This window comes from Parasteatoda tepidariorum, chromosome 6 (assembly GCF_982258835.1).
Source record: "Parasteatoda tepidariorum strain Cologne lab strain chromosome 6, Ptep-v5.0, whole genome shotgun sequence".
Lineage (NCBI taxonomy): Eukaryota > Metazoa > Arthropoda > Arachnida > Araneae > Theridiidae > Parasteatoda > Parasteatoda tepidariorum.
Genome location: NC_141760.1, coordinates 39953468 through 40025556, shown reverse-complemented (window position 1 = coordinate 40025556; position 72089 = coordinate 39953468). Strand labels below are relative to the sequence as shown.

The window sequence follows — 72089 nt, the reverse complement described above, 5'->3', positions numbered from 1 at the left end:
AGGTAGTGATTTCCTTATTTGAGCCATTCCAAAGGATCTATGCCCTCAAAAATGATGTTAAAAACGATTGCGTAAATCTTACGTTTCCAGTGACTGTTACAATGTTTCGAAATTTCTAAATGGCAACATCCATTTTTTTATCGAAACGTCATCCTTTTAGTAAAAATGTTTGAAATAGAGTTGGAATGACATTCTTAGCAAAAAAAATTCCGACGCCAGGCCTCTGCCAAACGTCGCCATTTTTCTTAAGCCTTTAGGGAGAAGAAAGCGTAATAAAAATGTTTAAAAACAGAAAAGATAAACCATGTTATATTTTAAAGATTATTGACTCTTACCTGTCCGTAATTTCTTCTCTCATTTTAAAACTTTTGACTACAACTTCTTCTTAGTGGTGATGAAAGATGGCGACAATCGGCAAAAGGTCTAGCGTCACAAATTTTTATGCTAAAAATTTCTTATCCTAATGCATTTAAAGATTTTTGCTGTAAGGATTACGCTTTGATAAGAAAGCGGGATTTACAATTTTTCACAGTAACTGTAACCGTCATTCTTAAGCCCCTAGTTTATAATACCCATGTACAAAATTTTATTCCATTCACTCAAATGGTATACTCTTTAAAAGGTCATATGACGGTGAAGTTATTTTATAATCACCCTGTATTCGAAGTGCAATGTAGAATGCGTAGTAATAAGTATAGAAATTACAATAATCTATCTATTATTAAAATTTTTATTCAGATACAAAATATTATTTATTTTTAAATTCCTATTTATATACAATTTTCGCTTTATGTTTTTATGATGCCATTTCATATCATTAAAAAATACTAATACCATAAAAGTACTATAATCTGTTAGTTAATATAGGAAAAAGGGAAATTCTCTATAAATATTCCTCAGGACCATACAATTATAGAGCACTTTTTTGTTAAATATTCGAAATTTTTGAAAAATGATTTGCTTCGTGTAATTATGAAAGTTTGTGGCATACTTTAACTTTAAAACGCAATAAACCTTTTATCTTGAACGAAATTCTTCAATCTTATAGACAAATACAAACTTCTAAAATATTTTAAAACGTAAAATCTTCGTTTGAAAAGATAATATTTGAAAACTAATTTAAATTTAGTTAAATATTAGTTGTGCTTTTTACCCATGCTAATGAATTATTATTACTGAAAGATATAATAATTAAATGTTATTATAAATTAATTATAAAAGAAAAAAAATAATTATCACAAAATTAAGTAGAAAGTAAATTATAAAAGTAGCTCAGAAATAACGGTTAAAGTTGGGTTGGGATAATTTAACATGATTTAAGTAATAATTAATGAATTTATTTGTGGAAAGAAAGAACATAACCATGTAGGTTTTATTTAAAATGTTGTTACTGATCTCCCTGTTGTAGGAAAGCCTGCACGAGGTCCAAAGGACCTCGTCGATTGAGAACATCGAAAATTTTCTTCTGCTCAACCAACAGCTGCCTCCAGGAGGCGCCTAAGGAAAAGGGTAAAAAAGGTAATGAAATTGTCAAAAAAAGATAATCAGATTGTTATTCACCACCGGAAAAATAATCAAATTATAATTCTCCACCAAAAAGAGTAGCCAAATTGTTATTCAATAACAACAAAAGTAATCAAACTTTTATTCACCACCCATCTTGAATATTTGTTCCTAAATAAATTTCTAGTATATGAAGTTTGCATTTGTATTTTATCACACTGAATTAGATTGATTGTAAATAATTTTGACAAAAAACTCTTATTTTTGTTTAAAAGAATGATGAAAAATAGTCTTAGGCCGCATGAAATAAACTTCTTTTATTTTTAATGATTCTAAAAATGATTATTACATTTATCTATTATTACAAGTTGCTATTTACTTAATTAATTACCTAACTTACTTAATTAACTGAGTAATATACTCAATTTCAATCGTTATAAATTTATTTTTTGAAAAACAAATCGTATTATACTAATACAAAATAGCGAAAGATATTAACTGATTTCACAATTTAAAATATCTTCTGAATTAACTAATTAGTCTTTTTAAATATATGCTTTCGAATCATCATGATTGAATTACTAGTGTGAGTGTAAATCCGATTTTTTGATTATTGGCAAGCTGCACTACGCTGCTGTTAAAGTGGTGCGAATTAATTGTTTTTAATTTATTCTGAAAATATTTCAAATATTTTAAGCAAGTTTTTCTCCTCAATATTTTTCTTAATTAACAATATTTTCGAAACAAAAATGTAAAAGTATAACTAAAGTTAAACAGTGTTTTAGATGAGTGTTGTTTTCTATGTATTTGTTTGCGTAGAATTGAATGAAACCGGATCTACGATCAACAGGATCGTTAATTTTTATAAAAAAATTTTATGCATGAAAATGTTTCGATCGAAATGGTGTTGTCTCAGCTTATTGTATATTTACATTTTACTGAATTTTTCAATTTTACTCGAAATATTTTATAAATATGACCATCTAAGTGTAATATTTATATTATAATCTTAAAAGTGTTCCATTTCACTCGGTTTTTATAGTAGATATAATTTCTTTAAAGTTAAGAAAAAAGGAACGTCTTAGAAAATCAAACTTGATATTATATTTTGGTGAAGATATTATATTTTGGTGATTGGGTAATCTTGCTTTAAAATTAAACAAGTGCGAAAACTGTTTTAATTATGTATGATTAAACAAGCATGCTGTTTATGTTATTAGATTGAGATAATAAACTGAGATATTGAGTTTCGGAAAGATTTCTTATGAAGGGAAGATACAAAACTTTTAAGAAACAATTAGCGGATTTTCATATATTTTACTGAAATAGATTTCACAGCTCTATGAAGTAAATCTTGAAAATTTGTTTTATTTAAGTGAATGTGTTCTGTTCACAGGGAGAAAAAAAATGTGGTAAAATCTTCGCATTGGATTATAATAACATTTATGGTTTAAAAAAAATCATAATTTTGGTATTAAAAACCAAAATATATGGTGTTTAAATCAATCATTTGGAAATTTTTCTGTTCATATGGTAATGGTTTACCAGAAATTCTGGTTTTCAAATTTGTAGTTCTTATTATTAGTTCTTATTATTATATATAGTTCTTATTATCTCATTTAGTAAACAGTACTAAACTAAAATGTAAACTTAACGAAATTAATAGTTTTAATGCCATGCCCTAAGGCAAAGGTTCCCAGTTTTTTTGGTTGCGTAACTCTAAATAACAACTTTCTTTTGGCGGAACCATAACTTTATATCTTAGTTTAAGGTAATTGTAAGAGTTATAACCTATAAAAAACTATATTTGAAATATTTAATTTGATTAATGAAGATTTTTCATCATTTTATCATTAATTTGGTTTATTTCATAATTTTATCATTAATTAGGTTAAATTAGGTTTTATGTCTGACAGTTAAACTTGCAATCCTTGTGCTATATCTAGTCTAGTCAAGAATTTGTTTCAGGTGTATATACATAAGATGACAAGGATAAGCCAAATTATGGTTTACTTCAAAAACGAAACTTAAAAGAACTGAGGTTAAAAATGGTTATTTTGGAAACCAAATTTGTTATTAAAGAATTCAGTTACTTTGATTTGAAAAACGGATAAGAAATGCTAATGGAATGTTTTATAAATGCTTTTTTTCATAACTAGTTCAATATATTGTTATTAAAAATATCACATTTTCCTTTAAAAATTTCAATACTTGTTCATAAGCATTTTACTTGAGATAATTTTAGAAACACAACCGTAAGATTAAATAAATTGTAGGTTAGATCTAAATATAATGAGAGGTTCCACTGGTTATAAAGAATAATCAAGTGGAACCCCCTTGACTATTCCATGAAAACCCTAGGATTCCACAGAATACCATTCGGAAACCACTGCTTCAAGCTATCATGACAAAAATTACCAAATTTTACCATATTTGCCAAATTTTATCATATATTATATGACCATATTTCATGGTTGATTTTGCCAAAATTGATACCAAGTAACTTCGGTAAAAATTAACGATCTTTTTGATGTTCCCATGGATTCAACTTAAAATTAGTCTAAGACTCTATTGGGATACAAATTAATCCAATAATTTTACTTAGTTATCTTTGCAGGGTCATCCAAAAATTTTTTTTCGAAATTCTTAGATAAGATTTGGTTATTATAAAAAATTATGTTTAATACAGGCTAAATATTCGAAGTAAAGTCGCCTAAATAATTTTGAATCGATGCAAAAATAGCTCTTAATTAGTTTAATATTGAATATTACAGCCTTGAAATATTAAATATTTCTTTTGGATTGATGCCTTAATTGTATGTGTTTAACTATCAAATATTTACCCTAAAAACTAATCTTATTTTTCAAAAAGTAATCGAATTCAAATTTAATAATTATAATAATTATTTATCTATTATTTAATAATAATTGTTAAACGATAATTAATTATCTTTAACCTAAAAGTTCATGCAATAAGATAAGACAATTTCATAATAATGAAGGAATATCACTTTCAGCTCTTAGCTTTTAGTTTTAAGTAACAATAAATAAAAAAAATGTCATAATAGCTGAAATTTTAAGAATTGATGATAAATAATTATTATTATAAGGGTCATTCTCACAAAAAAGGGATTTTTTAAGTCCCTTAGTAATAAATATTAGGAAATACAGCAGATTTCTTAAAATTTTATAACTAACAAATCATATGCATTTCTGCTAAATTTATTTAATACTTCATTCTTATTTTTTAATAAACATAAAAAAAACTATTTTCTTTTAGTTGATATTTTTTAAAATAGAACAAATGTGTTGATTTGTTTGTATTTTTAAGGAAAATCAATTAAGTTTAACTTTTTCTTATCGGAGAAGTAACTATTGGCAATTTTTCTAAATAGTTTCTCTGATGTTTAAAATTTTTTTTCTCTTCAAATTTTAGGAGAAAAATGGCAAAACCAAAGTGTAAAAAAAGAAAGAAATCAAATGTTCAAAGGCAAAAGAGAAGGGAACAGAAAAAACTTAGTATGAGACAAGCTAGACAGAAATTAAAAGAAAACCCTATATTGTTTGAAGAAAGTGAAAAAAAAGAAGAAAAAAAAAAGAGCAAGAAACTTTAAAATCTGTATCAGAAAAAGATTTAACATAAAAATCGTGATTAAATGTACTTAAATTTCTAGAAATTGATAGAGCAAGCCGTTTGTGCCCAGGGAAAAAAGAAACAATAAGAAGAAGAAAAGAGAAAAAACAAAAACGTTATTTGGATGACAGTATGTTTAACTTGCATAAAATGTTCCTAAAAGAGTACCCTCAACACTCAACTTTCATGTGGAGTCTGAATTTTTGTTTCAATAGTCTTTACATTTTAATTTATTAATATTCAGTAAGAGTTACTTAAGAAATTGTACACCTAGGTCAAAAAGGGATGTTGTCTTTCATAGCAGCAAGATTAATTGGAAAGTAGCTCCATCTCTAATAATGAAATATTTTATTATTTACTAATTAATGTTAAACTCATATAAGTTGTACCCAATAATTAATGAATTAGTCTTCATTGATATTTTATATTTTATAGCATAAAATGCATCCTCTGTTGACTATTACATCTCCTCCGTGGACAAGACAGAATTTAAAATATTTTAAATCTTGTAAAAAATAATATAGAAAACTTGACCATTATTATAAGGGCATATAACAAAAATAAATAGAGGCATTTATGTAATTTTTTTTTTTAATTACTTTAATTCAGGAAAATTTTTTAGTCTATTTATACATTTTCAGTGAGAATGACCCATAAAATGTTTTACAATAAAAGGTTAATAAGTTATTGAGAAATAAAATTAAACAATGCCCTACAACAGCCATTTGGTTAATGAGATTAAGCCTCCACAGTATCGAGACCTAAGTTCTTGATTGAATGACCAATATTTCAAGTTTGATAATGCTTGCTCTGTGGTAAGCATTACGCATAAGTTGTTATTACTTTATTTTATAGGCTAACTGGTTTCAAGCAATTTAAAGCTATCCGTGCTTCAAGAAGTTTCCAGCGATATAATCTGGTATTTTTTAATTGCAGGTACTTCTTTTTACATTGAATATGATATCATGCAACTTTTCTGCCCAATGAGAGTGCACCAAACGGAGAGACGACAATTATCTTTTTTTGATACATAGATGTATGAAATATAAATTTCTCAAGCAATTAATATCCTTAAAAATGAAAAAACGAAAAAGGTTATGTTCTTGTATGATTGACAATGATTGAATTAATAAGTTAACTACATGAATGGACTTTTAACGACTGCAATAAAAGCATGCAAAGGCAATTAATTACTTTGAAAGCTTTTCTTTTTTTCTAAGTAAGTAGATTCTGAAATGTTTAAATTGCATGTGAAAATAAATCTAATTAAGGTACATCAAAGTGTTTTATGAAATAAAGATCAAATGCTTTGAAATAAATTAATTAAATGAAAAACAATTAAAAATGATTTTGTTAAGGGATTTTGTGGCAGAAGTTTTTATAAAGGGTATTCTTCAAAGATCTTTTGTAAAGGGTGGAAAAGTTTTAATAAAGCTTTTATTTTAAATTCTGTGAATTATTTACTCGCAAGAAAAGAAAATATTGTTTGATGTTGAGACAGACAAATGAATTAAATATTTATGAAAATTATAATATTTTTTTGAAGCCAGTTTTGTGAAGTAATTCTACGTAGATGAAAATCATTAAAAATCAACGATTATTTTTAAATGTTGCATATTTTCACAAGGAATGATTGGAGGAAATCCAAATATTATAAAATTAAAAACACATATTTTTAATTTCAATAAAATTGTGGATTTTCCAAATATTGATATTTCGTGCTATTTACATATTTAGCGTTGACGCTGACGGCTAAAGATGGACAAAGCTAAACCCAAAAATCAATTATAACTGTAAAACAACTTTATAATTTGCATATTATTTGCGTTTTCCGCTTTTGAAGAATAACTTCAAGAAGAGAAAGAAATAGTAATATTTCTTTAAAAACTGTCTAACTTCGGTAGCGCTTTGCCTTTCTCTTTAGAAATAAATCTTTTGCTTTCTTAGTTTATATTATAAAGTATTGAAAACAAACTTACAGATAGCGGAAATTCCTCAGCTTTGATCTTGTTTTAAAGGGTATTGCCAGTTCCTCAATGCTTAAGGTAAACTAAGAAAGATTTAAAAAATTTAAATTAAAAGATTTAAAAAATTAAAAAATTTAGACAAAAGATTTTAAAATAAATATTACATTTTTGATTAGTAATCTATGTGTAATATTCACTACAAATGTGTTAGATGCATTTTTATTTTTACTTTATTGTAAATTTTTTAATCAAACTAATTCAATTAAACTAGTTTTAAATATTTAGTAGCGTTCTTTAGTTTTGCAGTATTGGGAGAGAATATTTCAGCCTAATGATTAAAAAATAAAAATAAATAAATAAATAAGTAAATAAATAAAAAAAAAACTCATAGCAAAGTATTTAAAAAAAGAGTGTATTTAAAATTTGATTCCTCAAGATTTCTTTCATCTAATTTGTGCAAATTTCAAATTTTTTTTTAGAGAATAATGTATTATAAAATGATGTAAAAATTTGTATTCTTTCAATTCAAAATTCCGTTAATTATTATTAAGTAAAATGATAAAAATGATAATTAAAATTAAATGAAATTATAATTAAAATTATTAAATAAAAGGATAATAATGATTATTAAAATTATTTTTAATATGAGATTATCCGTAGATAAAGAAAAATTTTATAATGGAGCGTAATTTTTTTTTCAATTCGTAGAAAAAGTTCTTGGGATACAACGAAATACTAAAAAAATGAAATGAATATTAAAGGGTCCAAACTTTTGACTGCATTTTTTCCTAAACTGTTGGGACCATATTTTCCAAATTGAGGTTACCCTTATGCTTTGAGACTCAACGAATAAAAAGGTATGTTTATTTATCAAAAAACGTACCTAATTTTGTAATTTAAAATATTGTTTGCGCTGGGTAATTAAAATATATCAGATTCGGTCCTCGAACTATTACGAATAAGTGAAAATCCGATCATTAAATAAAAAGTTGTTTAGGGTGCTTACTTTTTTTTTAGCGCACTGTTTAATTACCTGGACATAGTTTCTCTAAGTATGCAATCTTGCCTAGCTTAGTCTTAAATTTACTACGAGGAGATAATTTTATGTAGTTGATTTTTTGTTTGTTTTGAAAACAAAACGTTTTGAAACAAAATGTTATGTGTGCGAGAGTATCGTGTTTTAATAGTTCAGGGTCACAAATAGGGAAGTTCAGTACACTTGGAACACTTCAAGTGTTGAAGGGAATGAAAAAAATATTGTGGTGTCAACGCTGGGATTCGAAGCCCTATTCTCACAGTCATGATATTGACAGATTTGGCCTCTCGGTTCCAACATGCACTCATCGGCAAGGAAATAAGTCGCTTCATTAGGTGGGCCTAGTTTGTGCGATAAAATTCTAGTTGCTTAACCGTATTAGGTAAAAACAGTTAATAAACGATTTTTTTTTCTCTCAGCCTGATTACCATTATATTTATGCTTTGTTTGCTTGTTACCTTTGACTGTTTTGTTTGAATATAGTAAAATATCAATTAACGCGTTCACTTACAGCTAAGAACTGGTGATTATGATGTATCTATCATTGAAATAATTCTTGAAAAAGAAAAGAAATTTTAATTTCTTTTTAGCAACCATTTAATTTTTAAAATTCCCAGTAAATTAATTTCAATAAAAAATATGTTTTTGTCGGAGAAAATATCATATTTTCTGCAAAAATAGTTGGATGGTAATATTTTGCTACAACTTGATCTATTTTATCAACACAAACTGCTTGAAAGAACACGATAGGTAGGCAGGGAAAGTGTTAAACAAATTATTTAACCACTTTTTCTTAGAAATTTGTACCAGTGTATTTGTACCAGATTTATATAAACTGAAATCAAAAATAGCTTTTAATTAATATTTTCTCCAGTGTTTTCTTATATATTTGTTAATTTACTCTAACATAAAATGAACGTAAAAATATGTAAACAGGAAAAATGTAAATTTATCAGAAATTTTTGTTAAGTACATTTGTTTTAGATTTTTCAATCAAAAAATTGTATCTGCATAAATTCAATGACGCACTACTGGATTAAAATTTAGAATGCGAGGCAAATTGATTAACTTAAAATTTGTATTTATTTGGCGTATTTTAGTAACTAATAATAATTCTATGTGTCTATTTTAGAAATATTTTGGATACTATATTTTAGAGCCATCAAGCAAAATGGCCTTCTAAAAGCTTCTAAAAGAATTTTGTGTATGATTGATTGCCTATTCATCTATAAAGATGGAAAATTTTAGCATATAAAAGCTCTTAGAATTTTGAAAGCATCCACTTTTCGGAAAACTGTCTTTAATAAGGCAGGTGGTTAATATATTTTGAAGTTTTGTTGAAAACATGATACTTAATGTTTTGAATTCCCGCATTTTGACTTAAGAACAGTATATAAAATTTTAAAAATTGGGGGACGTAAGTGTATGTTTTAAAATAAAATAGATAACAAGATTGGAGTTTCTTTACGAAATACATGTTTTATGCAATATATTGTTAGTTAGATGAGCTCCAACTCATGCTATGTTTTTCGAAAATAAAATTAATTATTAAGTAATTAAATAAGGTTCTTAAAATAGCTATAATTTCATTTTCGGTTTGGATCTTATACTAGACTTTACACTAGAATTTGTTTTAACAGATATCAGTAAATGAGAAAAAAACAGTTTATAGAAAGTTCTGCTATAATACTGTAACATGCAAAATATATACCGAAAACATTCCCTGTAAAAAATGAATATTCAAATTTATCGAAAATTTCTTCATTTTTGACAAAACCGTTTCCTGATATATTCTCCCAACGAACATTTCATCAAAGTGATGAAATAACTATAGTTACTTTTCGAAGAAAATAAATTTTGTCAATAGTAAAACAATATTTCAGCATTCTATTTTTTTTTCGAAAAAGGAAAAGAAAACTTCGAAACCCAATGTACCTAACTTTTTGGAGAATCACTTTATCGTAAGCACCATATTGCTGGGTCAATGTCACCTTAATAACACAAGAGAGACAAATGGAACACCCAAGCGGGATTCGAACCCGAGATCTGTCTGGTGCTAGGCCAACTCCCTGCCAAACAGATAGACCAGTTGGTTTATTTCGTCACTTATAGATCGTCTAGTTTTCCTTCTAGTAAACAATCTCCAACAATGCACTAAGGTGAGGTTTCGATTTGAGGAAACATTTTCGTCATGCATTTGAGATTTCCCGTTTCATCACAAATCATGTGATTTCATGTCGAAATAATTCTCCAAATTAACGAAGGAATTGTGGTGTAGTCAAAAGTGAGAGCTTTGGAGAAACAATACAATTGAAAGAAAATTGTATTCACTACTAAAATGGCCTAAGTTTTGAATAATTATAAGTTTTACGTTTAACAGTAAGTTTACGAAACAATTAAAACGTGTGTTATTATTTAGAACAGAGCTACAGTTAAAACTTGCAAGTCTAAACAGCGTAGATAGTAGGAAATTGGGTCGAAATCGCATTAAAGCAAATTTCCATTCTTTTATTGATATAATAAATCCCTTCGTGTAATACTACTTTTCGATAATTTTAGTTGAAATGAGATCCAATAAAATATAGATTTAAGCTGTGAAATGATTTCTTCATAAAATTAGTTCTAAAATATACTCTTTTATAACAACAAAATACTTATTTCTGTCAAAAACATCAATTATAAAGTTATTTCGAAACTTCAGTTCCTGCAAATTTTTTTTTATTCCTTATATACTGAGTAGGGCAGATGACTTTGTTTTTTACAAAATTAATTTAATATTTCTTTCCCTTGAGTAGATATTTTTTTAGATTCATTCTTCACTAAAACAGTTATATTTCTTTTGAAATTTATAATTGCTTTCCAATAATTACTTTTTCAGGCAGTGAAATCTAGTAGGTTATACTGTATCGAAAAGCTGGAAAAACGAAAAAAAAATTATGTTTTTATTAGATAAAGTTTAAATTGAGCTGTAAAGTAAAATATTGAAAATATCGATTATTTCTTATCTCCATCAAAAAAGAAATATTTTTTGTTACATGTTATGTTTAGTAGAGAATATTTTGATTACTTACGTTACTTTCTAGTAAAGCTTTAGGATTAAAAAAATGAGTGTGGAAATAGTTTTTCGGAAATATTTCTAAGAAACAAAATAATTAAAAAAATACCAATTTTTTTGCATTTTGTTTTTATGATGGTTTAAATAGAAGAAGTATATATATATATATATATATATATATATATATATATATATATATATATATATATATATATATATATATATATATATATATATATATATACATACATACATACATACATACATACATACATACATACATACATACATACATACATACATATATATATATATATATATATATATATATATATATATATATATATATATATATATATATATATATATATATATATATATATATATATATATATATATATATATATATATATGTATGTATGTATGTATATATATATATACAAAAAGTTTTGAACAGTGATACGAGTGGCCGATACGAAATTTGCACTCGGCTCGCACAGACTAGAATGCTGAAATAAAATATATTCAGTGGTAGACGGATTATGGGTTAGAGTCTCCTTGGTGTAAGACTTACAATCGAAGGTATGCTTGGTTTTCCTCTCCATGTAACGCAAATTCGAGTTAGTTTCTTTAAAATGTCCTCAACGAATTCAAATTTTTCCCAGCACTTGATCCAGGAGTTCCCTAGTCTTCAAAATTGCAAGGCTACTGAGTTGAACGTTTTCAGTCGCAAATAAAATAAAATGAGGAGGTCGAAAGCCTCTTGGATCAGTTTTTGGCAAGTAAATTAATTATGCGTTGGGAAACATGCTATCGCCAGAAATATGGGAAAAGCTATTGGACTAGAATTTGGTCCAATGTAGAATATGGAAAAGAAACTTAATTATGTGCTAGGAGTCATTCTACTGCCAGAAATATGGAAAAAGCTATTGGACTAGAGTGTGGTCCAATATTAAGTATGAACCAGAAAATAATTATGAGCTGGGAATAATGCTACTGTCAGAAATATGGGAAACGCTATTGAACTAGAATTTGAAATATAAAAATAAATAGTTATTCACTGTATGAAAATCGTCTTTCATTTTCATAAGGAAAAATGAACAAGCTAATAATATATATTCATTATATTTATCTTTAATTTATAATATATAACATTTCAAAAATTTTACAATTTTTTGGAGTATAAAAGATTTTTTATTATAATTTTTCTCGAATAGTTTAAAAGGAAAGACTCAAAATATATATGACCAACACATTTTCTAATAATTTGGGAAAAACTTTAGTTGCTCGTAAACTCTTAAAGAAAAGGATTTTATTTTAGTGCAATATTATTCATTTATGAAAAATTCTCTTCAATATTGTGCAAGGAATTAGGATTTTCATATTATTTATTTATAAATTATCTTATATTTACAGCTATTTGGCCTTTTTCTCTTTTTTTTCTCAATTTGTAGACACTTTTTTGATGTTTGAGAGAGCAATAAAACTGATAGGTGAGCAGTATAGCCTTCATACAAGTGTCGCAGCAACGCTCTATAGTCTTTTTATTAGAGAGCTTATATTGTTGTTTCAATAGCTCGAGGATATCTTTATCAAACAGAAGAGGTAATAAAAGGAGTAAACGACAAAACTTACCTTTGAGCTATCATATAATAGCAAAAAAGAGAATAAGTTGAGCGAACAAATTTATATGGGTTCTAATAAAATAGTTTTTTTTCCTCCTTATTTCTTTTATCCTAAAATAAGTTTCACAAAGACGAAAGTTTGGTTTAAGTTAGAAAACTGATTATTAAAAATGTTCAATTCTAATTCCACTTATTAGAAAAGCAGCAGTCTCTACTTGAACATATACACTATACAGCTATAACTGGATAGATCATTGCTTTTATTTTGAGGAGGTTAGGAAGTTTTTATGAAGATGCAAAGATAAATTATTTATATCATATTTCGTAATTATTAACCAACGCACAGTGCTCCAAAAAATGGACCACCCTAAATAACTTTTGATTTAATGATCAGATCTTCATGTTTTAAGACATAATGGTTCGAGGAAGTGATCTCAAATACGTTAATTAATCAGTGCAGACGATATTTTAAGTTACTTAATCAGACTTGAAAACCTTCTTTTTCTGAATAAACATATATTTTGAAGATGGATTCGAACTTCTGATTCCCGAAATATAAGGGGTAGCCGCATTCTGGGATATATGGTCCCCGTGGATTGGTCAGGAGAGCGGTTCAAAGTTTGGACCCCTCAATGTTCATTTTAATTTTCACGTTTTTTGCCATATCTTGAGAACTTTTTAAGCGAATTAAAAAAAAATTGCCCACACTTATGAAATTTGTTTATCCAAAGATAATTCCATGATTAAATAAATTTTAATACATATTTATTAATAGACGAAAATATTATGAAATGTAAGGTATACGACTTTTACATTATTTTAAAGTTTGTAATTTTACATGGAAAATTATATAATTGAGCGAAATCGGTTGAATAGGGCCTGAGAAATCGAATTTTAAATGCACGACTTCCTTAAAATTCTATTCCTCAGGAACTATTCAACCAATTTTGATGAAAATTTGTATTTTGCCATGTAAAATTACATCGCTTATAATTATGTAAAAAAATTATATACGTTACAGTTCAAATTCTTTTCTACTATTATTAAGAAAAGTAATGAAAAATAATAAATTTATACTAAAATTAATTTTTATGCATAAAAATTATCTTTAGGTAAACGAATTTTACAGGTGGGTGTAAAAATTTTTCAATTCGCTTTGAAACTACTTGAGATATGGTGAAGTACGCAAAAAATGAAATTACATTAAGGGGTCCAAGCTCAAATATGCTAATTAATAAGTTCAGACGATATTTTAAGCTGTAAAATTAGACACAAAAACGCATTTTCTCTGAATAAGCATTCATGTTTTCTACGGAATCGGATTTTTAACCCTAAAATACAATCAGCAATCTTGAAGATGTGGTCTCAATAGTTTGGTCGGGAAAGTGGTCAAAAACTCCTTTATGTAAATTTTACTTTTTGCATATTTTGCTAGATCTCGTGAACTTTTGTATCTATTTGGAAAAGTTTTGCACACAATTATAAAATTCGTTTCTCAAAAGATAATTCCAAACAAAAATAACTTTTAGCAAATATATATTAGTTTTTATTATCACATTTAATAACGGTAAAAAATATTTCGTATTGTAACATGTAAATCTTTTTGCATCATTTTGAAAAATGTAATTTTACTAGGTTAAAAAAAATGTTGAGCAAAATCGTTTAAATAGTTCCTGAGAAATTTTATAATAATTTTAAGTATGCTAATACTTTTCTTAAATGTAATTTCTCTGAAACTATTTGACCAGTTTTGCCCAAATTTAGTATTTCGCTACGCAAAATTATATTCTTTTAAAAAAAAACCTTATAATTTAAAATTCTTGGGACGATTTTTGAATTAAGAAACAAAAAATAATAAATATTTAGTAAAAGTTATTTTCTGCCAGGAATTATCTTTGGATAAAGGAATTTTATAATTGTGTGTATAAATGTTTCAATTTGCTTAAGCAGTTTTCGAGATATAGTAACATACCCCAAAAAGAAAATTAACAATGAGGGGTGGAAAATTCGGAGCGCCCTTCTGACCAAACTATTGGTACCATATTTTCCAGATTGGGGCTACCTCCTACGTATCGGGGGTCAGAAATCCAAATCTGTCAAAAACAAATGGTATGTTTATTCAGAAAAAGTATGTTTTTATGTCTGATTTCTTAACTTAAAATATTGTCTGCACTTATTAATTAGAATATTTGAGGTCATTCCCTCGAGCCACTAATCTTGAGTTCTTGAACGTGAAAATCCGATTATTAGATAAAAAGTTATACAGGGTTGTTCGTTTTTCTTGACGCACTGAACTTATTTGGTTGTTTGATTGCTTTTTCTCTTTGGTTGTTTAGTTGCTTCATCCATTTTATGCCGTTTTTTTTCAAATGGTAAAAAATAGATGAAAGAATGAAGTAGAATATTTTCTCTATGCAGTCTAGAAGTATTTAAGGGTTGAATTTAATCAAATGCGCACATTAAATGTTAAACACATAGAGATATTTTAAAATTAGCCATAAAAGTTACTACACAGTTATAGTTTTTCTTCTAAAGTTATGGTAAAACAACCGGCAGCAGATTGTCCATTAAATTAATCATAAAGTTTACTGAAAAGAACGTTTTTTAACTTGGCGGTTTTGAAAAAGCTTACAAACAGTATGGTTAAAAAACTGTGCATACGAAACTATACGATTTTATAACCATGATTTCAAAACTGTAAGAAAGAAATTTAACTGGACATTGGAGCTAGACATTGGAGTTAGGTTGTGATTTAATTAGTTTATCTGGTTATTTCTTCTATCGTAGAAAATGGGAAATACAAGATTTTTTTGCGTTAAGCAGCTTTTTGGTTATGTCATCTATGCCTGAGTGAAAGTATTGTGTTCTAATAGTCCAGGGTGACAAATTGGAGTTTGCAGGATATTGGAAAGTTTTCATGTGTTGAAGGAAGTGGAGTAAATATCATAGTGTCAAGTTTGAGACCCGAAACCCCGCTCTGTATGCCATGAGAATGACAGATAAACCCTCTCGGCTGCAAGGATGGCTTCTTTAGGCTTCTAGGCTTCTTTGGGTACGCTTAGTGGGTGCGTTAAAATTCTGGTTTTTGAACCGTATTAAGTGAAAGCAGTTAATAAACAATTTTTCTCACAGTTGACAGTTTTATTACCATTTTATTTATGGCTACTTGACTTTTATGTTTGAATTTGGCAAAATAACTACGAAAAAAAATTGAAGAACTAAAATTGAAGAAGAATAAAAAGCATTTTGAATTAAATTTATCTTAAAAACAAAGAATAGAAAATACCTATAATGCATTGCACAAAACTATATTTTCATATAATCTTTCACATTCTTAATAAGCCTTGTTAACTTACAGAGAGCGCTTTTTCGTAATTATCTTTCGAGGAATCAAACAACGCCATTCTAATTGCTAAAAGCATTACGAGAACTGTTATTCTGTTTTCTGTAATAAATAATACTATTGATTAGTACGATAATAAGATCTGCAGTAATAAATAATCTTGTTGATTAGTTCTTAGAAGGAGTAATTATTTAAGAAAGAGACGGGCAACATATCATGTTGTTAATGGGCTTACCTATCATTGGAGAGAAAAATCCATTTTATGGTGTGATAATTTTTTTCGTGATTTTTTTGAAAGCGTTATTCGTGTTGCTTTTTGCATAGTTTTTAATGATTTACATTTGCTTTAATTTCGGTTAAGAAAATAACTCATATTGTGTTCCGAAATTCGAAGCATATTGTCTTGTAAGGCTTAATTGCTTTTGTTGGCATCATATTTAAATATACATCAAACTAATATCATTTTCAAAACAAAAATTATAAAATTAATTTCATTTGTTTTAAAAAAATAATCCGTAAACATACCATGGCATACCGTAATTTTCACAGTAATAGTTAATGTAAATTCATTGAATCACTCTAATTAAATAAGTAATACTGTAAAACTCTTGGTATGATATTTTTTTGTAAAAATAGATTTTACAGTAAAATGGATTTTGCGGATGATGCAGCAATTTCGTCTGGAAATTTTTGCAGTTCCATGCGTCTCCTTAAAGCCCCAAAACAAAAAAACTATACTTATCTTATAGTATTGAACAATACTATTAATTTATGTCGAAGTGTTTTGTAAATACATGGAATTTAAAATAATATTTTAACAGATTGATAACATTGTAATATTTAACAATTTAAGTTTAATTGTTTTTTACCCACTCAAAAACGAATAATTCTTTTCTTGATTTATGTTTGTCCAGCACATATAAATTTCGATCAGAATGACAACAATGAACTAATTTAAGATAACAACAAAGTGTTAAAATCAAAATTTGTGTTAAGAAAAGGAATGGAATAAACTTAAACTAAATTAAAAGATCAAAATATATTTAGTAGATTACAAATAGATATTGTTTTAAGAGAATAAATGAAGGGATATCTAGTTAAATATAACGCAAATATGATTGCAACACATTTCCTTTAGGACTTCATTCGAATAGAGCTGCTTAATATTTTTTTTAATGTTTAAACGGTATTTCTTTCTCTGAGATAAAGATAAACCCGTAAGGTCTCCTGCCGCTAGGGGAAACAATCCGCCCCTTATAGACTTCTGGAGTTACACTCCCGGAGTCAGGATCATTTGGCTTTCCTCTGTTAACGTCGGTGAAACGCACAAGAAAAAGGAAATAGATAACCATGTGCACGTGAGTGGAGAGAATGATCGAACTCATGGACGACCTCAATGGGACAGAAACATGGCTAATAGGAGAATTTCGTCCCACAACAACGGAGGAAGTAAAACTTATGTATTTTCCAGGTAATTTTTGGAATCATGTTCATGTATTATATGCTACTTTTAATATGCGTCCATAAATTTGATTTTAATCAATTAATTTTGGTTCCAATTTACCATATTTTAAATTTGATAATTTGACGTAATACAGGCAAAACAGAATTTCAGAAAAATTGTTTTAAGAACACAAAAATCATGAAATGTGGACATTTTTTCATGTTGTTAGTTCTTAAATTTAAAAAAAAAGTAGGTTTTCATCACAATTAGAACTTTAGTTTTATTTTCTGATTTGATTTTTAAGTGATGTTAAAATTTGTATTGATTTTTTCTCTTTAATTTTTTTCATGTATTTTCAAATATTAAAAGATAAATTTTGAAACTGCATGCATGCAAAATATTAGATGCATCAATTTAATTTGGTTATTGGTAAAGAAACTTGAGTAGTGTATTTTAGGTTTTAATATAATTTTCTTAGAAAAAAGTAATAAAGGTAGAACATTAATATTTTGAAAAAAAAAGGTTACTAGCAAATAATCTGAAAAACATAATAATGCTGGAGAATTTTAAAAGAAAGTTTATATTATAAGCATTTCACGAACTTGGGAATTGTTATAGTATTTATTTTTAAGTAAGAAAAAGCTTATTTTTTAGTTCCTAAATATAAGTTCCTTTTTAAATAAAAAAAAGTGATTAGAATTTACCATATTTAATTTTTTTTTCTTTTATTTCAGATGTAAATTTGCACTGGTTAAAAAAATTTGACATTGAAATTCTATTAAAAATATATCTCCGTAAAAAACAAAAAGCGTATGTACATGAATTTTAAAAATTGTATTCGTTTATAAAATATTAAACATATTTCATATAATATTATATGTTTTCATGAGATGTTTGTAGCTTTGATGCAATTTAATTTTAAATAAGTATTTTTATAAAATGATTAAAAATTCTTTTTTTCTAATTGTAAATACTTTTTGCAAAGAGTGATTGTAATAAAAAGGAGTTCATTTTTTCTGAGATTGAAGATATGTCTCCTAAAAATACTGCTTAAAAACCTTCACAAATATTTTTAACGTGTAATATTATTGCATCGTGAATTATTGTAAAAAATATATGAATTTGGAAATGTAACGATAAAACTGATGCATTGCAGCACTTTGTGCAAACATGCAATGTTCCAGATTAAGTTTTCCAAAGAATTATTTTTTCTTCTTGAGCAGCAAATTTCCTTTCACGGAAAACAGGTTACTCTGCATTCTTAAAATTTAATAGTTTTAGTTAACCATTTGACGCAGAATTTTTACTTAATATATTTCTCATATTTTTTTTCAATACTTTGCAGTAATTTAGGACAAAATGTAATTCATGGTTGCAAAATACAGTACGAAACACCAGTGTCTTTTTCTGCCTTAAAAGTGAAATCTTCCAAACACAACTTATTTCCGAACAATAATTTTTCAAATTTGCACTTATTTGCAGTTATTTAGATCTAATAGAAACAGTAATTCCTTATGGAATATTTCTTTAATTCACAAAATCAATTATTAATAAATTTTTGAATATGAATGAAATTAAAAAAGTACCTAACTACCGTTTTTGGAGTTTATATTCTATTGCAAATATAATACTAAGATTCTAACAGATAATTCTCGTCAAGTATGTTCTTTAAGTGTTTTTAAGTAAGCTTTTTAATTATAATCGGAATTGTACGTGGTGCAATCGTATAAATTTTGTATTTGCTAAATACATTACATTTATAACTACTATTTTCCTTCCTGTTTTGAACTCTTCGTTTTAACCAAATTTTTCGGTTATCCGAGTTAGTCGTGGTTCACATTAATTCGGATAATCGGTACTCTACCGTAAATACATTAATTATGTCGAACTTAATTTTTGGTAGCGTATGCAAACATATTTTCAAACTAATGCTAATTTTTTTTAAAAAAAATAACTGGTTTTACCTTTCACAACAAAATTTTTCTTTTTTTTGCTCTGAAGTATTATCTAATATAACCTTAAAATATTACTAGTTGTACTCCGATTTCAAAAATAGTGCAAAGTTTGATTTTTTTTGAAAGGTATCAAAACAAACTATTCAAAATAGGGCCAATTATTTATTAGGAATATATATATATAATTTATGCGAGTGCACCACATACAATTCCGATTATAATTAAAAAGCTTACTTAAAAACACTGAAAGAGCATACTTTACGAGAATTAAAGAGTTTTTACTTAAAAAAGTCCTTAATCGTTTTTGTGTGTTACATTACTTTGGTGCTATTCTGCAAGAATGCTTCGCCCTTTTTTTAGGAAAGGTTGGTGTCGCCTTTTAGTTGATCTGTATATCTAATAGCACTTTCGATAGCTTTAGTCTATCTGTGTGAGAGATTTTATATGTTCATCTTCATTGTCACTACCTTCATCATCTTCGCTAGATTCATTTTCTGTAATGATGATATTTACGATCATTTCAACGGTAGTCTCGTGTTCTTTGTCAGCTTGTTTTCCGGAGTGTTTGGTACGTAAAATTCAAAATTTTCTTCTGCGGTAGTTTTAAAAATAAAACTAAACTAGAACAAAAAAAATCCTTGTAATGGTTGATAGTTCTGCTGAAGCGGAAATTTGGATAATCGGGGCTCGGATAATTGGGACTATACTATAATTCCATTTCTTAAATTTAATTACTTAATATTCTCCCTCATAGGCGACTAAACCGAAACAGAATTATGTAATTGTAGGTCAAAAATTTTATAAAATAAAATATTGTAAAATAAAATGTTCAAAAAAAGATGTATCCTCTTATTTTTTAAAGAATATCTTCCTTTCAATTGGAAAAGAATTGCGGTTCTTTTATGCTACTTCAAGCGAAAACTATTTATTGCGCTCTGCATTCTTGAAATTCTTCAGAAATTTATTTTCACCGGCGACATCAAACATTGAACAGTTTTATTTTAAAACCGACTTTTATATTGTTAGCTCAGATATTGACACTAAGTTAAAAGCTGTTTTCCGAAGGTAATATTTATTTCGTAAGATGTTTTATTTCCACATCTATTGGAAATACTGTCAGTTATGATCTCTAAATTTTTAAGTAATGTTTAAGACAAGAATGATTTAAATAAGTTTTAATATTGTCCAAAGTGAAATATCAGAATTGTTATTACACTTCTGTTATCAACTTCCGAATAGAAATTATATATTCAAGTTATGTTTAAGAATTTTTTGAAATTTCCTTTTTTGAAATAAATTGTGTCTATTACAGTTGTCTGTTATTTAAGTAATGTTTAAAACAAGAATGATTTAAATAAGTTTTAATATTATCCAAAGTGAAATATTAGGATTGTTATTACACTTCTATTTTCAACTTCCGAATAGAAATTATATATTCAAGTTATGTTTGAGAATTTTTTGAAATTTCTTTTTTTGAAATGAATTGTGTCCATTACAGTTGTCTGTTATTTAAGTAATGTTTAAAACAAGAATGATTTAAATAAGTTTTAATATTGACCAAAGTGAAATATTAGGATTGTTATTACACTTCTATTTTCAACTTCCGAATAGAAATTATAATTTCAAGTTATGTTTTAGAATTTTTTGAAATTTCTTTTTTTGAAATAAATTGTGTCCATTACAGTTGTCTGTTATTTACAGACGGGCAAATCAAGAATGTTTTCAATGCTTTCAAAATGGACATTAATTATTACTTGAAACGCAGAGTTTTAGTTAAAGAAGAATTTGAAATGAATACTTAAATGCAAATTTTATGTTAAAAGTATTTTCGTTTAGAGTAAAACAGCAAAACTCACGTCAATTTTTGCATATAAAAGTTAAATTTTCATGTACTTCTGTTATTGTTTATACTCTAAGGTTGAATTTAAAAAGTTTTTCACCAGTCAGGAAATAAAATATTAATGAGACGACTGAGAGTAAATTCTATATATTCTATATATTCATAAAATCAACAAAAAGGTACATTGCAAGAAGAGGTCAAATAAAAAGAAATATCTAAATAGGGGAGAGCCGGGTAGCCCACTTAAGGAGTTTTGCTTATATTTCTGTATAATATTGAGTAATAATCAATATTTTTGTATGTTTCTATTGTTTTATCATTTAATTAAATAATGCAAAAAGGATAAACCGAAAAATAACTTAAAAAAATAGAAATTTAAAAAAATTGACTACTGTATTCAACATATTTTCAAAACTATTGTTTACCATGTTACCTGCTGCATAAATACTTGAAACTTTAAAAATAATCTTTTTTTAATATAACAATTAATGTCCGATGGCCCATTGACTTGAAAAAATATTCTATACATATGAAATTGACGGTGGGCGGGGGTACCCGACACTCCCTTTAGTTGCGATAGTACGACGTAATTTAAATAAAATGCTTTAAACATAACAATTCATCAAGAAATTTTGAAGCATTGCAAAAAAAAACTATTTATAATACTCTAAATTTTTTGTTTGCTATAAATAATTACAAAATATTAACAACACAAATGCTTATTTACCAGAATTATATGCTGACATTTTCATATTTTATTGCTCGTATCGTTAACTTAATAGGTGCTTTTTACCAGGAAAAAAAAGTGCTTACTTTTTTAATGACTCAATAGTCTGTTTTTTATAAATTGTTGAAATTATCATGTCCATTACGTTGGTATTTATAAAAAAATTAATGATGTTTTAATTGTTAGACCTTATTCTTTTACTTAAAAATGTATTACGATATTACAATACTTAAAATATTTTTTTAATAATAAATTTTGGGTAATATGGTTTATTTATTCAAGATTTTGGCATTTTAATTATCTATTGTTTAATTACATTATTAAAGCCTTAAAATGTTTTAAATTGTCGTATTTAGTCTTTGCAAAATGATGTAAAATATTTAATTATGTTTAATATTTAATAATTTTGATTAAATTTTTTTGAAACTGCATGTAATTTTCATTCTTAAAATTATTTGGTAAATTGTTTGTTTATTATAGCGTTCAATAAGTGAAACATTAATTTTTAAATTAGAGTTCTGAAAGTATCAAATATTTTTATAGATGCTAGTATTCACGTATTTATAAAATAATGCAAAATATTTAATATTATTTTATTTTTTAAAATTTTAATTTTAAGTTGAAAACTTTTTGGCACAGATTAAATTATGCATAGTTTATCTTTTTATTAACATATAAATTCAAATGTAGACGAATTTTCAGAGGAAAAGTTTTTCATAAAAGTAATATTTAGCTATATGAGTAATTTTAAATTTTTTAAATTAATTTGTGAAAATAAATAGTAACAAACCATGCTTGATTATTACTTTGGTACAATAATTTATTCCCAACTCCCTTTCACTAGTTGTAACTAAATGAACAAATGAACAGTGCGCAAGAAAAAAAACAGACCACTCTTGATCTAATGATCGAATTTTTAAGTTCTGGGACTCAATCTTAATGGTTCGTGTGTTTTTAAGTATGGTAATTAATTAGTGCAGTCAATATTTTAAGCTACGAAATCAGGCACAAAAACGTACTTTCTCTGAATAAACATAATTTCTCTTGATTGATTTGGAATTCGGTCTTCCAATATATAGCGATAGCAGCAACCTGGACAAAATATTCCCAATAGTTTAGACAGGATAGCGGTTTAAAGTTAGGACTACTTCATGTTAATTTTACTTTTGCACATTTACTTTAACTTACCTTTGCATCTCTAGAACATTTTAAGCAAATTGAAAAACTATTAAACATGGTTATAAAATTTGTTTTTCCAAACTTAGTTTTAGACAAAATATAACTATTTATTATTCTTTATTATCTTATTTAATAATAGTCGAAAAAGTTTTGAATTGTAAGGTATGCAATTATTTTCATTATTTAAAGGAATATAATTTTATATGGCAAAAACAAAATTTCAAAGAACTCGGTCTAATAGTTGCCGGGAAATCAAATTTTGAAAACTTTTTACTCTTTTTTGTACATTGACCATATCTTATACTATCTTCCCTGTTTTTCGGATGTTTTATTTTAAAAATTTAATCTAAAAATACCTATTATTTCCAATATTTCCACAATTATTAAAATAAAATTTCAAAACTATATGTGCTAAAAAATTAACTACCACACAAATATTTTTTAAATAATATTATTCCCTCTAGTCTAATATTATTCTCTCACTTATAACACGTTCATTAATAAAAATAAGCACGATTATATAAATTCATTAACTCATTTTCTTGATTTAAAAAAGTTTACTCTTTAGAAAACTCAGTTTTAATCAAAAACTGGAAATCAAACGCGAAACACTGTAAATTTTGAGGAAGATTTTTATGCATCCACTCCTTAGCAACGGGTGACGTCATTACTAATCATATGCATTCATTGGATGAAAATCAGATGATATTAATAATCAATTAAATGTAATCATATTAATATTTCAACTAATTAATTGACTTCAGAAGTCTTTTAATATCTAAATTTAAAAATTAGTCTTTATATATGACTTCTTTTGATAAGAAGATTGAAAATTTAATTATTTTTTAAAGTTATTAAAGAACATCTGGTATTGAAATTACTAATTATATTTTTGAAATGAAGGAATATTATTCATTTATAAATTCACATACGTTTGAAAACGTCAATAAATTTAATTTTAAAATATATTACTTCTCCAGAATAATATAAGTAAACAAACTGAAATATAACTGATAATTTAGTTAAATCAAATCATATAATTAAATATTACTTTCAAATTGAAACAAGAAAATTGAATTAGGTTAAAAGAAACTTTTAATTAATTGAAAATTGTAGTCTTTTGAAACAATTTAATTTCAGAAAAGAGGATCAAAAATTGAAGGATATCAGCTTAATAGTTTTACAGAAAATACTTATTGATAAACAATTTATATAAATTTTTATTACTCAGCACCCAATTTATTAAAATTGTTCGGTTTTGCTTTTTTGTATTACTTAGATTAAGTGTATGAAAAAACTTTTTTTCACCACACGAAATATCTTCGATCAGTACTAAAGCAAAGGGTAAATAATTATTGTAATTTTATCAATGACATTGAGTTTAATCACATGAGTAAAAAAGTATGGTAAAAGCTACCACAATAAGGTAAAATTTACCATGCTGCTGGTTCTGTGAGAACACCAAAAATTGGTAATTTTTACAGAAGCGCTTTGATAATTGGACCACAAGAATGATGTATGGTAAAATTACATTATACCTTAGATTATGACATCTAAACCATTTATTCGGTTAAATTTAGTTTTCGATTTTGTATTCTATATGTGTGGTGAAAATAAATATTTCGAAAACCTGATTTTACGATTATGTTTTTTTTCTTCTTTTTCATTTATTATTTCGTTTTACCGGTAATGTTTTCTCATTATGATGCAGTACGGCTATTTTACCAGAATTCTTTTCTCCATCTGTAACAGGGTGTACCTGTTTCTTTTTTTGTGTGATTAGTTTTAGAAACAGAAATAAATGTGTAAAAATTTAAGATACTGAGCTTCTGCCACTCATACGTCTCATTTTGAATCACGTGCGCTAATTATTTAAGACCATTATGTGAACTGTGTTCAATTATTCAAACTACGTGTAAGTATTTAAAAATATAATCATTGTAAATCAGAAGTCATTTTGTATTTTTAACGATTTCAAAATAATTTTTTCAGAAACCAATGATATTTGAAGTATACATTGAAATTTTACCAAAATGTTTTAATTGATGTAAAAATCAAATTGAAATGTCAGCTTTATGAAGTAAAAATGTGCATTAAAGTAATACAAGTCAAACGTCTTGAACATTTTCATGTATATTAAATAGCTTTATACAGGGCTCGAAAAACCACCAGTCCGCCCGTCCTCGGCTGTCAAAAATTCCCCGCGGACAACGAATTTCTCGAATCCGACGTCCGCGCGGACGGCCATTTTCCCGTTAATGTTTGTGATACATTTTCATTTTTTGTTATCTTACAAGAGTCTAGCACCTCACTTCTAAAATGACCCTCTAATCTAGAATTACAGCAACATACTGCGCATGGTGAAATTGATGTTTTCTCTGTCTCCCGTACTGCAGCGGTTGAAAGGGACTTCTCAGAAATAAACTTACAAAAAAAGAAAAAAAAATCCCGTACTGGTCTTAAGCAAGAAGGGTTAAACGCAATTATGAACATCTACCTAAATGGAAAACCCCTTTCAGATTTTTGTGCAGAAACCTCTGTAAATCATTAGCTTGATTGTGGAACTGGGAAACGTCATATTTGATTCATTTAAAAAACACAGTACCCTCGGATAAATTGACATTCCAGATAACTTAACATTTGTCATTTAAATTATTTTATTAAAGAAATACTAGGTTCCTATTAGTAACCTAGTATTCCTTTTATTACTGTATAATGCAATCCTAGTAACTACTAATTCATTGTGCAATTTATATAAATGTTTGTAATAAATAAGAGAAAATTATATTTTCATTTATATAGAAGCGACAGGCTAGTTTCAAAGGAGGACGGGTACATTGTTGGACAAGCCGTCCTCTAGGACGGGTAAAATTTTTCAGTTTTTTCGAGCCTTGCTTTATAACTTATATTAGGTTTTGGTATCACATTGTTTTTATTTATTTGCTGTTGAAAATTTCTATGTAATTTGTTAAAAATGTTTTAATTGATTCACAAATTAAAATTGCAGCTGTGTAAAAAAATATGCATTAAAGTAATAAAAAGTAAACGACTTGAACATTTTTATGAATATTAAATGGTAAAGTATATTTCAGTTTTATATTAATTTGATATCACATTGCTTCTATTTAATTATCCTTATTTCATTCGCCTTATCCTTATTTCATTCATTGTGATACATAAATTACTTTTTACCTATTTTTTTTAATAAAAAAACGCATAAATTATTTGACGCTCTTTAAATGAAAGAGAGACAAAAATTAGCTTAGAACTATTTAAGGAATGAAATGAATGAAAGAAATCAGTTTGAAACTAACTAGTTAATATTGGTAATTATAAATTTTTATTATATTTTCATCCTATTAAATATTCATTAACTTCATTAAAGTTTGAGAAAAATAATTTTTTATTTTATTTCATTAAAAGGTTTAATATTCATTATACTCATGGCATTTCCAAAACTATTGCAGAGATCACTTTTCCACCATTAATTTTAGAACTATTTATACTATGAATGCATCTCAGAACAATATTTTAAAAAAACCAAAAACATTTTCTTTACTTAAATTTAGCAATAATTTTATAAAAAGATTTTATTAAGCAATAATTTTGTGAAACTAAATCTTTTACATCTATCACTAAACTGATAATTTTTAAACAAAAGTGTTTGATAAAAATATATACTATTTTTTAAATCTATTTAAGAGAAAATACACTGGGATGGGCCTTTTAAAGCCCAAGCTTAATTTTGAAAGTAGAAAATGGAAATGACTACTATTATTAGAAAGAAACGATTTTTTCCTTCAACGTTCTAAATCATCATTAAGTTTCGCAACTGACTATTAGGGCATTGAGTTTATTTGAATTTATTGGAACTGTTTTCAGTAACGATGATTATATTTTTAGCCTCATAAGTACATACTTGTAAGCTCTTTCAATTACTTTAAAGTACTACAGTAATGTTTTAGAGCCATTGGATAAGGAGAGCCAAAACTGAGCAACTGTGGGAAAAATACAGATTTTATCGACATTGTCTGAAAATGTTTGAACGTTTATGCAATAGTATTTCTTATTTAGTAGTTAAGTAATAGACCAGGTAATAGCGTAAGAGAAAGCATTTATTATTTATAAAAAATATTTTCCAAAGTAAATTACAATTTGATGAAATTAAACTAAATATTGCTTGCATTTAACGTTAAGTTTGTAATTAAAAAGGAATTTCGTGTCACATAGCAACTCTTATAAATATTTGTAGACGTAGACAAAAAAATTTACAATTTTACACTGAAAAAAAAAACATTGTCAAAGTTGAGACAATATGGATAAAATTATCTTGTTTCTGGTGCTATGAAAAAACACCAAGAAGCTCTGTTATTTTTACTGAAGAACTTTGGTAATGATGTTGGTAAAAAATGTTTCATAATGCGTGATAAAATTTGGTAAATTTGGTAAAATTTGGCAATTTTGTTATGAAACGTTAGAACATGGCATCAAAATCATTTCTTAGGTTAAATATATTTTTCATTTCCTTTTTTACTAAATGTGTGGTAAAAAAAAAACATAATTTTGAAAACCATGTGAACAAAAAAGTATTACCAAATTAAGAAACAAATATTTTAGTTTTTATTACCTGAGTTATGTTTTTGTTGCCATAAATAATACTGTAATTTTATCAGAATGTTTTTTCCTTGTAGCTATTTATTAATGCACTGTGAATTTCCCGAATCAAAGAAATTTATATATATTAGTACTGTAGCATCATACAATGTTTTAGTGTATTCAATGTCTTATAACGTATACGTATGTTTTAATAGATTTAGCACAAAATTTAATTTTTTACTGTTATATTTTTTATTTACTGCACCCTAAATCAGCTTCAATTAATAAAATCAGCTTAATAATTCAGTTCAACAACATCAGACTAAATCAGTTTAATAATTCATTCATCTTGGGTTTTTAACGTATTTTGTTTTGTTTTTATTTGGGAACCGAGTATAGGGAACTAAGGTGGAAAATTACCTGCTTTGTGCTTTAGTTTTTTATAAATTATTTACGGCTTCTAGTGCATTAGATAGGCTTCCTTGCTGAAGTAATGATTTTCACTCCCTCGATAACTGAACGATATTGCTTTGTCAATATTAACTAATCTCATTCTATTGGGTTTTATATTTAACTATTCAATTTAGTTACTTTTTTAATTGTATTTCATTACAGTAGAAGTTCGAATGCTACCTTTTTCTCTTTGCTTCCTTAAATATTTGTGTATATAAAAACAGACCAGTGTTTATTTAGTTTATAATTATTTTGCCAGTAAAATAATGATATAGACGTTTCTTTTTTCATTTTTGCTAAATGTACATCATTGAAATATAATAAATATTTAGCAAAGATAAAAATATATTTGGAATAAAAAGGGATTTATAATATTTTCTTGTTTTCTAGCTTAAAATAAAATACAAAAATAGATTATTTAAGATACTGTTATAAACTAATTTCCACATAAAGCAAAATTAATTGGAAGCTTTAGAAATTCATCCAGAAAAGTGATACTTGGTAACCTCGTTGACAGTATAATTGCAGCGTGATTATGCTAATTACAGAGACGGTGTTTTTGACAAGTTAAAAATTAAAGAAATATACATCTTAGAAATTTCCGAAATTGCCACGAATATTATGAAAAATTTCTCGGTTTGCTTTAAAAATGTTATTTTTTACACATGGAATATAAACGATTTTTATCTTAAATGTGTAATGGCTCCTTTGTAGCCCGGTTTCTTTTTTTTTTACTTTTTCCTTTTTTTTCTTACACCATTTGACTAATTTCTAACATTTTAACCAAGAACAATTCTTCACCGGTAAAAATTAAGAAGAAAAAGAGGTTAAAATTATCACATGTTGAAAAAAAGCAATTATAACTTAAAGATATTTAAGGAAAATATTAATTACAAGGAAGCTTGCCCAACTTTCTTCCTAGAAGTTTTTTCCCGAAGAAAAAAAATAAAAGGAGTTACAATATAAGTCTAAGCCAATCCATAATTTTTATATATTTAAATTATTTATACCATTTAAACTTATAGATGCCATTTTGATGTAAATAATTTTCCGGGATTAAACATATACAAAAAACTTAGATATTTAATAAGTTTTTAAATGCTTTTAAAGTAGCTAATCTGGGGAGAGATTTTTCCTCTTTGATCAAAATCTTTAAAGTCGACGTATTTTATGTATATTTTTGTCAACATCGCTGACAATGCAGTTTTGGAAAAACTTTTCAAACATTAAAAAATAAGTAAAAAACGTTTTCCTTGCTCTGAGGCCGGCCTTTCTTTATATATTTTCATAAACACAGTAGGTCAAGCATATAAAAAGACAAAGTTTAATATAACAGTCATTAATACGAGGGTTGCTATTTATATTTCTGGCCTTGGCAACAGTAAGTGCTGCTAGGCGACCGCAGACGATTTTAATCGAAAGTTTGATATTTTTAAACATAAATTCAGCAGACGATTTACCATTATAGCTTCATTTGTGTTGTTGACAGTAAATTGAAAAGTTCTTTTCTTTCAAAAAATGGAATTGAATCGTGTACATTTTCGTGCCATTATTTTTCATAACTTTCGACGTGGATTGTCAAGACAAGAGTGCTTCGATGAGCTTAATTCTTTATTCAGTGATAAAGCGCCATCCTACAGCACTGTAAAAAGTTGGTATAACGAATTAAATCGTGGTCGATGTTCGATCCAGGACGAATCCCGTGCAGGTCGTGCAAAATCCGTTGTTGTGCCAGAAAAGATCGATGCTGTGCGTGAACTGATAAAGCAAGATCGTCATGTGACGTACCGTGAGTTTGAGGCGTCTTTGGACATTAGTATGACTAGCATCAATAAAATATTGCATGAACATTTGAGCGTAAAAAAAAATTGTTCGCGTTGGATCCCGCATAATCTGACAAACGCTCAAAAAAAGGCTCGTGTCGATTGGTGCAAGAAAATGTTGGAAAAATACGTTCAAGGTACATCAAAGGCTGTGTATAATATCTACACAGGTGATGAATCTACATGGATCTATTCATATGAGCCGGAAACAAAACAGCAATCAACTGTATGGGTCTTTCAAGACGAGGCAAAACCAACAAAAGTCGTTCGAGGAAGAAGCACATCGAAACAAATTATTGCCTGTTTCTTCGGCATTAACGGTCATGTGGCAACAGTGGCGTTAGAGCAACGCAGGACGGTCAATTCCATGGACGGCCATTTGTTTGCCAGAAGTCATCGGAGAAATTCGAAAAAAGCAGAAGAACAGGCGAATCATTTTTCATCATGACAATGCGAGCTCTCACACATCGACTCAAACAAAGGCATTTCTGACGGAGTGAAAGATTGAACTGATGGGTCAACCACCGTACAGCCCTGATTTAGCACCCAATGACTTCTTCTTATTTCCACACATTAAAAATAAATTACGTGGACAACGATTTTCGACCCCCGAAGAAGCGGTTGATGCATTCAAAACGCATGTTTTGGAGTTACCTCAATCGGACTGGAAAAGAGCTTTGAAAATTGGTTCAAACGCATGCAAAAGTGTATTGATCATCATGGAGAATATTTTGAAAAGCAATAAAACCAATTTCGATCCTACAAATTTGTTTTTTCATTATTAGGCCAGAAATATAAATAGCAACCCTCGTACCTGTTAAAAATTCTGAACAGTTATGAAAACAGCTTATTATTTGCAAAAGAAGTAGTATCTCATGTCGCGACACAGCTTTGCTCACAATACATATAAATTTTTAAAAAGATTTTTAAATGCGTTTTTTCTTCAAGATTGTTGCTAAAACATTCTCTTTTTCTCTCAACACTGAGAAAATTGAGATAAAATAACGCCACGGTGAAAAAATGCTCAACCAGAATATGACAAAATTGACCTTATTTATGGATCTACAAAGGCACCAAAAAGCTCGTTAATTGGCACCGAAGCTCTTAGGAAAATGAACAATAAATTATGGTTTTACAATATGAAATAAAATTTGGTGAATGTGTTAATTTTTTTAAAATTTCGTCATGATACCTTAGAACAAGGCATAACAACCATTCATTCGATTAAATTTACTTTTCAGTTTCGTATTTTTTACAAAATATGTAGTAATAAGAACTATTATTTTAAGAACCAAAATGTTTTGCAAGCTACCGTATGAACGGGAAAATTACCAGATAATTTATTTATATATTGTATACTTTTGTTTTATTAACCAGAGTTATACTTGGTATTTTAACAAGAATAGTCATTACCATATAATAAGTTTGCAAGAGTTGTTTTTCTCCGTGGAAGAATGAATAAAATTACATGTTATTAAAAAACGGTTTGTTAGTTTAATAAAGACATATATTGAACTCACTGAGCAGACAAATCAAGAGCAGAAGGCCATAAAAAGATATAAATCATAGAGATATAAATCAGAAAAATATTTATAAATCATAAATATTAGTATCAGAAGTGTAGTGAGAATCAAAAGGTTAATTAGATAAGTAGGAACATCTAAAATAACAAACGCATTTTTATATTCTATGTACTTATTATTATTAATCATATAACAATAAATACATCAATAATGGTATAATTGCTATCAAATTACTTAGTAAATTATTGTGCTTATATTTTGCTACATGGAGAAAAATTACTGGTAAAAGTTTTCGTACTGTATAGTGTAGGAATTTCTGGTAGAATGTTGTGGTAGAAACCATAACCATTTTTAGAAGAAATTAAAGAAACCACAGAAATCCTTTCTGATAGACACCATATACTGGTTGTAAAAACCAAATTTTTCAGTATTTAAACCATTCACTTGTTAATTTTTCTGTTTATACGGTAATAGTTTACCGGAAATTCTGGTTCTCAAAACTATTATTCTTTTTACCACAAATAGTAAAAAATACAAAAAAAGTAAATTTAACCAAATAAGTGGTTTTTATGTCCTGCTCTAAATATCATGATAAATTTACCAAATTTTACCTCATCTACCGAATTTTATCACGTATTATAATAATATATTTTATAGTTAGTCTATAAAAACATATAAAAATTGATCAAAGGACTTAATAAAGTTTCATTTAATTCAATTGATTTTAACCAAAACCATTATAAAAGCGCTTCGGTAAAAATACCTAGCTTTTTGGTGTTCTCAAAGAGGCAGAAACATCGTAAATTTTATCTTATTATGATATTTCTGGCCATACTTTTTTTCTCTATGTAAAACAAAATTTCACGCTGAACTAGAAGGAAAAAAACAATGAATGGAATATTATGTTAATATAATTCTCAAATTCACTCTTGCAAGATTTATTTTAAACCTTATACAATTCAGAATAACTAGATGTTAATTTATTTATATGTATGATAAGAATATTAATAATAATAACCGTAGAGACTCGTATAATATAGATTTCTGGATCAATTAAATACAATGAATTATATATGCTTCACAAATATTCAAAAACGAGATTTCTAAATAAATTTAAATGCCAGGCTAAATCCCGATTCATGCTAATATTATTTCTTTAATAGATTTCAGAAAAGTAATTTTATGTTTGGAATCTCGTTAAAATTTAGAAGATCATTTTGAATTTTAATACGCTAGAATAAAACATTAATAGCTTTAGTTTCAAATTCATGAAGGGTGACAGAACTCAAAACGTATATATTTAAAAGGAATTTAAAACGCAGAAAATGGTAATTGGTAATCTCTAACTTGCTTTGCTTAAATCTATTCCTTTTAATGAAACTTTGTTCTGTACACTTTTAAAACAGCAGCAAAATTCGCTTCCACGAGTAGATTATTTTTAGTTAATATGAAAATTTATGATGTAAATTAATGCATATTAAAAATATTATTTTTTTTGTACGAGTTCATTTTATACGAGTTTTATACGATTTTTTTTTATTCGAGTATTTATTTTTTTATACAAGTTCACTTTCAAACACAATTGCTCTTTAAATATTGTATTTTAAGATTAAGAATGGCAAACTGCATGATTTGTTTAGGCATAATTTAAATGTGCCAAAATATAATAGTATTGCTTTATACTATGAAGAAATAAAACATGCTACTTTTGCTATTGTAAAAAAAAGGGATGAAATTCTTACAATTCGCTTCAAATTATTGTTTTCTTTAAAATATTACATTAAATGAAATATTTAGTAAACATATATTTGATTTAAAAACTTTTTAAGCAAAATAAATGCATGATTTCATGTTTTTGAAACACAATTTAACTGATCGCATTTGAAGTCTAGTTTGAAAGTTTCAAATCAAAGATTTCTATGTTTTTATAAAATTATTGCTAACTTTTAATTACTGAGATTATTTAATATCCACATTCTTTTAAAAGACAAAAAGTCATCCGGTAATTGATCGTAGCACAATTTCAACGAAATTGGAAAGCATCCTTTTTTCAATACGATATATCATGTTGTTTTTATCTCTAATGACAGTTGAACAAGCCAAGCTCACCAGCCATTAGCCTTGTGAATTACGTCAGGAAGGAGCGCTTTTCGTCTGACTTAGAGAGCACCGTTATGGTGAAAGTGAAACTTAGCTTAGAATTCCCCTGATAGATATGACATCTTTACTTATTCTTGGGACCACTTCTATGTTTAGATCTAAATCTAAAGAGGAAGGAAATTTTTCTCTACGTCACGGTACCCATATTACAGCTTTGAGACCAACCAAAAGGATATTCGATTCCATATATTTTACTTTCACATATATCACTTGTGCTTGGCGGGTGCTATTGGCTTTGAGAATCGAACAGAGGCCTTTACTATTAAAAGGACGATGCTCTACTATGGCCCATGATTTATTTTGCATTTAAAATAAGTAATATTATATATTGCTTTCCTAAATTTATTTGATAAAGAATAAAATTACTGTATTACAAAATAAAGTTTCTACAACGCTGCATGAAGAAATAAAAACGAGTACATCTCATAATTCAGTATTAAATGGATTTCTTTACTTCTATCTAGGTACAATTCTAGATATAATAATGACATAAATAATCTCTGTTGAATACAAAATTGTCTAGGACACAAACTATAGCAAAATTTAACAAAAATAATAAAAATGCATCTTTTACGATATTTGTTCTTATACATTAGTGATAATATTCCCCAAAAATTGTGATACATTAAACATTAAATTACTTTAATAATTCAAAAAATTCAAGCTTATTTTTATATTGTCAAATAAAAGTTATAAATATAAGGTCATTGAATATATAATTTGAATAGATTATTAGTTCATTAGTTTGCACAAATCTCATTAAATCATGCAGATATTATTTTAATGTAGATTAGGTTAAAGGCAAAACATAAATTTACCAAGTAAGATTTTACATGTTTTAGTATATTTTAGAGCATCAACTTAATAAAGACTACTTTGAAATAGGAACAAAAATAAAGCGTGGGTATATTTTATGCCATGAGCTTATATACTGCCTCCTCTGAAAATGTACCATAGGGACTGGGGAAGGTAAACACAGTTGTATGAATAAAGTTCTGACGTAATCTAATATGAACTGCGTTGAACGAAAGAGAATGAAAATTAAATGTAAGCTATACAGTTGAAGTGAAGCAGAATGTTCAATATTTATCAGTCTGCTTTATAGAGAGCAGACAACTTGATGCAAATTTTGAAACTCCGAGTCAATGGAATAACACTGGTAGATGAATAAGAAACAAAAGCAAGCGGAATATTTAAATTTTGAATTTCAGCACTGTAAATATCTAAAAATATGAATAATAGATTTGAGAATGATTTTTTTAAAGTCTAAGTAAAAACTCAACACAAATAATGCATGTTTAGAGTCGGGATTAATGATAGTAATTTATTTATAACTTTTGAAACGATTTTCTAATAAACTTGTTTTATAATTAGTTTAATATAAATTTTCATTATAATAAATTAATTTAAATTTATTACAATAATGTGATCATATCGTAATAGATTGAAAGTAATGTACAGTGCGCAAAATAAATGAATAAATAATATAAAAAAATGAACCTCCCTAAATAACGTTTGCTCTAATCATAGGATCTTCACGTTCAAAGACTGAACTTTGATGGTTCGAAAAAGTAACCTTAAATATGCTATTTAATTAGTGTAGACAATATTTTAATTTACGAAGTCATACACAAATATATACTTTCTCTAAATAAGCATGCATTTTTTTTTTACGAGGGACTCAAATTTCTTCAAATCAAGCCACAATTTTTGAAATCTCCATAGTTAGGTCAGAAGAAGTTTGGAAACCTAATGTTGATTTTAACTATCATGCTATTGTTTTTTAAAATTTGATTTCGAAACGTTTCGATTCGAGGCAGTAATGAAACGATATTTTATACCAAGAGCAGAGCGCAAAATAAAAAACGAATTACCCTAAATAACTTTTGTTCTAATGAGAGAATTTTCACGTCCTGGGATTCCATGGTTCGAAAGGGTGATCTGAAATATGCTAATTAATTTGCGTGGAAGATATTTTAAGTTACGAAATCAGACACAAAAACGTACTCTTTCTGAATAAAAATACATTTATTTCGACGGATTGAAATTTCTGCTCCCCCCCCCCATAATACAGGGATGGCCGCAATCTGGAAAATATGGTATAAACGCTAATTATATTTTGATCTAACAATCGGTTTGAATAAAATCTAGATTATTGTGTTCTTTAGACAATAATTTTAACGCCATATCATTTGAAATATATTTTCAACAGTTTTGAAACTTTGTGGAAACGTAGCTGAAAATTGAAAAGCTTTAATAAATTGAATAGGATTATTGCCATTTCTGTTTTAAATATATAAATATAAGCATTAATAAAAGTGACTTTTCTAAATAATATACATACATTATGTTTTTGTTGTTGTTAATTGACGTCGCACTAGAGCTGCACAATGGGCTATTGGCGACGGTCTGGGAAACATCCCGTAGGATGATCCGAAGACATACCATCACAATTTTGATCCTCTGCGGAGGGGATGGCACCCCCGCTTCGGTAGCCCGATGACCTGCGCGCGAGGTCGAGCACTTTACGGTAGCACAGTTTAACAAGGATCAATACCGCACACCCTCGGTCCCTACGCAGACTGATCCAAGTGGTCATCCACCCGCACACTGACCGCAGCCAGTGATGCTTGACTTCGGTGATCTGCTGGGTACCGTGTCTTAACGATCAGTCCACTGCAGGACATACATTAATTATGAGAGTTCAAAATTTTGTGTTTTGCTTTTTTTCATTCGCGTTGAATAGAGGTTGTTTTATTGTGTTCAAATATTTGTGGATTGTACATAAATTCGAATTTGCAAGTATTGTTAACAAAAAGTAAACGATGTTTAAAGTATTCTATAACAATGTTAACAAGAGTTAACAGTGCTTAACATATTACTTAAAAAAAATAATGTTTAATATATTCTATAAAGTATTTATACTAATAAAAATTGAACAAAAACTTTTTTTATTAGATAATTACTTGTTACCTCGGGCCGGGCAAGGTTGACTCAGCCTTTCATCCCTTCTGTGGGTCGATAAATGAGTACCAAGCATGCTTGGGAACTAAACACTGGGGGTTCCGCGTTCGGCTAATCATCTAACCAGAACATCTATCTGCTCCTGCACCCCAGAGCCTAAGGTCAAGAAAACTGAGATGGGCAGAGTAGGCATTAGCCCTTTATGGGCTGTCGCGCTACTGAGTCTAGTTTAGTTACTTGTTATTATACAACATACTTTTGATGTTATTATACAACACAATTAATCTTAAAGCTAGGTGTTAGAGAAAATTTAAATTTCCTTAATGTCATTATGCAGTAAAAATTATTTTGTTTGAACCTCAATACCATCCCGTTTATGCTTAACTCTTTATATTTCAGAATTTTTTTTAAAACTTTTCTAGCCCAGCATGAATGATTAAAAATAATTATTTTCCCTCAAATCTAATACATAGCCATAAAATTATTGAAAAATGATAAATGTAGGTATTACAAAAAACTAGTGAATTATTAATGAAAAAACTGTAATATGCGGATTAAAGAAATTATTTAACGCAAAAATCAACCGAAATGATGTCAAGGTTTTTTTTTTTCTTCATGCGGCGTATTTTATAAATGCTAAAAATTGAAACATGTTTGACTTTGTATACTTTATCCACTGCGATGTAAAGTCAAAAGTAGCAAAATATGGTAAGAGCCATTGTGGCTCAGGGGATAGGGAGCTCGCTTCCCAATGAGGCTACCCGGTTTAGAGTCCTAGGTCGATACGAACTTCCCACCCGGCTCGAACCAACCCCAGTGCTGACAAAAAATATCCTCAGGGGTAGAGGGATCATGGGTTGAAGTCTTCTTGCTATCAAGCTATCCATGGGCGGTTTTCGTGGTTTTTCTTCCAGCGTGACGCAAATGCGGGTTAGTTCCATCAAAAAGCCCTCCACAAAGGCAAATTTTTCTGAATACTTGTTCAAAGAGTTCCAATTGGGTTCAAAATTACAAGGCTATGGAGGTGAACATTGACAGTCGTAAACTTTAAAATTGGGTTGGTATATCAACGATGGTAATAAAGGAATATGGTAAAAGTTTGCAGCATTCCTGGCTCTATGGGAACATAAAAATTCTGGGTAATTTTTATCGGAGTGTTTTGGTAATGATTTTGGTAAAACTAATAATAAAATATGGTTTTATAATAATTGATTAAATTTCAAAATTAAATTTAGCAGATAAATAGTTTTTATGCTTTAAGGTATCATGAAAAATTACCAAATTTGACAAGTTTCTTTTTTTTTTTCTAAGTGTGTGGTAAAAAGAACTATAATTTGGAAAACCAGAATTTCTCTTAAACTTTTATCTTATGCAAGGAGAAAATTACTAAATGGTTTAAATACTGTAAATTTTAGTTTTATAAGCCAGAATTATGATTTTTTTTAACCGGAATAGTCATCACCACAGAGTACTGTAATTTTACCATTTTCTTTCTCAGTGTTTTTATTGATCAAGATCACTTGGAAATTTTACAAAATATCATGTTTCTATTAACAAAATAAAGTAATTCGTACCATTTGTTGCACATTTCGTGATTGCATTAAAAACAATAAATAAAGTGATGATTTAATTAAAAGTAGTTATTGACTCATAAAATAATTCATTAATGTTTTAGTATTTTTACTTAAAATAAACAGCATCCTTCGCATCTAAACATTTTTACACACATTATAAGTTATTTTGTAAACACAAACAATTACATATTCTCAGACATTGCTTTACATTTCAAAGCATTTTGTAATGCATATTTCATTTCAACACAAAGGGAAAAGTTTTCGAATACATTTTATATCTTAGTACCTTTGAAGTTATTTGTTAAAGATGGACTGTTTATTTATTTAAACTAAGCTATTCAAAGTTTTGCTAAAATGCTTAAAATATGGAAGCAAACAAAATTCTATGCAAGCAAAGCTATGTATTAAAGAATTATAAATTGTGAATTATAAAAAAACTATAAGCATTTACATGTACAGAGAACTGAATGAAAAAAAAAAGATTTAAAAATATAATTCAAGTCACAGCTTCTTCTACTGTAATTAAATCAATGGTTCAAAATTAAATCAATGGAGCGAAACATCCCCATTGTTCGAAGTATAAATTAAATAGTGGATCAGTCAGTTTCCGGAAGTAAATGTCATTATAATAATAGAAGACATCTTATCAAGTTTGTGGTTGCAAAAGCTCCATATTTTGATTTTTGTTTATGTTTTTTTTTTGGTAATTTCTTTAAAAATTTTTAAAACGCTTCATAGAATTTACAGAAGAACTACTAAGTTTCAATGGGGGAGTTTGAATTTTTAATTGCTTAAATAATAATACAAGGATATTTAAAAATGATTGATTATCACATCAGCCTTTTTTTCTATCTAGTTGCATCAATCAAAAAAATGAAATATCTCTCTTTTTTCCTATGCATAAATTAAAACCTTTAACCTGTTAAACCTCTTTTACCTGCATGCTCATTTATGCACAAGTGTACTTGCAGTAAAATAATATACTTGCAATAATGATTATGGTAGACCTCCGTTGGAATTTAATTTTTATTTTAATTTGTTATAATTTTTTTTTTGCAATTCTAAAATGATTTCATAGTATTCCGTTTAACTTTTGCTGGATTGAAATGGAAGTGCTTTGATTTTTAATTGTTTGAAAATTACACAATTGGAATATTTGAGAATGATTATTATTTAAGACTGTCTTGTATGAAAGAAAAAGCAATGAATATATTTGTAAATTGTTGTTGTTGCTTATGCCCACTTGACCAACAGAAGCATTAAATCAAGTCCATGAACTTATCCAAAAAGCTCCCAAAGCCATGCACTATTGCAGGAGGGTTGGAGACCAGGTGGCTCTTCTGGCAGCCAATACACGATAGGATGTGGGCAGGAGCAGACTGGTTCACATTGCACTTAGAGTAGGGTGGATAGATAGACCTTAAGGCCCGCAACGTGACGTTGGAATCGAGTGTGTCCGCTTCTAAGTCTGGGAAGCGCTGTTTGGACAAACCTATTGCTTGCCCTGATCAGAGAAAGACCAGGCAGCGAGTTTACACATTGTCCTCTCCCGGGCACTTCTTTGGCACCGTATTTTGAAATTCACCAATGTTGCATTCGCCAAGTCGGGTTTCAAATTTTCTCGCGAAAATCCTCGAATATTAATTCGCGCATGTTTCACTTGCAACATACGATTTAAAAGACGCATGAGTGAACATGAGGTGCGAATAAATTTAGCTGCCTTAAAAGTTTTTGTATATTTTCAGTCTCTTTTTCTTCGGACTTCCTGAAACACCTATTTATTTCTTACTTTTTTGTTTCCTTTTCAGGATAAAGCTTTGTTCTGGGTGTAGGATATATGAGTAGGGTATAGCTTTTTAATTATTTTTATAAATTTATTTCAAATAATTTATGGTGTCTTTACTAAGTATGTGGACGCAATATTCAATAATGCAGCAGGGTTTTGTACCTTATTGTTTAGTTTTTAAAACCTTTAATTTAAGGAACTACACAATTTATGAGTTTTAAGCATTTTCTTTTTATATACGTGTAATGATAAGGAGATTGTTGCTGTCAGCTTTATACATGAATTTGTTCTTTTTTACTTTTCTGACACTGATATCTATGTTTAAATTTGATGTAATGAGTCTCATTTGCAGTGCCAATAGTATTTACGCCCAAACAATCGCACTCAGATTTGACACTTTTTTGTAAATGTTACGTCCCAAACGATAAATTCCTTTATACGTATTAGCAAATTCCACAGCTTTTGTCGCCAAGACTTAAAAATTTGTAGCAGTTAAAGTATATTTATGAGGTGAACACAATTTTGATTAAAGAAAACTTTTATGATTTGTAAAATAAAAATATAATGTAAACAGTAAACATCAACTTTGTCATTATCATATCATAACTGTATAACAATTTAAGAACAATCTGTTTATTTATTTCTGATTCATTAAAGACAAGATATTGAGTCAAATAAGAGAATCTTTACAAATTTTAAATTTAACAATTTACTTTAAGTAAAGAAAGTAGTTTTAAAACAATTGGGTTGAAAGGCTGAGGACTTACACTTTTCTCTAAAACAATTAATCGATGTTATGATAATAAAACAAAACTCTTGCGATTAGTTATCTCAGCAAAAGTAAGATTTTTATTACCAAATAAGAAACAATTATTACCATTCTGCAAGGGACAGATAAAATAAAATAGGTCATACAGTTTTCAGACACACAGAATGCATGACAATCTAGGAATAAATGTTTGAACTTTTAAAGCAAATTACAAACAATAAAAGCTACTGTGTAAAAAAGCTACTGTGTATTACAAATGAGACTATTATATGATTCGAGCAACTAAAAAATTCTTTTGGAATTTTAAAGACTAATGAATACTATTAAATAATAACAGAAAAGTTTTCTGTGTCTCTTTTGTCTCATTTTTGAAGCAGAATATAAATTGAAATACACATCTCACTTTTTCTGATCCTGCTTTTCTCTGAATCGTTCTTATTAAAATAGATGAATCGCGTTAAATTACGTTACCTTAAGTTAGTAAATGTGTTTTCGTACTTAGGGGGAAAAAAGGCCTCATTTTAGATTGACAATAAATGTAATAATTTTCATAGTATTTTTTTTATATCTTATTTAGAAGCCCAAAAATTGAATAAAAAATTATAAAATATATAGACCAATTGTTGAGTTACAGAATCTAATTAGCTAAAGTTGTTATAAAATTATGAATAAAAAGTTACAAGATCGATGAGTTATGAATTTAATGAAGCATAGAATGAAAGGATAAATATATATATAGCAAAATATATGATAAAATTAATTAGGAAAAAATTAAAAAGCAGGTGAGTAATTTCAGATATACACAAATAATAGTGATCGAAGCAAATATGAACAAATAATACTTTAAAAATATGAACACTTAATAATGTGATGATATATATAGGGGATTATTTTTTTAAACTTAATTTATTAATTAAGGTATTCAAAAGATATTGATTACTCTGAAGATAATATTTATGTAATTAACTGAAATAATTGTGTTGCGTAAATTTTTCTTCCTCTTTCTTTATAGAAGGGCGAAGTATTTTTTCTCGTTATTTGAATTTTTCTAGTCTTAAACGAGGATAAAATCTTCACTTAATTCAACAAGCAACTTTTAAACAAGCAACTTTTGAAAATATCCATGAGCGCGAAGATTCGTTTACGAATTTTGCGAGTACTGTATTGAGGCGAGAATAAGATTGCCTCTCAGTAAGGGTTACTAGATAAGGCGTTGAAACAGTTGTCAAGTAAAACCGCAGCGAGTGGAGGTGCCCGGGAGTCGACATTAGGGAAAATCGCTACCAGTCCGGCCTCCCCCATATCAATCATGCACAGGAGCTTTTTTCCAACAGGAACCAATATCTTGCCTAGTCCGGGCTGCTATTTCTGAGAAAGTAAGAAGGTCATCGCCAACAGTATCTCTATGGCTGCCCTCACGGGTGAGACCGTCAGCAATTTCATTCCCGTAGACATGCATGTGCGACGGTACCCACTGAAAGAAAATCCTAATGTCGTGACTCAAGAATTTAGACGCTGGACAATGTTTACTGTCGTTCTGTCACAATGCCTCCACCATACAGACAGGTGCTGAATGGAGCAGATCTTGATGCTCTTAATACATATCTTGATGCCAGTCCCCTTTAAGATGAAAATTCCTCTACCCGATATAGCACCAGCACCCATGCTACCGTCAGTGTAGATCTGTAAAGCATCATTTGGAATTTTATGAATAGTTTCCAGAGCAAGCTGTCTGAGATACTCTGGGTGCTGTAAGCCCTTGTTGGTATACGAGCATAAATCCGTTCTAAGAAAGACGCGTTCGTGGAACGACGTAGCAACATCCATGCAACCCGCCAAAGAGACATATTCTACTTTATTGTGTAACCAACCCTCGCTTTCAGCTCTCTCTTAAAGCGACGATTGTTTAATCAGTTGCGCGCATAATTGGAAGTTCTGTGCTGGTCACCATAACTGATGAGTTTAGCAAAATATTTGGTCAAAAGGTATCTGCTTCGTAAACTGAGAGGTTGCAGGTCACCTTCATACAATACAATATCCCTAGGACAGCTGTTGCGGAGACCGGTGATGACCCTGGCAGCAGAGAGTTGGACCTTTTCCAGTTTGTTAAGGTTGCTGGCAGAGGCAACCTGATACACCTGTGCACTATATTCAAGCATGGGTCGAATGAGAGCAATATATGCGCTTCGAAAGGACTGAGCATCCGCTCCCCAGTCCCTGCCAGATATGTATTTTATGTATTTAAAATTTTTAGTCTCTGTTTGCCTCTTAAAACCAAATTGTTAATATGCACGTGGCCGAGGATCTCCTGATCCAGGATGAATCCCAGATATTTGGGATGTTTTTCACATTTCAGTCGTCTACCAAGTAGATAAGTTTTAGGCTCATAGTTATAAAGATGTCTATTGGTAGTAAAAATACTTGATCGAGACTTTGAAGGATTGAAGGTGATTTAATGTTCCGCAGCAAACCTCTTGAGCCGAAGTAGGGAAGAGTTAATATCATTCTGAGCAGTAATTAAGCTTGGATTGCTGCTCCAAAAAATTATATCGTCCGCATATAGACCCATACTGACATTGGAATTTACCACAAATATATATATTTGTAACTTAAAACAATGAACTGGTTTGCATGTGTGTGTCTGATAGGTGATTTTTCAGAAAATGTACATTATGTAAGATTATATATTTGCAATCAAGATCATGATAAATAGTGATCTGAATTTCTGCAACTCGAATCTCGATTTTTAATTTGCTATTATTTATTACATGATTCAACGAAATAATATTATAGACTAAGACAGGCTTTAAATTTTTTTAGAAGAGAATACTCAGGGATAGGGAGTTTATAAAAGGGTTAGCAACTACAATCGTAAGCCCATAGAAAAAAACAGGAACATTTGAAAAGTGATTGTCTGTATATGAAACTAAAAAGCTCAGTCATGCTGCTGAATGCAGAATTTTTCTCATCAGAAATTTTTTTATTTTTACAGAAAATTTGCAGTATTTGAAAACTACATTGAGATGAAAAGTATGGTCAAAACTATACATAAAATATCTGTATTTCAGCGAAACCATTACCATATGAACGGAAAATTACGAAATAAATAGTTTACATACTGCATATTTTTTTAAAATTGGAATTAGGGTTTTCCTCACTAAAAATGTCATTATCATACAGTATGATAATTATACTATACTTTTTTTTCTCCTTGTAAATCATGAGATTGCAGCAAATTCAAAAAGGATCAGCTTTTTAAACGATACTGAAAAAGTAAAATGTTGGAACAAATTGCTTTAATTAAGTAATGTACATATTATAAATTATAATATTATAAAATGTAATTATAATGTACATATTATAAAACGATTATTTTATTTTATAATAAATATGCCTAATAATTATAAATATTTACAGACACATTTCACATTGAACGTTGTAGTAGTGTGCCATATGATCATTAATCTTCTATGTCTAAACCAAATGCTTACTCAATTTTTACATTAACGTTTAATCTATCTGTACCAATAGTAAATTATTAAAATCACCAAAGACTTTGAAGTAACACAAAGACAGATCTGGATTAGATGAAAGGGTGGATCAAAGATTTTAAGCTACAATTTCACGCTTCAAGAATTTTACAAGGAATTTCTAAGACTCATTGATACAAGGATTTTCTCGCGGTGCTTAACAACGATATTCCAATTTTAAAAATAGTTTTCTAAAAATAGTTATGATGGAATTCTCATTTTTTAATATTTTATTTGCCAAAAAATGAAAGTAAGACAATAATTAGAATTATAAGACAATAATTGGAATTATAAGACAATAATTAGAATTATAAGGCAATAATTAAAATTGTAAGATAGCAAAATTAATTTTACATATAAAATGAGATTTACCTAATGTTTTTCTTTCTAATGTATAAAAGAACAATTTGGCTTTGAAACTAACTATTTATTATTGTAAATAGTAATTACTAACTATTTGGGAGTAAGATAATAGAAGAAGTAAGGCAATATTTATAATTATAAGATAATTATAATTTTAAAAAATAATGCTAGTTTTAAGTAGAAAATGGAAATTATTCAATGTGATTTTGGTACTGTGAGCCTTAATATATGAAGGAACATCTTAGCTTTGCAATTAACTATTCATTATTTTGGATAGTAATTACTAACTATTTGGAAGTAGGTTAGTATAAGAAGTAAGACAATAATTAGAATTGCGAAACAAGATTATTATTATTCTTTAACTAGAAAATGAGATATATTCAATGTTTTTCTCGTATTATGATCTAAATGTATGAATGAACAATTTGGATTTGGAATTAACTATTCACTATTCTGAGTAGTAATTATTTAATCTTTGAAATTAGCTATTTATTTATTAGTTGCTCATTCTTTTGCTGTTGAATCTAAGCTATTAATACTTTCAAATAATAAAAAATACATATATTATTCACAATCATTATTTGTTTTCAATTGATAAAAAATAAGTTAAGCAAGGAACAATAATTTAAAAAATTTATGCACTCTTCTTCACAGCTTTATTTCAGTTTTGAAGGACTGAGATTTTTAAAAGTTTTTAATGAAACAAATTTTAAAAAAAAATCATGTTGATATAAATAACAAATTTCTTTGGAATTTTTATCTTTTTGACATCGAAAATATAATTAAGAATACACTGTAATAATACATAAATGCATAATTTCGTGATCTATATATAATGCTATTTTCCTACGATAACACGACTTCTATTTTTCGTTGCAAGAGAAGTGCTTAGTTTTTTTCAATTTTTATAATACATGTATTACTTGTAAGTCTTTTTGTCCGAATACATTTTTAATACAAGACTTTAATCAACTTCTAAATGTGTATATAAGAAAGCATTTTCAATTACAATAAAAAAATTGCTTGGTGAAAATAATATTTTGTAGTTTTATTAATAGTTTATTCCTGAGTTACTTTTTTACTGAACTATGAAGGACTTATCAGTGATGATTTGTTAACAAGTTCTTTCAAACATTATCCTTAATCTTAATGAACAAAATTGTCTCACGATCTTATATGATTTAAATTATAAATACTATTCGGTATATTTTTTCCCCTTGAATATTTTGATTTTGAAAAACATTTTTATTTACTTAAAGAAGGTAAGCTAGAGCATCAGTAAAAACAAAATGCTAATCGTTATTTTGTTAATGTTTCAAACATATTAAAAAATTTTCAAAATTGATATCTAAAAAAGGATGGGATTATAATTATTCCCCGCTATAAATTTCTCGGTAAAAATGGTGAAAAAGCAATTTTTTTTCCTCCATATTCTACAACAAAACTTTCAAATAAATATAAAAAGTTGCCATTTAAACAGTTAACTGTGAAAAAAAAAATTTATTGACTGTTTTTACCTAATACGTCTTAACAACCAGAATTCTACCCATGCAAACTAGGCCCACCTTATGAACCCATTTTGTTCCGTGCAGATGGGTGCATATTGTAGCTGAAAGGGTCAATCACACGACCGGATGTTCTGGGGTTCGAGTCCAAGCGTTGATACCATGATATTTCTTTCTTTCCTTCCTCCAATACATTCTAGTGTCTTTCACTCTTTGATTGGTGATCTTAGATAATTAAAATACGAAATTATCATTCACGCATAAATGACGTAGTACCCATAGAGGTCTAATGTCCATTTAAATTTTATTTTTATGACTTAGATACTATATAGTTGTAAATGGTTCCAAAATTTAAAGTTTTGAATTTACGGTTTTTGAACTGCACCAGTTCTAAATGATTTCAAAGCAGTAAAAATAGAGATATATTCCTAACCATAAATTTTGTGGGTAATCGGAAGGACAGACTGCTTCCGGTTATTTTACCGAAATTTTAGACAGAAAATTCTTACAGTGTTAGATACTTACAAGATACTCACAGAAGAGTTAATAATCATAATGATCGGAATTGGAAGGACAGACTGTTGTCAGTTACTTCATTATAATTTCAGAATCAAAATTCTTACAGTGTTTGGTTCTCACAGAATTTTGAATCATAATCATATTTTATAATTCGGAAATTTATACTGTTTTCTTTTATTTTTCAAAAGCATTCGGTTCTCTAATATTTAATCTAATTATTGTCACATTATACAACTTCAAATTAATTTAAATAAATATTTATTAAAAACACAAATAAACTTTAATATAGAGCATTAGACTTTGAAATATTCTTTTATCTTTCAAAAATGCAGCATGTTTGTGCTTGAAACTTTTTTTTAGATTACGCAATTTTCTATAATATTATAATTATAGTTTCTAGAGATAAATACTAGAGATATGTTTTCAGTAGTCATAATTTATTATTCAAATAAATATTAATATTTTCGGAGTAAGAAATAAATTTAAATGTAAAAAAATGGAATTTCATTTTAGTTGATAAGCAATTTTAGGCGTGTTTGGAATATATTTTTGTGTAAGCATATTTTCAACAGCTATATTACTTTAAAATTTTAAATGAGTTGCAATTCGTTACTTATAAGATTGTTAAAATTCTCTAGTTTAGATGTTTTTAATCTTAAAAGGAAATAATTTTACTGAATATAAGGCAAATTTCCTTCATTTTGACATGTTAGTAATTGCTTCATTTGTAAAGAAATATTTCTTCAAAGCTGTAAATAACTTTTTAAAATGTAACATTTATGCGACAAAATGGAAAATAAATTGTGACAAACGAAAACAAATAAAATAAAGGAAGTAAGCGAATCGATTGTGACACATAAAAAGTGAAAAGCGAATGTGCCAGAGAAAAAAAAAAGGGGGGGGGGGGTGGGGGTAGATTCGAAGATAAATCTCTGGAGATTTCGTAAAGAAAACTTTATAAAAAGGAAATTATTCCATTATTATTTGTATTTAATGTATTTAGTTAAAACTGTTTGTTTTTAGTTAAAAATTTTGTAAATAAAATACAGTTTGTACTGATTTAAAATATTAGAAATAATATAATACTGTATTGTTCTGTTGAGAGAACACGTAGACTGATTTTAAATATGTTGTTTAATACAACTGTTAATGTCTTTTTTAAATATTTTTATACAAAATTATAGTCTGTTTCCCAAGTAGCATTTAAATATGTGTGCATTCATTCTAATCTATGCGTTCATATGAAAAATATAAAAATGATAAGAAAAAAATTTAAAGGCGGAAACAATGGAATGATATAAATCGGTAAGAATATTAAATAAAATAATTTTTTAAAATAATTAAATTTAGTATATGTTTTCGAAATTTATAACTCATGTATATAAAATTTCTTATATAATATTAATAATTTGTAATTAAAAATAATTAAAATTTAAAAAATTACTTTTCTTTCAATTAATTTTGTTTAAGTTATAAAACCTTGTTTTTAGTGAACATTGTTAGTGAGTTTATGTTGAGATATAGTCGGAAATTTGTTTTGTAATGAAATGGTGATAAAGTTTGCAAATTAAGAAAAAATTGTAATTTGTATGGCCATTTAGCATGAAGCTCTATTTGAAATTTGAACAATCTAGACAGTCGGAAAGTGGTCAAACTTTAAATCGAAGACATGTTCTCTTTAGCAATCAAATAATGATAAAAATTCTTTTTCTAGCCTTTAAAAAACATTTAGTAATTAAGTAATTTTATCCTGATACCTTAGAACCTGCCGTAAACACCATTTGTTAAGTAAAATTTACTTTTCATTTGTATATTTTTTTCTAAATACAGTGAATTCGCGATAACTCGAATCTGATAGGACTGACGAAAAACTTCGACATATCGGAAGTTCGACTTACCGTTAGTTTCGGTTTTGGACTTTCAAAATATTGTCGGATTATTTAATTAATGCTTATTAATTACAAATCTTCTAAATGCTTACAATATTTAAGATCATTTTTCTGACAAGCCATTTACGATAAGACTGTTTGAAGCACTTTATGATACCCTGGTCCATCGGCTGCAACTTTGCCGTTGAAGCAAAGAGAAACTGCAAGTTTACGGCTTTCAAATTAGGTAGATCACTATGCGCTGTGCATTTATCCATTAAGAGAATCACTTTTCTTTTTTTTAGCGAAGAATTTCCGATCCAATTTTCTTACATAGTCTTCAAATAAAACTGATATCATCCAAAACTTTTTGTTAGATTTGCAATCCAAAGCATACGTTTTTACATTTTTGGAACATCGGGGATTTCGGTATTTACCGATAACAAGTAAGGGCAATTTCTCTGTCCTAGACGCATTTCGTTCAACTAGGACAGTCAAACGTTCCTTGCACATTTTGCCCCCCTGAGCAGTTTTCATCCTTAAGCATATTCTTATTTGGAAGACATTTAAAAAATAAACCCATTTCATCAATATTGAAAACATAATTTTCACTGTATCCTTGAAGTAAATTTGGTAACGTTTCATTTAACCTCTGTTCACATACTTCAAGAGGGATAGCTTTAGCTTCTCCATGAAGAGTGCGAAAGACATTGTGTGTGTTTTGCAAAGAAAGGGGCAAGATATCAGCTCCAATGTTTTTTTTTCTTGCTTTAAAAGATCCAAAAAAATCGAGTTAAGGGGAGTAAAATTCGAGTAATCGAGAATAATTAACATGAAATTGAAGATAAAAGGGTCGGGACCTCATAAAAAAATCGAGTTATAGTAATATTCGAGTTATCGTACTTTGAGTTATAGCGAATTGACTGTATGTAGTAATAGTAACTATTAGTTTGGTAACTAGGATTTTCGGTAAACCATTACCATATAAACGGAAAAATTATAAAATTAATGGTTTAAATACCGTATTTTTTATCATACCGTATTATTTGTATTATTTTCGTATTATTAACTAGAATTAGGCTTTTTTATATCAAAAATGTCATTACCGTACTATAAATTATTTCACCAAAATTGTTTTTTTTTTGGCCTAAATCTTGCTGGATATTTTTATACTTTCTCTAATTTTTTCATGGTTTAAATTTAAATAACATCTAAAAGTATCTTTACATACAATTTTTATTACTTATTAACATTTATTGCTCATCATTTTGTATTTAGGAAAAATAAGATAGCCAAGTTACGCGCGAAGCACACATAATAGAAACACACACAAAGTACAAACAGTTCACTTTTGTTTTTATGCAATTCTTCATAAATTTCCATGCATATTTTTATTTTTCAGAATTTTGAAATCTTGAAATATTTACAAAAGGAGTGATTCATGAAAATTTTAATGCATGGATTATGTTTCTCTCGCTATGACCATTAATCATCCAAATGCATGTGGAATCGCTTTACAATCAATAGTTCATTTCTAAATCCTTGAGAAATGTGTATCAAAGAAGGCATTTTATTCAATTTTTATTTAATTAATAATTCTTTTGAAATTTTTTGACTCCTGAAATTTTAACTTTCTTGAAATTTTACTATGACTGCATGGAGAAGCAAATTCTGGTGAAATGATCCTATTATATGGGAAGAACATTTCTGGTAAACAAAACCATAATTCTGGTCTTAGAAACAAAAATATACAGAATTTAAATGATTCAATTGGCTACTTTTTGTTTGGATTGTAACGGTTTACCTTAAATTCAGGTTTACAAAATTATAGTTCTTCATAATACTGAAAAAATACAAAGTAAATTCAACCGAATAAATGGTTTTTATGTCATGCTCTAATGCATCATGATAAAATTGGCAAATTTTACCGCATTTACTAAATGTTATCACATTCATAATAAAACAACACTTATTGTTTATTTTACCAAAATTATTGCAAAAGTTCTTCAGTAAAGTATTTTTTTGTGTTTTCATAGGGTCAAAAACATGTCGCATTTTACCATATGTGGTAGTTTTGAGCATATTTTTTCTCAGTGTTTTATAATCCGAAAAATGAAAATTTTTAGATAATATTAATAATGAAGTGTATTTTGACATAAATCAACTTCAGTTGATTGTCAAAATCAAATAATCTGATGTGTTACTTGTGATGTTTCTGATACTCGATAAATATTTTTAGAAGTTTTGCATAGTAACGCAATTTATATGTGAAACCGTTTTGGATTAATAGTCTTCAAAAGGAGTAAATTGTGCATTACTATTCTGTCGAGAGATTGATGCTGTGACAAACATTAAAGTTCAGAATAAATTAAGCTCCGAATATCAATCACACGAGATTACATGTGTTTCATTTAAAGAACTCATGCCTCCCTTTAGAATTTTCCCGAAATGGATGGCAGTGAACTTTGATTTTATTTAGCATGCATTTATTTAATGCATACTTAAAAATAATAGTTCACACTTTATAATAGTATATAGATATAATTAATATTAAACAATACAATCAATATAAAACAATGCAATTAATATAATTAATATAAAATAAACAGCTCCGAATATCGATCTTATCAAATTATGTGTGTTTTATTTGAAAAAACTCATGTCTCGAGTTAGAAGTTCACTGTTATGGATAACAGTAAACTTTAATTAAATTTTGTATATATTTATTTAATGTTTACCAGTATTCTTAAAAATAATAGTTCGCACTTACACTTAAAAATTGTGGTTCACACTTTCATCCAAAAATTATAATGACCTTACAGACCTAATTGTTATAAAAGAATAAATAGTTACTCGTATATAATAGTAAATAGTATACTTAAACAGTGGTTTCCGAAAGAAGTTCATAGAAGTGTTACAAGAGTTCAGAAACTTTTTTTTTGCAAAAAATTTTGTAAACGGTTTATTAAAGATTTAGAATTCTGTAAGAATAACAAAAAACATTGTTTTAAATAGAAATAATGTTTAAAATCTTAGTAAATGTGGTAAAATTGAGTAATTTTATCATGATACCTTAGAGCCTGACATAAAATATTACTTATTTGGTCAAATTTACTTTTCGGTTTTGTATTTATACTACTTCGTAAGTCAGAATTTCAGGTAAAACGTTACCATATGAACGGAAACCGATGCTATATGACTGGTTGAAATAACGTAAATTTTGGTTACATTACCAGAATTATGTTTTCTTACCATAAATGTATTTACTATACTGAATGGTAGCTTTACCAGAAATTTTTTCTCTGTGTAGCGTTTTTACTTATTATATAAACATTAAATATGTTTACTTATTACTTAAATATTATTTTTCGAATCAAAACTATTGCTTAAAGAAATTGTTTTCAAACTCTAATCCAATTATAATAGTTTAAGAAAAGTAACTTTATGCATCATTGTGTTTAATATAAGTGCATTCAAATAAATAATTCTGCTTTGCAATTTTTTATTTTGAATTATTGTTTAGAAACGGTGCGCATATATATGATTAATATGAATTACGCAATTTCTTACAAATAACAGTCATTCTAATCTATAACGAGATTTAAGGAGAGATGCCAAATTGTTATGATAGAATTGTCATCGACTGTTTGAAAGCATGCCAAATTGAATGCAGCAAACGTCATTTTTTTCTCTTACATGATATTTTATGTACATTTTAACAAAAATTAGGACATTGGCTTCATAATTAAATGGAGATTAAAGCCAAACAATTACTTTTTACATAAAGAAATACACAGCTTTATTAAAATTTTTATTAACCTAACATTTTAATTTGTCATTTTTATTCAATAATTTATTTGTAATATACTAATGATACGATGAATTGTTTATTAGGAAATGTAAGAACAGTAAGTCTTTTAAATTTATGAAAAATAGATACTATTTTTTTCTAAAAGTATTTATCTAAAATTTGGTTTTAAATCTTTACATTTATGTTTAATGACACGGATAAAGGCTTTTTTTTACGTAAATTCTCATATTTATAGAAAAATATGATGAGTACATTTCACAAAATAAAAGACACTACAGTTAATAAAGTTTGATCTAATGATCAGTTATTTTCGAATAATATGCAGTTCTTATTGTTTGTGCTGTTGTCTAAGAGTTTATTATATTTTACTTATAATTTGTCCGAATACTATTTTAAGCTAAAAAATTGAAATTAAAAATACTTTGTTCTAGTAAACATACCATTTTTTGACAGATTTGAACTCGCGACTATTAATACTCCCCGCAATTTCAAGGGTATACTCACATTAGTTTAGTCAGATGAGCGATCAAAGGTTCGGAATCCTTAATATGAAGCAATAAATTTTAGAAGAATTCACAATTATTTCGGTTAAAAAAATACAGAATAAGTACTGTAAAAAATTCCGAATTAAATAATGTTTCAAAGTACCAGCATTTTGAGTGTATCATACGTAAAATTTATTTTTACCATAAATTATTATACCGTAGCTTTTACAGTAATATTTATCAAATTAGAGTGATTCAGTAATTTTGTGGTGATAATTATTGAAAAAATTACGTTATATTATATTTTTGTTCTATTACATCCTCCGGTAAAAATGATAACATGTTCCGGTAGAAACCGTTACAAGTTCCGACATAAACTACCATCACTCTGAGTGCCGGTACATTTTACCAGAATTTGAACCAGAATTTTTTACAATTTAATACGAGATAGCTCGATCTTTATACTAACAGTTATAAATTTGTTCTGTTTTATTATTTTATTTTGCGCACCATGTTGAAATTTTTGAGCATTTATTATTTCATTTTTCTACTTAACCAAAATTAAATTTCAGCATTTCTCAGTTAGTGAGAAAAGCTATTTCATCATATTCGAAACAGTATAAGAGCAAATCTCATAAATTACATTTTTACCACCAAGAAATTGTTTACAGGCTGTATGACATGCTTATATTTAAATAAATTACGTTTCGTAATGCTAACTACAGAACTTTATTTAAATACAATTTCGTTCTATAGTTTGACCTAATGTATAATATTTTTCACTAGCATATTACGCTATTTTAAATACTTACATTAATTATTATAGCTAAAATTAATAATTTCTTTTAGGTTTCTTGATCTACAGTTCGGCTTAACGTATAATATTTTGTATTAGTAAATTACGTTATTTTAAATAAATATATTAATTTTTATAAATAAAAATATTAATTTATTTTAAAGTAAATTGTATAACAAAGCTTTAGTAATTAATACAATTTACGATTTGTTGAAATTATTTTATTGTGCAATTCCGAAATTAAAATATATACAATACCTTTATTAAATTTTAGATATAATGCACACGACCTAAAATAAACAAAATGATATTTCATTTTATTTAAAATTGAGTGATCCACCCTTTTTATATAATTAGTTAACTAAACTACTATGTTTAATGTATGTTTTATGAATGGTCTGAAAGTTTATATTTTGTAAATCATAAAAAATTCAGTATAGAAATGGTTTAGTTCTGTTAATAAAAGTTGTGAAGCAATTAAATATATTGTTTCTACACATAAAAAATTTTAATTTTCGTGTAAAAATATAAACATTTATTTTAGTTTTAGGAGTGAGAATGCAAAATTATTTAAATTTTTTCTCTGAATTGTAACTGTTTTATAATTATTATTTAGTTGAAGAAATGGATTAAATTTCAATAGATTTTCATAATTTAATGAATTAAAATGAACTATATCGTAATAAAAATTTATTTAATTTCATGGTAAAACCTGTGAACTTTATATTTGTTAAAATTTTCAATTTAATTTTAAATTTATTTTGATTTGTGTATATTATTATATTAAAGAAGATTTAATAGCTAACTACAGCTAGCTTAAGCGAGAAAATGCAAATTCATTTAATTATTAGATTTGCCTGACAAAATAATTCATATCTAATTATATTATCCGTAATTAAAATTGTGATGAAAAGGAGCCATGACTAAATTGTATAAATTAACTTTAACTGAGACTATTTCAGTTTATTCAGTAAAAAGCTAACTTGGTGTTGAAAATCGTAATTCAATTTGAAGGTATAAGCCACAACCTTGTTCCTGAAGTAATCCAAAATTTTTAAGTCCGCAAATCTCTTACATTTTTATTAATAATAATAAATAATACTTAATAATTTCATATAGGAAAGAGATATTTTAACAATTACATTGAATAATATAAATTCATATTGTTTAATTATATCACAATAAATTGTTCAGAATTTTTATTGTCTGTTAAATTTTTCTTTAATTCCCATCTGTTGATATTTTGGCATAAATTTAATACTATATTTTTGCATGATACTTCATTTAGTTATCATTACATTAAATAATCTTGAAGAGATAACAAAATAAAACAAAAAAAATAAAACAAAGTTATCATTTATTTAGCAGTTAAACGTCAGTATATAATTTTTATTTGCAATATTGTTTATCTCTTTATCTAATTTTTTTAGATAAAAATTTTTTTTTTATAGTAACTGTTTTTAAAAAAGGTATTTTTAACTTATTAACCAGTCTATTTTGTGCTTGTAGTTACTTAGGCTAGTGGTTCCCAGGGTTCTTTCATGTACGGAATTCTAAATAATCAATCTTGGTGGACCCCTAGTCGTTCATTAGCAACGTTCATTATTATGGAAGCGAAGGAATGGGGATATATAGAAATAAAATACATTGTTAATTGCGAGAACATTAAACAAAGAATTATCGTATTCATCAATCATATTTATCTCCAAAATGTCGTCAATCATATTTATATCAATTATTTTTAAAAATTATAGCATTTCATCCTCTATATATCCTTGGCATGGTGCTTTAGGCCAGGTGATGCTTTCACAATATTCATCTTTTACGTCTGAGAGCAACTTGCAAACTTTACTTTTAGCCATTTAGAAGATTTATTCTTGCCAATATAGAGCATGTCATCATCATTTCATTCCCCAGAATCATTATTATCATCATAACGTGGAATATATTGTTCACTTTCACAACTGATATTATTTATTTCTATAACTCTTTCACTCTATCAATCGAAATGCTACCTTCCTTTCTTTTACTTCACCAGGCAATTCTCGAAGAGAACGGGGAAAAATCAGCTGAAATCAGCTTTTTTTTGTCATGAAAACCGATATGAACGCCAATTATTAAACTTGAGAGAGAAATATTTTTCGAATTTTCGCCCATGACCTTGCAAATTTTAGGAGCCAGTAACCACGTAGTGCAAAACCTCGATTGAAAATAAAGTTTTTCACGTGACTTCCTGTTGGCACATTCCATGATGTGAGGAAAGGTTGAAAGGAGGAATAGATATGTCCTTTAGACCAGTGTTCCCCACCCTTTTATCACCGTGAACAGGGGCCGACTTAGGCTAATTGGGACCCGGGAAAAAACTTCTTTGGGGGCCTCCCTCTGCTTCACTACTTCTGTAATGAAAATTTTTTACCTCATTATACATATATAACAAGAAAATTGGCTAGAACCTAAATTAGCTATAAAGTCCCCCCCCCCTCCAATGGTCTGACGAAATATCGTTCTGTCCATTTTATTGATTTTCTGATAATTCTATGTCCATCATGTCGAATGCAGTTTTCTGCTTGTTAACTTTATCATCTAGCTGCGAGAAATTCCTAGCCTTGCTGACATTAGGGCGGAATTGAGCTAAATTTTCGGGATTATGATGGCTCACTTAAGCCAATCAAAAGCCTGTATTTTTGTAAACATATCGCCTTTTGCTACAATTAAAAATACAGGCTTTTGATTGGCCAAAATTGTCCATCGTCATTGCGACAATTTAGCTGAATTCCATGCTAGAAAGCCATAGATTTATGAAGTATAGATTTTTTGCGTTCATGCGATAGATTAATGAAGAAGCTAGCATAAAACAGACGGATTTTAATCGATACTGACATTTTGTAAAAATATTCATTAATGAGGGAAGCCTAAAATAAACTTTCTATTCGATTTGGGGGCCCCCTCCAATGTGGGGTCCGGGTCAACTGCCCAGTATGCCCCTGCCTTTGTCAGGCTCTGACCACGGACCTGTCAATGTTTGATAATTTTACCGAGGCCCTCTGGGGGACGACGTTGATTGTTTATATTTTAGATTATTTTGATTTATTAATTTTAATTTAATTATAGTATTTAAATATGCCTTCAAAATAAGATACAGTTACACCAAAAAAAATATAAAGTGAGTTATTATTTCAACTTACTAACATTTTAACTACATTTTAACTTACTTATATCAATTAATCATGATCGAGAGAGAAGACGAAGTTCTTCATTAGTTCTAGTATAAATTTCGCTCAGCGCTTTTGTGTTTTATTTATGATATTTACAGTTATGATGATTGTTTTTTTAAAATTAAAACAAACTAAAAGAGGAAATAGTTGCAGTGGTTTTCTTTTCTTTTTCTTTTTAACTTTTTAAAACATTAAAAAATTTATGTCACTACCTTCGAGGGCCTCTTTTTTTTAAATAAATAAAGTTTTAATGGAACTATTTTTAATTTGTGATTTATTTTTAATTTGGGGTATAAACCTGGGAATTTAAATTCAGTTTCAATGAAATGGGCGACCCGGTACCATTTGATCCACGGACCGGTACCTGTCCGGAACACTGCTATAGACGTTCCAGCTGTAGTATGAGAAAAAGGTACATTAAAAACCAATTATGTCGTAAAATTTGAGCAGAAGTGCATGCAAGAAGATTAATTCCACAAACGTATAATTTATAGTATATTATGATAATTTGTTGCTTTTTTTATTGTTTTGTTAAAAATGGAATATAATTATAAAACAGTAAAGAGAAAATTTGAAAATTACATTTGCATCTTAAAAACCTTCCTTTACAAATTTGAACCAAAGTATTCCCTAAGTGTTTAAGTAATACACATAAAAGTAATGTACAGTGTTCCAAAAAGAAAAAAAAACTGATCACCCAGAATAACTTTTAATGTAATTAATGGACCCTCACGTTCTAGGACTCAATTTTAATTATTTGAGGGGGTACCCTCGAATATGTTAATTAGTGCAAGCGATATTTTAAGTTACGAAATCAGACTCAACGTTCTTTCTCTGAATAAAAATCCCTTTTTTCGACGGATTCGGATTTCTGAACCCTAAAACATGGGAGGTAGTCGCAATCTAGAAAATATGGTCCAAATAGTTTGGTGAAGAGAGCGATCTAAAGTTTGGACCCCTTATTGTCAATTTTACTTTTTGCGTATTTCATCATATCTCGAGAACTTTTAAAGCCACACGGTTACGAAGATCACGTGTCCAAAGATAATCACATGCCAAAAATACATTTTAGTAAATATTTATTTTGTTTATTGTGCTATTTATTAATAGCAGAAAAAATTTTGAATTGTAAGGTACACAATTTTTTTTAATCATTTTAAAGTATGTAATTTAGCGTGACCAAATGCACAATTTGTGCAAAATCGATTGAATAGTTCCTGAGAAATCGAATTTTAACTAGACGATTTTTCTAAAATTCAAATTCTCAGAATCTATTGAACCAATTTCGCTTGAATTTTGTATGCCCAAAATAAAGGAACAACCGTAATCTGGGAAATATGATCTCAAGACAGCTGTCCAAATTTAGAACCCCTTAATACTTTTATTTTACTTTTGGACCACTTAATACTAATTTTATTTATTCAGCATAGCTCGAGATGGTTTTGATCGAATTCAAAAACTTTTGCACAGTTATAAAATTTGTTTATTCGAAGATAATTCGATGCGAAATGTAACTTTTAGTAAACATATACTATTTTTTTATTATTTTGTTTAATAATAATCGGAAATATTTCGAATTGTAAGGTATACAAAAGTTTTTTTTAACATTATTTTGACAAATGTAATTTCACATGACAAAATACAAAATTCGTGCAAAATCGGTCAAATATTTCCTAAAAAATCAAATTTAAAAAATCAGACTTTTTTTTTAAAGAAAAATCTTTACAAAAAATTACATTGGTTTTCATTAGCTGGCAATTACTAACACAAACATAATTTTTAAGAGGCAAAAAGTGCACAGTTTGATTTTATCAAAATATCTAATTTGTTTTATTATCCACCAAAAGCGCCATTGAGATAATTAGCATATTTATTTTGTTTGAAATATTGGCATGTAGTGAACATTACAGCAGCAAAACCACCAGGATATCCATTTTTGTTCTCAAAACTCCCCAGATATGAAAAAAAAACGATAATGTAAGAAGTAAAAATTGAATTCACTCTCACTTTAGAAATATAAGTTTGCACATGCTTTTTGTCTTGATTTTTTACTACATGATTTTAAATCTCGAACTACTTGTAATTAGACAGTGTAAAAATGATGGACCAGAAGGCGGTCAGTAATTGATAAAAGCAGAAGATGATAATGATGACTTTATAAAATTTTAAAACGCAGTTTTTTCAATTTAATTGATACATTGATGATTGCTTACTTTTCAGATGACAATGAAGTGAGTTTTTGGATGTATGCCATGATAACAGTGGGGACTGTATTCATTCTTTTTGTTGCTGTCACACTTTACCTCATGTGGTGAGTTTTTAACGTGTCTCTTTAACCAGTAAAATTCATACACCAAAAACTTTTCGATTTTTAGATATTTAGTTGAACACCTCTATAATGAACCATATGTTAAACGCCTCTATAATGAACCATATGTTATACACCTCTATAATGAACCATATGATATGCACCTCTATAATGAACCATAAGTTCTTAATATTCAAATTTTTTTTAAATGTATTATTTAGCATACTGTGGAAAATTATTGGAACTATTGGCTAGCTAAATACAGTAGAGTTCTTTACATTTAATTTTTTCAAATAAAGAAAGTATCTTACGTTAAGCAAATATTCTCTATGTAACGAAGTAACTGTCTTTTTTAAAGAATTTTTTCAGAAGTTTATCTTTTTGCCAATTTTGGAAATTTTCAAGCGTTCTTCATTTATTTATTTATTTTCTTACTTTTTTGGAATTTTTTAGGCACTTATCTTCTTGATTTTTGCCGTTTATGGACTTTTCAGGCTTCTATCTTTTCAGTTTTTGTCATTTTTGGCATCCTTTATGAAGAAATTTACAATTAACAGTTAAAATTTCCATGCAACCAATTTGCTCTGTTACTTGTCTGTTTCTGGAATCAATTAAATAATATATAATTTAAACAATAACTCGTAACAGCAGAATTCTACATGATTGAAAATAAGTCATTTCGAAGACTCCTTTATACTATGTATTATTTCATTTTTAATTAGAATTTCCAATTTTATACTTATGAACTTAGTGTATCGAACAAATTTTTTGTAATATTTACTTAAATGACTTCAAAAGGAAATATGAGTCTGCATTGCCTTGAAATCTCTTACTGTTATGTTTGTTGTATAAAATTTTAGTTGCGACCATAATTCTAAAGGAACTTAGTCAAAAAATAGATTAAAAAAATTACCATTTATTAGCATATGTTGCAATCTAACAAATTAAAACCTTCCAATGCTCCAAAGATGAAATAAACAAAATTAAATATGAAAAAATCTCTCTCTTATTTCAATCAAATAGTAAATTAAAAAACGTGTGAGAAATGCTAGTCAAAGTCAAAGATATTGGGCTTTAAAGGTGTGCAAACATTCATACATTTTGAAACTCAAAGATAAATTTTTCCATTTTATTTGCTAAAAAGCTTAGAGACATCAGAATGAAAAAGATAAATAAGAAATAATCATTAATGACATTTTAATGTAAAATAAATGACTAAATAACACCAGAAGTGAAATTATATCGGATCCATTGTTATAGTTAATTAAGAAATAACTTGTTAATTACAATGCAAATTTTTAGCCAACTTCAATTTTTTTTTATTAAAAAAAGCTTATTTAAAAGAAGTTTTACTTTTTAGTTTAGATTTCCTAATTAGTGAAAACGTGAAAATAATTTTTATAATTCCTTTTATTATAATACCAATCTGCTAACATTATTTTCTTTAAAGCTAAACGTTGTTAAGTTATTTTGACACGTAAATGTACTTGCTAATATAATAGTCAAAATTTTCAATTTCATCTGAAAACTTCATTCATAAGAAAGATCCTGAAATAAAACTTTACTATCGAAAAATTTGATATAGCGTTACTAAGAATCTTTCTAAATTACATATTAAATCATCTTGGAGATTTGTTCCCAATTGTGCTACCAATATGTGAAATTTCAGGTGAAAAAGGAATCCCATTGATTGTGTGTGAAAATTTAATCCGAATCAACTTTGGAAGATATATTTCATAAAGAATCATACAATATGTTTCATTCATGTATAGGTTTTTTCTTAGAATATTTATAGTTTTCTTAAGAATAATTGATATATAAAGAAACGTTTAATTGATATGAGGCAATTTGTACATCATATAAGACTTTTGGTGTTTATTATTGACGGTATATATGGGAGTCCCATATATATATATATGTAAATAAGAGATAATAATAGAGATAATTTTTCTTTTTTTTTCTTTTAAAAAAATCAATTGTATCAAAATAAATAAATTTAAAAATACACGTTCTTAAAAGAGTAATAGATTGCAGTTGAAAATACAGAAATGGTATTGGAGCACCTTTTTCCTGCATATTAATAATTTGCGTTGTAATGGCAACTGTAGTTCCTATAAAATATTTCGCCTAAAAGAATAATTTTAAAAATCGAAAATCTAGATATAAAACACTGCTAATGTTGAATGAAAAAAAGTTGAATAAAATCTAAAACAATTTCAACGAAGAAATTAATAATATAATTTGTAAAACTTGGTAGTTCTAACGATTTCCAATATTTATGTAAATTTATTAGGAAATCGGGAAAATATTTTTTTATTATTTATATAATTATTGCGATTCATGTGCTTCTGCCGAAATAAGGTTAACAAGAACTTGATTATCAATCTTCTGAGGTTCAGTTCAGGTTTTCCAAAATTTAAGCTGCAGGTTTCCATACCTTGAAAAAAAAATCTATTTACCCCATGTTATTCAGTAGAAAATTGTATATAGTGGGGGAAATTTCATTATAATTTCCCTAGGAAATATTAAATGATAGAAAATGTATAATGGTATTTTGGCATGACATGGCATAATCAGATTATATTACAGACTTTATTATTAAGAAAAGTTTTAATAACCAAGTCTGTTCAGAATAATAAAGCAATAATTCATAACAACAGGAAACTTATAAAGAAATAATTTATTTTTTATTGAAAGCATTATTAATACTATTATACAATAATTAGTTTTAATACAATAATTTATTTTGTACTACAATTTAATTGACACAATAATTCATTTTAATTATTTAAGTTTAGGTATTTTTACAGAAAGAAGGTTTTAATTAAAAATAAACTTGATTATCATTCATCTTAGTCCCCGATTTTTTCAAATTTCAGTAGGAAATAATGTATAGTGGGGAAAACTTAATTATAATTTATCCCAAGAGCTAAACGCTAGGAAATGATGGAAAATGGTAGTTCTGACACAACGAGTTGTATCATCGAGTTGTATTAAAGCTATTGTTATCTATTACTAAGGTATCCGACTGAGTAAAAATAGGCAATTTTGACAAAATTTTGATATTTTTTTTCCATCAGCTTTCTAAAATCCTTTAAAAGTTTTATCACCGATTTCTAGAAATGAAGTTACATTTTTTTTCGTATGATGGAAGGCGAAACTAAAATCAGAAATATACTCACGAAAACGAAACTAAAATGTTTTTCACTTTGACTTTATTATATATTTAAGACAAATAAAATTCATGATATTTTTAGACAAATAAAATTCATTTTCAAAAATTAATATTCGAGTTATGAATTGTTTTGTTATCAGAATTTTCTTGTATTTTAAATGTATTTTCTGAGGAGAGTTGTTTTTGAGAAAATTTGTTTACTGTAATACGCAAAAAGAAAATTTATCATAGAATTCTGATATTTCGAATGCAGATTTTGTATAATGTTAGCGATGTTTTAAACTGAAAACTGTAGCATAAGTTTCAATTTTTTTTTATTAAGATTTAAGTAAGAATATTTGGAATTTTTCTTTAAAAATTCGATATTAAGCAATGTATTTAGTTCTATTTCATTGTTTTATAGAAATGTTTAGTTCAAAACACAGGTAATCACATTATTAATCGAGAAAAAGAATTATTCTGATATACATGTATTATAACTTGTTGAGCTGTTAGTGTGACATGAAAAATTTGTAGTTTTCAAGCCCAAATTTGCCTTTATTTTCAAACATATATTATTTTTTTAAACTTTTTAGACATTATTCTAAATTTTAAATTTTAGGATCTCTGTTTACCAATTATAAAATTAAAATTTTAATTGGACTTTTTCTTAAATAAAATAATGCGTCGAAACCAGTTGGATACCTTTATAGTACTTTTAATAACCATGTCCAATCCAAATATAAAAACATTAATATTTAACACGACAAGAAAATAGTAAAAAGAAATAGTTTATTTTAATTAAAAGCAGTATTAATTATATATTTGAATTTTTCAGTCATTCTACAATTCGACAAGTCGCTGAAGAAGAGCCGAAATATCGACCGATAACTACAAGACCTGCATACAGAGAGTATCTTAAAAATCCTGACTGACATCTTGCGCCTCTTGACCACCGGTCAATAGAAATGAGTTCGATCTGTGGCCAAGAGGCTCAAAGGAGTGAGCAAACTCTTTGTTAAATATCCGATAGCGATCCAATAGAGCTTTGCTCATCTAAATTCCACTGCATGGTAAAGGAATTGGCAGACTGATTCATTAAGTATTTTGTTATCATCTGATATAGAATTTCATTCTATTTCTAAATAGAATTGCATGTTATGAGCTTTGGTGTTTTGAAATGATTGTAATCGAAAACAGGATGGTTCATTATTAATGATGTTTTTAACTTAAAAATGTTCATGTAAATAAATATATGTTTAAATGCTGTGGAAATAAGAAATTAACCATTTTTTGTTGTTGTCAAAATTGGACAAACTGTTAATGATTAAAAAAAAAAATCATTAAAGAAATATTATATACCAAGTGATAATGAAATTACATTTTGTTCGAAGAAAACTAAAGATAAAATTAAGGTTAAAAAATAAAATTTTGAAAGACTTTCAGCTTTGGAAAATGAGTTATTTTACGATTATTTGATAACTATGTAATTTAACTCTCTAATAATAGTTATTTAATAACAATTTCCGTTAATTTTCGAATAAAAGTTATTTAATAATATTTTTTTATTATCATCTAATAATAATTACTTAGTATAATTCATTGAATTTTCTGTTATCATTTGATATAGAATTACATTCTATTTCTAAATAGAATTGCATGTTATGAGCTTGGTTGTTTTGAATTGATTGTAAGCTTTTACAAGATTGTTCATTATTAAAAATGTTTCAATATAAAAATGTTCATGTAAATAAATATATGTTTAAATGTTGTGGAAATAAAAAAAAATTAAGCTGTTTTGAAACTGTATTTTTTGTCTAAATTGGGCAAACTCATGCTAGTTGAAAAAGTAAAATCATTTGAAGGAAGAAGATGAAGATCAAGAGATAATAAAATGACAGTGAAACTGGAGATAAAATTATGGTAAAAAATGAAATTTTTAAAGACTTTTAGCTTTAGATAATCAATTACTTTAAGCTTATTTAATAATTGCCTTTAATGTGCAGTAAATTTAACAAGCTATTTTGGTTACAGTGCTTTTTTATAAAAATTATAGTAAAGTTTCAAAAATTTTTCATTTGTTAAAAAGTAATGAATATAGCAAATATTTTTTGACGCATAATTGAATAAAAAATTTTACATTATTACAAAAAATAATTTTTCCTTGCTTTAAAAACCAAAATATTCCATAATGAGTTTTTACTTGCTGAGCAGTATTTTATTCATGTTTATAAATTGAAACATGCACCTGTATCTATTATTCAGGTATGTATAAAATAATGAGGTACTCATAATAATTGTAACCAGGTCTTATTAAACCTATCTCAGGCAATAATATTTAATAATTTTTAGATTGGTGATATAGTTAACTTTCTGGTATTTATGCGTGCAAAACAATTTTAACTATTTTTGATTTAAGCAGAATAGTTAATTATTTTTTAATGCTATAAAAATACAAAAAATATTTTTTTGACAAAAGTAAACGATAATGATTGAAAACAATGAGCTTATCATCTTTTAAAAGAAGTATATTATTTCTAGTGTAATGAACTATAACATAAAAAATCACAATTATTTTTCTTCAATCTATTTTATAAATTCAATTCTGATCAAAATTAATGATTTAATTTCAATTTCTTAAATAATTTCAATGTTACAGTTGAATAAATATATACTCTCTAAAATTTTAAACCGAAAATCATTCATGCACATAAAAATAAAAGACAGATATAATAGTACTTAACTTTATACTTTTTTATCCAATAATAAGGATTAAATCTCAGTAAATATTATCGGAAGTAAATATCGGAAATGGGAAAAAAACTGATAAAATAAGTATTTTTTTCGAAAAGGTTTTGAAGATTTATCTAGATTAAAAAATCTTTTCTTGATAGTTTCGGAAAAAAAAAATCATAGCTATTCATGTGTGAGTGAATTTAACATAAAGTATAATAAAAATGGCTCAAAAAATCTAAGTTAGCTGAAAGATTTTAAAACTTAACATGAAATTCCATTAATTTCGATATTACTCATAATGTGTTATCTTTTTAATTCAGGTATGGAATTTTCAGGTATGGTATATGGTATGTTGGTATTTTTAACTTTAATACGGCATACAACTTTGAACCATCAATGTAGGTAAGTTGAATTATAATTTGTCATTCCACTTCAAATCATAATGTAGGCACTCTGATTTATATTACACCATACCACCTTGAACTATAATACTCTTTATAACTTTTAGCTGAAAACGTTTAAAAATTAACATGAGTTTTCATTAATTCCTATTTTACTTATTATGTTTAATCTTTTTATTTAATTATGCACCATAATGTCGTCACCTTGAACCATAAATACGACTCAAAGCAATCTTAATAACGTGTTTAATTGAATCATCAATAATTTCTGTTCAAGTTGAACCATTGTGTTGGATAATCATGTCTTAGAAGTACGATAATGTGGTTCAACTTAACCCATATTAAGAATACAGAATATTTGAACTATGTTATGGTTCAACAAGCCTAAACGGAATGGAAGCTAATAAAAATTCAGAAACATTACCAATGGAATTTAACATATTTATCAACTACTTTTATACATAAAAAGCATTGCTCTTTGTATCTTTGAAGTTTATCTAATAAAAGCACGATTACGTTTAATTTAGTTATTTAAAATTTGTGAGTAAAAAATATTCTAATTATAATAGAATAGATATCTTAGAATATCTTAGCACACTATTATACAATGAGAAAAAAATATGGTCAAAACTACAGGAATATGGTAAAATTTAATGTATTTTCGGCTCTATGGAAAAAGCCTGATAATTTTTACCTTAGAGCTTTGGTAATGATTTTAGTAAAATTAATAATAAAATATTCCTCGGGTCGGGCAAGGTTGTCTCAGCCTTTCATCAATTCAGTGGGTCGATAAATGAGTACCAAGCATGCTTGGGAACTAAACACTGGGGGTTCCGCGTTCGGCTGACCACCCGACCGGAACATCTGATCCCGCATCCCAGAGCCCAAGGTCAAGAAAACTGAAATGGGCACAGTAGGCCTTGGCACTCTATGGGCTGTTGAGCCACTGAGTTTAGTTTTAATAATAAAATATGGTTTGATATTATGTGATAAAATTTGATAAATCTGGAAAAATTCGGTAGATGTGGTAAGCTTTAGTAATTTAATCATGATATTTCTTAGCACGGTATAAAAACCATTCGTTCGGACAAATTAACTTTACAATCTTGCATTTTTTATAAAATGTGTGATAATGAGGACTATAATTCTGAAAACCCGTATTTCCGGAAAACAGTTACCACGTGAACAGAAAAACTACATTACAAATGGTTTAAGCACTGTACATTCTGGTATTTAATACTAAAATCATTTTGTTGTTTTTTAACTGGAGTTGATATTAATCATGGTGTACGATAATTTTACAAGAATTTTTTCTCCCTGTAGGTTGTTCTGCAGCCATCACCCTCAATATATAATATTTACAGTCCTTATTAAAATAATATAAAATAATTTACATTGAGTTACGTAAAATAATATTTATAATAAGAAAAAAAACAACAAAGACTTAATCATAATTTTACAAATCATTTAGAAGAAAGGCTTAAATATTAGAACACCAATAACTTTTATTGCTGTAAAAACAGAGGAGGTAAAAGGTAACTATATAAATCACTGTTAAATTATAAATTTTATGAAGAAATAACATTTACGTAAAATATACTATATTAATAAAAATTTTGAAGAGTGTTGAGCTTCAATATCACAAAAGTTTGCTGCAACTTTAATACTTTAATAATTTTTATTATAGCATAAAGAAATCATATTAAACTTTACAACAATAAACAGTTTAATATGGTTTCTTTGCACTTTATTAATACTTGACACCAAGGATGTTTAAGTCTTTTTGGTAATAGATTCTAATTAAAATAAAATTTAATTATGTACTAAGAAGCAAAATTAATGGATTAAAGGTATTCAATGCGTACAAAACACCATAATATTATTAATGTCAATGAGGTTTAATTAATTTTAATAATGATGAATACTGATTGAAATTAAAATTTAATATAATTTCTTAAATAGGCCATCTGCCATTATGGTAATTGGTACAGATTTATAAGTATCAAATCTACTAATTTTACAGAACATCATATTAGTATATTTGGTGTCTATTAAAACTGCAACAATGTAGTGCAGTTTGAAAATAGATTCTGTGGAGAGAATTTTTTAACGGTTTTCCGAAAGAGATAACAATAAATGGCTTGTGGTAACTTTTGACTATTATGAGTTGATTTCGAGCATCCACACTATGGCATATGATACTGAATATATTTCGTCTGTATTTTGATGGAATAAACCACTAAAAACGAGTTTTTCTTTAACTAATAGCGTAAAGATACTGCCGAATGCAAAAAAAATAATATTGAAAATATTAGAATTATTTTAGCTTAAATTATTGTGTTGGTATATTTTTTAGAGTTTTTTGCACGAGTTCGTGGTGTTGTTTGTACTTATTTGAGTATTTACTTTTTCTTTCCCTGTATGAAGAACGGGCATTAATCTAATAATCTTATAAAATCTTTCTTCAAGAAAGCTTTTGAACAAAACTCTTTTAAAAGCTTAAATAAAATAGAGTTTTAACTATTTTACGAACGAAAAAAAAGTTCAGAATAATTAATTGATTTCAAGTGCTTCCTTTAAATTGCATCCAATTTAGTTAAACTTCATTGCTCTACTAGTTAAAGTCCTTTTACAAGAATTTTACAGACCAAAAAGGTTTCAATGGTTCAGAAAACCAAATGCCTTAATTCTACTTTTATAGGAAATTATTTCAGACTTTTGAACTTCTTTCTTTAACTAAATTAAGCTTCAATTTCATAAAAAAGCAATTTGTTTAAAAATAAATTTATAAAAGACACGTTAGAAGATATGTGAGCATCTAGTGTATTTTCTTACATTATTTAAAAATAAGAAGAACTTCCTTCGGTAAAATGTACTTCCAATTCATTTTTATTTTTCAGCTACATTTATTATATTTTTAATGTACGTTTTTATTGCATATTTCCTTTCAGTTTAAATAAAAATCAACCTTGAAGTTGATTTTCTATCTGAATTTTAAAATATCTAATTTATTATTAATTAATGCATTTTTAATGCTGTTATTTATTAAAATATTTATAATATACTAGCTGAATAACCATTATTCATAAAAAAAATTCAAATAATCAAATTACTGATAAAATAATCCCTGAGCATCGCTGCAAAATTGTGCACAAAACTGAAAACCATACACCGACACAATTAAGCAAATAAGTCCCATTTTTTGAAAATTTTATATTGCTTGTTGCCATTACTAGTTGCTTAATTTTATTAGATTAAGCAAACCATGCTTTTAGAAGTTCTTTATATCAAAATAAAAACTAACCAAAATTTACCAATAATCACCACTTCTCGGAGGTCTTTCGGTAAGCTGTAAAAACCTATTTCAACAGTACATATGGTAGGTGTCTTAGTACTAATTTCAGTATATTTTGTACCAATTACAAACACAGACTAATATAATATAAATAGTACCTATTACCAAAATTAATTAAATATTATTAGCATTAATAATTACAAGGTGATTTTTTATGGCTCTTCCAGACGAATAATTACCTTTTCTGAATTAATTCAGATTGCTATTACAAAGATTATTAAATTGATTTATCAACTTATTATTTAAATATGTAATTTATTTCAATATTTACCATACCTTTTGCCAGAATCAAACATCACTGACGTCAATTACAATATGGCAACTTTTACGGCAATCTGGGAAACATGTGCTTTCATATACCTTTTACAATGGGAATTCTGTGGCGTCATCACCATACGCTGCGATATTATTGACATTGGTTTACTTGTGATAACCCAGCATAAGAAATCATAGATAAATTATACAGAAAACCTTGCCACTATACCACTATATACTTGATTATCTATTAAACCTTGTCTTAAGTTTATTTTTAATATGCTTAACGATGAAATCACTTTTAATATGCACAACGATGAAATCACTTTAACGATGAAAGCTTGCAAATCACTCATAGGATAATATATTGATCAAATCCCATGAAAAACTTCTGCTTAAGGATGCAATGCAAGAATTGGTGGACGGAGAGACTTTTTAAGTATATAGTTTATGTCCATATTTACGTCAAATACAATAGTTAAACATATTTGCACCGAATTTCGTCCAGATTGTTTACGAATTGTGGCTTTGTATTAGGTATATACAGCAATGCACATAAAGATTTTGCTTTATTTATGCATATTTATTTATGTACTATATATTTATATATGTAACCGGCAAAGTATGAAATCCGGCATTATATACAATGCCTAAAACTAGCCGGCAAAGTATGAAATGATTTATATTTCATACATTGCCTAGGTATTCTATACAATGCCGGATGCTATTTAGGCTAAGTATAAAATAAACGTCCTGATGAGGTTATTATGTAAATGATGTGCATGTTACTGTGAATGACCGAAATCGGTGGTTGTTGACTTTCACCGGTGAATGTTGACTATCACATAGTTGCTTTGGTGAATGTCCGAAATATTTATTACATCCGATTTGATATTAATTTATTCGTGGATATAATTACACTTATTCGATATTTTAATACTTACTGACAATAGATTAGAAGAAACATCAGTGTTTAGATTATCGGGCAAACATATACTGGGCAATGATACTTGACCATAAAAAATATCAGTGTAGGGTAAATCGGGCAATGGCACTGAACCTTAAAAAAGCATCAGTGTAGGATATACCGGGCACATGTATACCGGGCAATGGCAATTGACCTTAAAAAACAATAGTGTAGGTTATACCGGGCAATGGCACTTGACCTTAAAAAATTATCAGTGTAGGGCAGGGGTGGCGAACCTTTATACACCAACGTGCCGTTTTCTCCAAAAAAATTGCTTGAGGCCATAGACGTGCCGTCAAATTATTTTGACTTCGTGATTATTAGGAAAATAATACTAAAAACTATCAACTCAAAACTCTTTATTTACATTGAAAAAAAAACATTTTGCAATGTCTCAATTATACAAGTAATTCAACTTAAAGTAACATCAGTTCCGCAGTGGACTGATCGTTAAGACACGGTTCCCAGCAGATCACCGAAGTCAAGCATCACTGGTTACGGTGAGTGTGCGGGTCGGTGACCACTTGGATCAGTCTACGTAGGGACCGTGGGTGTGCGGTATTGGTCCTTGTTAAACTGTGCTACCGTAAAGTGCTCGACTTCGCGTACAGGTCGTCGGGCTACCGAAGCGGGGGTGCCATCCCCTCTGCAGAGGATCAAAATTGTGATGGCATGTCTTCGGATCATCCTCCAGGGATGTTTCCCAGACCGTCGCCAATAGCCCATTGTTCAGCTCTAGTGCGACGTAAATGAACAACAACAACAGCAAAATAAAGTAACATCAATGTGACTTTTGTAGTTTGCTTGTTCTGACTTTTGTTGTTTTGTTGACATTAGATGACCAATAACTTATATTAGGTTCTAAGATGTTAGTTTAAGCAGGACGGTTGATTTTTTTTGCTAGTAATTTATTGTTAGCTTGTTTTTTACGGTTATTAATTGTTTTTTAGTATTAATTTTTAATTTTTTAATTAGTAATTGTTTAATATTTCGTTTGTTTTTTGTGAATTTTAATTTAATTGTTTCATAGCGTAATAACATTTGTGTAATAACAATTGTGATCGGTGGAGTGCCCAAAATATTGTGTCGCGTGCCATAAATGGCACGCGTGCCATTGGTTCCCCATCCCTGGTGTAGGGTATACCGGGCAATGGCACTGAACCTTAAAAAACATCAGTGTAGGATATACCAGGCAAATAGATACCGGGCAATGGCACTTAACTAGACCTAGTATATATTTCGGACATTTACCAAAGGTCTAGTTATACTAGGTTTAGTTAAGTGCCACTGCCCGGTATATATTTGTCTGGCATACCCTACACTGATGTTTTTTAAGGTCAAGTGCCATTGCCCCGTATATATTTGCCCGGTATATCCTGCACAGATATTTTTTTAAGGTTCGGTGCCATTGCCCGGTATACCCTACACTAATGTTTTTTTAAGTTCAAGCGCCATTGCCCGGTATACATTTGTCCGATACTCCAAACACTGATGTTTCTTCTAATCTATCGTCAGCAAATATTAAAATATCGAATAATTGTAATTATATCCACGAATAAATTAATATCAAATCGGATGTAATAAATATTTTGGACATTCACCAAAGCAACTATCTGATTGTCAACATTCTCCGGTGAAAGTCAGTAACCACAGATTTCGGTCATTCACAGTAACATGCGCATCATTTACATGATAACCTCATCAGGACGTTTATTTCATACTTTGCCGCTAACATATATTTACTGCATTTATGTCATATATATATATAGTTCAAAATGAAGAATAAAACAAAGAAAAATTATAGACATATGAAAAAAAGGGGGTGGGAAATAATAAGTTAAAAAAATAACTAACAACATTTTATT

At 27.8% G+C, this 72089-nt stretch overlaps 1 long non-coding RNA gene across 1 annotated transcript; it reads left to right on the top strand.

The window, feature by feature from the left end:
- The first annotated feature begins 17421 nt into the window (after window positions 1-17421).
- On the top strand, window positions 17422-64307 carry LOC147807789 (uncharacterized). Its single transcript, XR_015434908.1, has 3 exons — window positions 17422-17634; window positions 59269-59359; window positions 63349-64307. It is a non-coding gene; the product is annotated as an uncharacterized LOC147807789 (long non-coding RNA).
- The last annotated feature ends 7782 nt before the right edge of the window (window positions 64308-72089 follow it).